Source organism: Eulemur rufifrons, chromosome 7 (assembly GCF_041146395.1).
Source record: "Eulemur rufifrons isolate Redbay chromosome 7, OSU_ERuf_1, whole genome shotgun sequence".
In the NCBI taxonomy this organism is placed as follows: domain Eukaryota; kingdom Metazoa; phylum Chordata; class Mammalia; order Primates; family Lemuridae; genus Eulemur; species Eulemur rufifrons.
The window spans coordinates 63,406,128-63,463,660 of record NC_090989.1 but is presented as its reverse complement, the minus strand read 5'-3'; the positions used below and the strand labels follow the sequence as shown (position 1 = coordinate 63,463,660).

The 57,533-nt window shown below is 41.2% G+C and overlaps 1 protein-coding gene across 1 annotated transcript; it reads left to right on the top strand.

Moving 5' to 3' along the window:
- The first annotated feature begins 6,783 nt into the window (after positions 1–6,783).
- HGD (homogentisate 1,2-dioxygenase) lies at positions 6,784–50,188 on the top strand. The gene is made up of 14 exons (XM_069475104.1): positions 6,784–6,952; positions 12,162–12,233; positions 13,028–13,116; positions 16,759–16,864; positions 29,943–30,002; positions 31,177–31,268; positions 32,484–32,518; positions 33,341–33,420; positions 33,954–34,053; positions 35,768–35,892; positions 38,272–38,376; positions 40,593–40,719; positions 46,917–47,098; positions 49,738–50,188. Exons 1-14 carry the CDS (start codon positions 6,938–6,940, stop codon positions 49,885–49,887), a joined length of 1,338 nt encoding a protein of 445 aa, XP_069331205.1. The 5' UTR covers positions 6,784–6,937; the 3' UTR covers positions 49,888–50,188.
- Positions 50,189–57,533: the final 7,345 nt, after the last annotated feature.

Genomic DNA, 57,533 nt, shown 5'->3' with positions numbered 1-57,533 from the left:
CTCCATTTCTTCTTGCTGCCAGGCCTGATTCCCTAAATCATAGTTTTCTAAAAAAATAAATTGTTGCAAATATTAGTAGTAGCAAAATAAGGCTTTTTGCCCAAATGAATGTTATTAGCTGGAGTTCTTCCAAAAGAATGTTTTTGAACATTAACTTTTGCTAAGACTTCCTGAGAACTACTCATAAAAATTGCTTTTAGGTAATACAAAGTATAAGTATCAAAATATTTTTAAAGTGTTAATTAAATCTTAATTTTATTCTTGATGGGAGAAGTTGGTAGCAACAGAGAAAGATTTCTTTTTCCTGTTATGATTTAGAACTCTAATCAATATTCTCACTCATCGTGGAGGTGACCACATGTTAAGGCATATATGTGGCCACTCATCTGTTCCCTGGGTAGGTAGGACCCTTAGTTGGAATCCAACTAAGGATTTGGGCTGGTCTCTCCACCTTAATGCTGATGGGGTTCAGGACACGCTACCCCAAAATATAACACCCTGGTATTTGAGAAAACAGCAGAAACAAGAAGGTCACTCACACCTTCCCCTCACCCCTTCTCCCCTAATGCAGGCCATAAAACCTAGGTGACCTTTCCCTGAAGTGGGTCATAAAACTGTCATTCCAGAGGTACCCTTTATCCTTGAAGACACAGAGACACTAAGAATCTGAACAAACAGGACTTGCTAAGTTTCCTCTAGTGTATTACCATTAGATCATATCCTTTTTTCCTCCAATCATACTTCTGCATAAATATTCATAAAAATATATAGGTTTCCCTGTTTCTTTGGGTCATCATTTCTTTTTTTTTTTTTTTTTTTTTTTTCTGAGACAGAATCTCACTCTGTTGCCCGGGGTTGGATTGCCATGGCGTCAGCCTAGCTCACAGCAACCTCAAACTCCTGGGCTCAAGCAGTCCTTCTGCCTCAGCCTCCCAAGTAGCTGGGACTACAGGCATGTGCCACCATGCCCAGCTAATTTTTTTCATATATATTTTTAGTTGTCCAGATAATTTCTTTCTATTTTTAGTAGAGATGGGGGTCTCGCTCTTACTCAGGCTGGTCTCGAACTCCAGACCTTGAGCAATCCTCCCGCCTTGGCCTCCCAGAGTGCTAGGATTACAGGCATGAGCCACCTCGCCCGGCCCGGGTCTTCATTTCTGAAGGCTCCCGTGTCACATAAAACTTACGCTAAATGAATTTGTATGTTTTTCTCTTGTTCATCTGCCTTTTGTTATAAGTGCCTCAGTCATGAACCTATAGCAATGGGTGAGAAAAGAAATCTCTTCTCCCCTTTATAATGCTCTAAGAAAAGCTGCTCCTAAAGGGACTGATCCATATTAGCTTTAGCTTGGGTTCTTAGAATTCCCCAAACTTGAGGCATTCATGATATAATCCAAGTGCCCTGACACTATTTGGTTTTCTGCCCATTCTGAAAATGGGCTTCATGGAACTGATGTGCTGGGCCATCAGACTGAGGTGGAGAGCTCCTAACTGCTGCCATAATCAGAGGTTTTTAGTCTTCATTTCAATAGTGTGTGCTATAGCACCCAACATAGAAGTAGGACCTCGTGTGGGTATTCAATAGATGGTGGCTTAACTGAGTTTTTAAAAGCACAGATAGCATCCTATTTTAAGAAGTTTGAAGGTCTAACAAGATGTCTGCATTGATTTAGTATCTGTTAAAATTCAAAGGAGGATACTGTTTTGGGGAAAGGAGGAGAAGGAAATTAAAAATTCATTTCTCCATAGTCCCAGGACTGAGCTAAATCACTGTGGTAGGAGAGAAAGGGTTCAGGAAATCTGGCCCTGGGCCTTAAACATTCCACAGTATGTTTGCCTATGCAAAATATCTGGAGCTGGAGTCTGTAGGACTGCTCCATGACGTAGGAAAGGGACCAGACTTCCAGTTACGATTAATCTGCACCTCCATTTAAGAACTTAAAGCAATACCTTTCACACTCAAAAGTGTATAAAAATCCCCTGAAGTTCTTGCTTAAAATGCAGATTCCAGGATTTCATCTCTCCCCACCCCACCCTGCCACCCCATCCCCAATTCTATATGTATAGGATAGAGCCAGGATTTTGTATTTTTTATCAGGAAAACTAGGTGATTTTGATGCAGCTAGTCAGGATCTAGCCTTTGAAACAGACTAATAAATTCATCAAAAAGCAGAGACTATGGATTGTAGACTCTGTACTTTAGGAGTGCCATTATAGCAGAGTTCCTCAAAGTTCATGTTTGGCTGCCTCCACGTGATCTCGCCTTAATGAACTGAACCACTCTCAAGGCTACACCTGCTAAAGTGAACACACGGTGACTGTCATACCTTCTGTTGGCAAAACAGGAAATGTTTGTCTTTGATATACTGAACTGAACCACTCTCAAGGCTACACCTGCTAAAGTGAACACACGGTGACTGTCATACCTTCTGTTGGCAAAACAGGAAATGTTTGTCTTTGATATACTATTATCATTTTTATTACTGTCACTTTCTTCCCTCTAGGTATATCTCCTTCTCATCAGTGCCTTGCCATCGTATACACACCCCTTCTTTTGTATCATGTTTGTTTTCTCGGCTAGCTAACCACTAAGTTTTACCAAGGTCAGCAGTAAGTACTGGTGAAGAATAGAACCCCTAAACTCCAACCAAATCGTAAAGCCTTGCTCAATACCATCAAGTATATCAGGTCATCCATCCATTCCATCTTCTTCTTGGAGACATCTGTCCGGGAGTCCTCTATTGTCCAACTCCATTCTGGAGTGATTGCTCTGTAGGCCTGTCACGCTCTGCTTCACATTACCCTGTAACAATTTCCAGCTACCTGGATGTAACATTTTCCACTTTCTTGGTGTGGGTCAGTGGTCTTCAAGTTGGGATGGGTACAAGTATGCCCTCTAAGAGGTATATAAGCACAGATAATTTTAAGAGAATCCATAATCACCCATTTCCAACTATGGAAAAGGAATAGTACTCTGATATATCACCCCAGGGTACAAATGTCTTCAGGATACCCACACAAGGACAACTCTAAATATTTTTTTTTATTTAAGGACTTTGCTTATTCAATTCCCCACAATTATTATATTATTATTATTTTTTTAATGCAGAGTTTCTGAAAGCAAAACAAAGAGTTTTGGTAGGAAATATGCAAGGCTGTGGCATGTTCTTTCATGGCAAGACTTCTGTCTGGTCTATCAAAATATCAAACAAAATTTTTATCAAAAATATACAGTGAAAGGCATATAAAATTAACATTTTTATTTCCCCAGCCCCTTTCTGAGTAAATGAGTTTGGCAAAGCACCTCTAAGTAAAAGTATAATATTTAATTAAAATGAATGATTCCAGCAGGTGGGTAATGAAGCTTTTTCTAATCAGGTTTCCAATTATTTGTTTTCAACACAATTAAAGAAGAACCTAATTGAGTTGTTGACTGACAAATCATTAAAAATAATGTTCAATGATAAATCACTGTGTGATTTTTAATATTCAGAAGTGAGTGATGGAACAAAATTCCTTCCATTCATATCTACTAATTTATGTGAATAAATTTTCTCAACACTTATTTCTATAAGATCAAAAAATAGGATGAAATGATACTGAATCCTGTCTCATTTTAGAAATAATAATCATTCCTGGATCTAGGAATTAAAGGGGGGATATCTACCTTATTAAAAGCATTTCCAGAACGATTGTATTTCTTATGCTTAATAATTACTATGCAAATATATAGTATTTACAGGCCACTGTCCTAGAGAAGAATCTTCCAGTCTCCTATCTGGAGCGTAAAACATTTGGGGGTAGCATGCTGGAAATTTAGTGGGAGGAGGAGGCTGGAGGTTTTAACACTACGATTATGCTTAGTTTTGATCCTGCTCCTGCTCTCTAGGCATCTTTTCTTCTGGAGCTTCTGCAGAGAGTAAACCTATCTGGGAGAGGCAGACACCAGGAATCTCCAATTCCTGCTGCCTTTCAGGTTCTCTGCCTCATACATTCCCCATTTTAGTTCACTGACTCCTCCTCTGCCTGGTTTTACACAACTTTGTTTTTCCTGCTCACAGCTTTGGGATTGTGACCCTGCTCTGGTCCAGTTTGTGTTTGGCTTCCCCCTATACACAACCTACTCCTTCTACTGGCTGTCTTTGAATGCTGATCACCCTGTCCAGGAGGTTCCTTCTATTTCCCCTGCTTCCCCAGGGCCCTTCCCTGACTAGACCCCTCCACGCTGCAATTTCAGTCATATTACCCTAGGCACTGTTTATTGAATGGACTGCACTTCCACTTTTCTATCTTTGCACACACTGTTCCTCTGCTCAATACACTTTCTAGCCAACTCTTATTCTATGTGGCTTGGCTCCGGTAATCTCTTCTGGGAAGCCTTCCCTGGCCCTGCTGGTCTGGGCTGGGTGCCCCCAGTCTCTTCCGTAGCACTGTGGGCTCTTCCCTATCACGTTATGTTGTAATGGTCCTTGAAAATTGTTCAATAAATAAGCATATATATAATTACATTAATTAAAATGGAAGGCCATTAGACATAGAATCAGAATTTTCTGTACTAGTGTTTTATTTATTCTCATATCCCCTTGTATGTGCCCACAGTGCCTGATACATAGTAGTTACAAACCAAATACTTGTAGTGAATCATTGTTACAAAAACAGAAAAAGAAAGGAAATAAAATTAACCCATTTAAGAGAAATCCCTAAAGTTTGAGGACAGATTTATTCAATTTTAAATATTTTCAGGCTCCTTAAAGTAATTCTCATCCAGTTGAGGATCTATTATCACTTTCTTACTCCCTCAGAAGTCTCTCACACCTTAGGAAAAAACTGAAACACCTCTTAAATCTTCCTTCAAAGCTGGTTTAGTGGAAAGAGCATAGAAAGTTTACAGAAAAATAAAGCAGTAAAACTTTTCCTTTGTCTTTTATTGGCTCCCATTCATTTTCCAAATGCCACCTTCCAATATCAATGAAGATTCAAGACCCAAGGTACTCATAAACTCAGATATGCAAGAGCTCACTTTCTTGGACTCAGTGAAGCTGGGGTCTTCAACCCCCTTCCTCCCAGGTTGCATATAAATTCCAGAGAAGTTCATATACCACAATGTCATCTGTCTGTGCTGACATGCTGAAATGTCCTATCAGCTGCCTAGTCTGCAGGCATCAATCCACACAGTTTGCTACTAACCTGTTTCTTGTTTCTATCAACATGTCCGCTTTGGCCCACTCTGTGCTAGCACCTCATACATAGGCAAATTATTCTGCAGCTATTGCAATATGCTGGAGGCTGAGGACTTCTGGAGGTTGCTTAGACCCATTTATTTAAAGCAGAGGGTCTCAAACTGGCAGCCCATAGCCATTTTAAAATTACACACATGGCTTTTGACTGCTTGATTGTATCAGTTATCTATCACTGCTTAACTAAAACTTAGTAGTGTAAAATACACCATTCTATTGGCTCACAATTCTGTGGGTCAGCAGTTTAGGCCAGATTTAATAAGTGGTTCTGCTGGTCTCACCTGGGATCACACATGGGTCTGTAGTCATCTGGATTGTCTAATTCACCCGTCTGGCAGTTAGTGCAGGGCTTGCTGTTACCTGGACCTCTGAGGCTAACCTGGATTCTTTGCATAGTGGTCTCAGGCTGCAAGAAATGGACAAGTCCTAAGGCACAAGCACTTTTTAAGCCTATGTTTCATGTTTGCTAGTGTCATTTGCTACTAGCCAAAGTAAAATTCAAGGAGGTGAAAAAAAATGACTCCATCTTTTGATGGGAGAAGCAGCAAAGTCACATCCAAAGGGGCACACACACAACGGTAGGAGGAATTTGGGCACTTTGCAGGGGGAGGCATTTTTTATGCCATTTGCCACATGGTTTTCTTCTTATTCTCTCTCTGTTATTTGTTCTAGTTGCCAACATGTAAAAAATTGAAGCTTCATTTTATCTTGAAAAATCACCTAGCCTACTTTAGTCATTTATATTTCCTTCCTGGTCTGTTGCACTTCAGTTGTGATAATGCCTAGTGTACAAGAATGTTTTTGTGAAATTAAATAAGGTAATGTCTATGGAAAAATCTGACACAAGCAGGCACTCAACGTATGTCTTCTTCCTTCCTGCATGCCACTAGCCATGAAGTTGCTACCTGTCAGTGACTAAGGAGAGTAACCAAGATGAAGGACAAGGGAGTCATAGAGAAGGTGACCAGAAAGTAATCCCTTACTCTGTTTTTACGGGGATAAAGGAAGTAGGAAAGAAAACTCTTAGCAAATTTGTAAGAATATTAAATGTATGTAGAAACTAAGAGGAGCAATAGTTAACACTTCAGTTTGCTTTAAGTGAAATGTTTCAGGCTCTGAATGGTTCTCCCAAGAACCTAAGCTCAGTCCTGGGAGGCACCTGCAGAAAGCTATCTGGTCTGGTCTCTGTCTTCAGGCAGCTATGTGTAAACATCTTACCCAGAGTGTAAGTATCTGGGTTTGATAAACTTCTGGGTCGTTTTCTCACTGCTCTCCAGGAGAGTGAGCACTTTTCTCTGTTCCTTCCTGACACTAACTGCCACAGTTCCTTTCCCAGATAGCTTCAAATTCTCCATTTTTTATTAGAAGCCTCATTTTAACTGGAACAAATAATTAGCCAGTCTCTACTTCAGGTGAAGAGGAGCCAGGCCTCTGCAAAGACGTCTAGAAACAACCTGCGTAAAAGCCAAGAGCAAATGTGTAAGCAGTTAAGAAATAAGCTTGCTGGACTTTCTCCCTTTGTGTCAGTTAGGCAATGCTTTGGGCTGGTTTGAGCAACCTGCTGACCAATGAGGCAAAGTGGAGTGGTGAGAACAAAAAACATCTAGAGAGCGGTTCGAAGGAGAAATAGAAATATTTTGGCTTCATACTCTCTCTGGACCTGGGTTTCCTGAACTCAACACACCTGCAGCAGAAGGAAAATGGCTGAGTTCAAGGTAAGGAACCATCTGGCAAGTTCACTGTGACTTCTTCAGCCAGAATTTGTGGAAGCTTCTGAGAACTCCAGGGTGTCGAGGTTGGAAAAGACTTGGAGAAGCCCTGGTCCAAAGGCCTGTGTTCAGAAACTGCACTGTGGTGTCTGTGGGCATGGCTGGGGCTGAGGGACAAGGGAATGGTGATAAAGGAAAAAGATGAAGCTCTTATTGGTCATCTCTTGCCTTGGTTCATTTCAAATATTGTCTTGGAAATCTGTAGACATAGTAAGGGCTCCCCTTTACCAGGGACACACTTTTCACTATGTCTCTTTCCCATTCCTTACTCTGTTGATATCTTCCTGTTGCTGCTTCCAGCGGACCAATTAGGTATGCTTAACCTACTATTTTGTGGTTCAGAATCAGCCCTTGGCCAGCAGAAGCCCTAACACCTCCTTTAGGAAATAATTCCTTCTTTTTATTTAATGTGCAATTGAAAAGTATGTGTGGCTTATGTGCTATTAGATGCAATCCTCAAAATAAATTTGGGACATAGACATTCTTGTTCTATATGACCAGTTAGGAAGGTAAAGCTCAGACTAAGTGACTTGCTCAAGGTTACTGCTGATAACTAATGGGGACTGGATTAGAACCTGGGTTTTTCTGAATCCAAAGCCCGGTCTCAAAAAGAAGCTTCAGTGGCTCCTATTAGTCTGGAGTCTTAAGGTCAGGGAAAAAGAGTGTAACCTCAGTATCTAAAACTGTGCCTAGTGCCCTGCCCAGGCTTGCATCAGTGCCCAACACATGCATGTGCACCTGAATAGAACTGCCCAGAACCTTGGCTCAAGCCAGGTGGGCCAGACCTTCCCCCAGGCTTCTACCCAGAATGCAGGGTTTGAGCCTTGCCCTAATCCCCATTATGTCCTGATGCTGAATTTGAAGACCCAAACATCTCTCTAATTGATAGGGATCCTGAAAACACTCAATACCAGAGTAAAAGAGTTTGTTTCTTTATCTTTATGCCTTAGAGTTAACTCTTATGCTTTCACTCAGCAAATATTATGTGCTAGTTCATGATGCTGCAGACTAATATAGGAGAGGAATTGAGTCTGGGCTAGGTAAAGTCAAGAGAAACTTCCAGCAGAAAGTTGTTTCTAAGCTGAGTCTAAAGGGAGAAGTAGTAATTGGCTAAGTGAAGAAGGATGGGGGCCAGAGCAACAGTGAGTGCAAAGGCACAGCACATGCAGAAAGCCTTGCATATTCCAGGATCCAAGAGTGTTTCAACCAAATTTGAGTTGCTGGAGGGACAGCTAAATGGAGAAACCCAGAAGATGGTTGGACACATGGATCTAGATCTTCGGGGAGTGGGCAGGGCTGGGGGAATATATATGGGGGGTCATAATGCCAATGGTAGTAGTTGAAGTCTTAGAAGAGGGAGAGTACGTACAAACTTTGTTTTCTCATGAAAATCATATGAGGAAGTTCAGCAGGAGTTAGAAACATCCTTACCATTTATAAATAAATTATATCTAAAATCCTGTCCTGCTGTAATGTTTAAGCAACTTATTATGCACAGCACCAGCACGCTAATGTAAATTGCATGCAAGTCTTTGTTCTAAATTTCAAAGGCATTCTTCCTAGCCTGCTGTCTAATCTCCACTAGGAAAGGTTAGCTCCAGAGGTCAGGAATTCAAACACAGAAAGCCAGATTGCATCATACTCATTCTAATCAATAAACATTACATAATTGTTAAAAATGTTTCTCATCTTTTATTTCTTTATTTTAATGGATATGTCAACACAAATCCTCAAATGAAATCACATTTATACAAAAGCACAGCTTTTGAAGAAAATTCAAAAGATAAAATTAAATTTAAAATGGAATATACTCTATATTTTTTAGTAAGTTGCTTCACTTCTCCAAGCATTGGTTTTCTTGTTTCTAAAATGAAGAGCTTATTTAACAGGCACACTTTTGAGCCCACCACCAAATTTGATTTGATGGCTCTGGGTCTGTATTTAACAAGCTTCCAGAGAGATTCCAATGATTAGTCAGAGACTCAACCCACTCGTCTACATAATTAATTTCCTGTTGCTGCTGTAATAAATTGCTATGAATTTATTAGCTTAAAAAAACAAATTTATTCTTTTACAGTTCTGGAGGTCAGAAGTTTGAAATTAGTTTCACTAGTCAAGGTGTCAGTGTAGCTCGTTCCTTTTGGAAACTCTAGGGGAAATGTGCTTCCTGCCTTTTCCAGCTTTTAAAGGTTGCCTGCATCCCTTGGCTCGTGGCCCCTTCCTCCATCTTCAAAGTGCACAGTTTGAATCTCTGCTTCTGTCATCACATAACCTTTTCCTCTTTTGTGGTCCAATTTCTCTCTATCTCCCTCTTATAAGGACACTTCTGATTACATTTAGGGTAAACCCAAGTAATCAGGATATTTCCTCATCCAACATCCTTAACTTAATCACATCAAAAGCCTCTTTTGCTACATAAGGTAATACTCACAGGTTCCAGGGATTAAGACATAGATATCTTTCAAGGTCATTATTCAGCCTACTGCAATAATCTTCAAATTCCCCTAACGATCTATAGTCTATGTTTCCATCAAGATGAACTGGAAATACTGGACTTTATTTTACAGGAAAAAAAAGGCAGCAGTAGTTTCCATCTCTACCCTGACTTTCCTCTTTCCTTCATGCCCAGTAAAAGGAAGTGAGGTGCACCATCTGCTCGTCCCATCAGGTGTTACCTAGAATTGGAGTCAGGGGAAAGCACCTCATAAAACTACTCTGACAAGCAAATCATATCCTGGGGACCAGGTGAGAATTAAAAAGCTGTATACCCTTAAGCTGCCAAAGAACTGATGGTACTGAAGTCACATGGAGCTGAGTAATTTATTCTTTCATTTAGAAAGTATGCATATAATTCTCTTGGAAAGAAATGAAGTCATATTTTTATGTGGGTTCAAATTATTCAGAAATCTGAACTGAAGAAATATACAAACATACTTGCTTAACGTTAGATTTTTTAATTTTATTTTTGTATAAGACATATATTTACATAGTCATTGAACCAGCTGGAATCAAAAGCTTGGATTTTCACAGCTGATAAAAGCAGAGTTCAGATTCTGTCCTTGAGCTCAAAGCCTGGAGAAAGCAGTTGCAGAATGCTGCTTCTTCAATTCAGATGCCTTTGGCATTGAGGGACATGGCATTTTAAAGCTCTAATAAACTCATCTGTAATTTTTCTCTTGGAGGGTTAAAAAAGTTAACTGATTTGAGCATGACTCAGCAGTTTCCACCCCTCTCTTTAGCCAATGCACTGCAGCTAAGATTGAGAAATGGATTCAGAACTCACACCTCTGGGTGCTTGGGTGGCTCCCTTCCAAACTACCAGCTGTACTTTCTACTTTTTTTTTTTTTTTTCTATTTTTTAAAGCAGAGTCTGAATCAACTGTTTCAGAATCACATGCACCAACTCTCTTTTTCCCTGTTCCAAACACACATATAACCCTGGACTCTGTTCAGAGGCCAGCAGTTACAAAGAACAGGGAAGGTTAATAAGTAAATCCACCCATGCCAGCCAGAAACCTCAGCTGCACTCAACCTTCCTTCCTCCCTTGCAGAGAGAAACAATGCTGCAGAGGAACAAAGTGAAGGCACTGTAATACTCAGTGGCTTCAGCCACAGGCTGGTCTAAAATTCCATTTCACAGAATTGAGGATAATTTGGGTTTATTACCAATTCTCAGCAGCTCAAATTCAATCCTGTAGATGATGAGCATGAGGTTCATTTTGAGAGAAGAAAATTGCATTCAGTGGAGAATCAGAATGCTGGATGGTCTCTGCTATTTCCTCAAAGATATCATTCCAAACTACATGCTGCTGCTAACAAATCTGTATATAAGTTGCTGTTTTTTATGATGACAAATTTTCAAATATATAAAAATTGTGACTAAAGGCAAAAAGAATAATTTCACTTCCATTTCTTTCTAGGTCATAACATTTCACATTTGATATTTCTTCCAAATATAGAGCTGTTGGCCTGATCATCGCTCACACACCCAGGCATGTTACATCTCCATGCCTTCGAGAACTCTGGAGGGCCTCCCCTCCACCCACACCCATCCTTCTTATATCTTTTAAGGAGATGTGCTCAGATGGTGGCATTTCACTCACTGAGCAAGACTGCACTCTCATTATGCTGGGCTGAAATCAATTGGTATTTAAGTTAGAGCACAGGGGGTGCTAACCCCACTTAGAGCAGCATACGTAACACCCACATTAGAACTGGCTTTAAGTGAAAAACTAAATCAATTAACAGATATCTATTGAATACCTTCTATGAGCCAAGACTGCCATAGTCCCAGCCATCATGGAATTTATAGGCTAGCGAAGAAGCCAGACAGTGAACAAAAACTCAGCTGTGTTAAGCATTACAAAAGTAAGTTTCAGTGGTTCCCCATAATTTACCTTGTTGAGAAACTCCTTAACTTTTTTACTCTGGATATAAAGTTAAGAGGTGGCAATCAGAGTAGTCTCCATTGTGCCATGGTGAAAAGATTCTGGGCTGGCACTTCTGAAAGCCACCTGTATCACCAAACTTCATTTTCATATAGTCACACAAATAATCAATCAATCAATCAACACATATATATGCTCCATAGAAGAGCCAGGCAATGTAGGGTCTTGCCTATAGCAAGGGGAGTTTGAAGAGCTTTCTATCAAGGGTTTTGCTGTCAGGGTGGATCCATACACTTCTTCCCAGTTGCTTTTTTTTTTTTTTCCAGAGTATGGAAGGGATATAGAGCCCCAAGCTCAGGGAGGTTGCAAACTTGGCCCTCCAGCAAGATACTCAATCTGGAGTTGAGGTGATGCCTGTGCTATATCCCCTGTCAGGAATCCCAGAAGGAAGCAAAATTAAAGAACCTGCTCTTAGGTTGGGATGATTAAACACAAGCCCACAAATCAGTCAAGTATAGCTAAGGGTGACAAGTCTATGCAACATCTAGTATTCTTCTTGTGATTAATTGGAAGTCTTTAAAATTCACAGAAAGCATATTGTCTTTCCTAAATGGTTCACATGTGAAGATACAGCAAAGACATTATATATGAAACTTTATACACAAACATATGTCTATATAGAAATTCTTACCTTTGTAGAATGCCAGTGTTGCGAAATGCTCTTTAAATCCAGTTAATGGTGGCATCTGTGTCTTTGTCACATGCAGTACATTTCTGGATTTGGGAACGAATGTGCTTCAGAGGACCCTCGCTGCCCAGGTTCCCTGCCAGAAGGACAGGTAAGAGTGAGTACAATGATTGGAGAGCTCTGAATCCTATGCCTGGGTGACTAGCCTTCAGGCCACAGTGCCTCCACCCACCTAGGCTCTTCTAATCTAGCCTGGGAACTGTCTAGGAGCTTCATGAGTCATGAGGGCAACAGGGATATGGGGCAATGATAACACAAAGGTTAAAATTGGATTGGTAGTTACCTATGGCGAAGCACCCAACCCAAATTAGATTAACTAGGACTTCCAGGAGGATCCTCAAAGTCCAGGGTTAAGGGAACTTCCTCGTAGTTTCCTTAAACAGCATAAGATATGACAATGATGATAAAATAATAAGGTACTTTAAAAATATATGCACTAAGATGTTCACACTAGTGTTGGTCACAATAGCAAAAATACGGCAAACAGAAATTTTCTTAAAATTTCTTGAAGAGCATTTCAAGACATAAAAAATGCTCATGATACAGTGTTTCCTTAAAAAAAGAAAAAAAGGCCTGATTATTACATGATTACATGTATCATAGGATACTCATTTCAGAGGAGAAGAATGGAAGGAAAACACCAACATGTTATGATAATGGGTGATACCATATATTTTATAAATTTTCTACAATAAGCATATATTGTGTAATCAGGAGAAAAGTCATATTAAAAAGTTATTACGAGAAGTATGTATGGGTGGGAAATGGTCATGTGCAGTAGCCCAGAGCATCCCCATCCAGGGCAGGGTTCTCCTACTGAGTTGGTTGGTGGGAAGGTGAGATGCTTTCTGGATTAGAATGATATTATTGCCTGCTTTGTTTCAGAATAATCCTCAGGTCTGCCCCTACAATCTTTATGCTGAACAGCTCTCAGGATCGGCTTTTACTTGTCCACGGAGCACCAATAAGAGAAGGTACAAGGATTAGATGAATTCTGATCTGTGGGAAGGGAGCTGGTAGCTCTGACCAGGAGCTCTGACCAGGACTTTGTGCTGCCTCCTGTCTCTGAGCCACAGCCTCCCAGAACTTCCCAAGATTCTGCTTCTTATAGGCTGTGCTCTAGGTCATAGCCAAGGGAGGATGGGCCTCATCCCTAGCTAGAATCAAGTGGCTGGTGGAAGAAGATGAGGGAACAGCTGCACAGAGCCTGGAAAACACATGACCAGGTCCATTTACCAATTCTCACCTGTACTCAGAAGGAAATGTTCCTAACAGTCTGCCCTTCCTGTAAAGATTGTCCAGTGAGTTTGGGTTTTTGGTTTGCCTGTTTTGTTTTGTTTTATAATGATTAAGTCACAATTATGGAAGATTCGGAGCAAGATCTTCCTCAACTGACTAGAAGTGTTATGTCCTTTGCATGAAAATGTTAGCTAATCCAAACTTGGGTAGTTGAAAGGTCACGTATTATATCCCCTTGTGGTTTGAATTAATAAAGTTTTAACTCTGGGATTTGCCTTTGCTGGAAACCAGCATATTCATTAACACAGTATGTCATGTTCCATGTTAGCGCTAATCCTACAAGCCAGGTCAATAAACTCGCTCCCTTGATTAACTCCTATGGGGCAGGTTGGATGTAGTAGGTGTTGTGGCTTCAGGAGGCCGTAAGTGTTGTGATTTAAATAAATAGTATATAATTGCAGGGATTTCAAGCTAAGGCATTTCTGAAGAGGGATGCTGATGAGATTGGAGATTTGGGGAAGAGGGCAGGTGGTCTTGTACTGCTTAGCAGGAGGGCCTGAGTTTATCTCCACAGGGTCCTCCTGAGAAACAAATGAGATAGTGGCTATGAAAGTATAATGGACCGCGCAAATAATAAAGATTACTTGCCTTAGTGGTTAATCATGCCTACTCTGGAGTCAGGCCCCTGAGTTTAAATCCTAATCCTTCTTTTCCAGCTGTGTGGCCTTGGGCAAATCATCTACCTTCTCAGAACCTCTAGTTCTTCATTTGTAAAATAGAAATAATTATAGTACCTACCTCACAGTTGTGGTTAAGATGAAAGGAAAGGATCTGTATAAAGTGCTTAGAACATTGCCAGGCACATGGTTAGTTAGTGCCCAATTAATATTAGTTATTATTATAATCATCATCCTTAATTATTGCCACCATAGCAGAATTTCTGCCTCGATTCCAAGGTATCCCTAGGAGGTTGTCAGAGAGCTGAACATGACATATGGCAGGTGCTATGTTACAATGTCAGTATCAGTATTGCTTTTCTCTCAATAGATATGCACGTGAAGGATGGAAGAAAAGATAAAGTTTTCCATACATGCCAAAAATCAGGGGTTAATTTTATTGCTATTCAATCATCTCTCTCCCTGCAAGCCCAAATAGACAGGGTCAGGTAAGCACACAGACAATTCCTGTCCACTCTAATTTATGACAGACTGGCCTCCATGACTATGTTCTTGACTTTATGGCCCATTCCCTAACAGGCCACCTGGTCTCCGGATTCTGCTGCCTGTCCCCATTATTCAGCAATATCTTCAGCCAGCAGGAGCTGAGCTCTGTTCCAGGAGGCTGAAAAGGAGCTGTTGGCATTTCATTAAGAAGCTGGCATTGTTCCCTGAATCAGAATTAAGTCTCTGTCCAGGGCAATGTAGTGCTGCCTGGGGAGTTTTAGAAACTCAGCTAAAAAATAAGGGACACTCGGTATGGCTCACCCATCTGTTTAGAACTCTCCAAAGGTATCCACAGAATTTTGTGAAAATGCTCAAAATCTCCAGTGGGGAGATGGGCCTAGCCCCATCCATAGGTGGGCCAGCCTTAAATTCTTACTTGCTACTCATTTAAACCACAGAGTGCAGGGCCACCACAAAACTATTAGAGATTCTATCAGGGATTAATTTTTATCAGATTAGTTAGCTGTTTCCTTGGGTCCTGGGAAGGCAAGAATCAGGACAGAGAATGTGGAAAATGTGGACCATGATTAAAAACCCAGATGATTAAAGGAAGATAATTCAATAAATATCTAATAGGTGAGCACCTACCATGTGCCAGGCATTTTAGGTACACGAACTCTTCTCACAATCCTACAGGGTAAGGATGAAGAATATAGAATCCAGAAAGTTTAATAACTTGTCCAGGATTGCACAGCTAGTTCTAAAATAATGCACACATGCTCTCAACCCCATAAATGACTAGGAGCTGGAGAGGCTTAGTAAGTTCAAGGTTTGAGGTCACATCAAGCGCTAGAGGAATCAAATGGAAACAGAATAAATCTAGCTGATTTATTCCCCAAATGTCTCAGTGTTGGGCCAGGCCAACTCCATCCCCTGAGGTAGACTGTCCTTGGGCTCAAAGGACCAGAGCCTATTAATGCAGGTCTGGTCTTCCATGGTCAGAAGTAGGGTTCCTCTTCCTTCTATACCCTGTCTGAAAGGACGTGGGTCCCTCTCAGGGAGTTTCAGTGTCCCTCTCAACTTCTGGAAGGTTCCCTTCCTGGTGTCTTTCAGAATTTCTTATCAGAGTCGTCTTCTCTTCCTGGTGCCTGAGATCTGGGCCTGGCAGAAAGATCTTTGGCTCAGGCCTTGACGTGCACAGATAGTAAAACTTAAAAAAGAAAAACAAAGCTATAAAATGTACTATAATAAAACATGGACATATACTCTTCTTGTTGGACTATAGAAGAATTAATCTTCTAAACCCCTTACAAATTAATACCAAAAAGATGAATAGACCGCAATAGAAAACAGTAAAGTACTTGTACAAGTAATTCATAGAAAACTTACAAAGGGCCAATAAGCAAATGAACAGATTCTCAACCTTACAATAAAGGAAATAAAAAATAAAATGAGATGCTATTTTTCATCTATAAGACTACAATTATTAATACCCCAGATTTGTGAAGATGTAGGTGACAAGGCACTCTCACACATTATTATTATGAGAGTAAAGTGGTACAATGATTTGGCAATTTTACTTATATATGGGTTGGAGATATCTGAAAGAATGTGTAAGAAAATCATTAAGCTCTGATGCCTCTGAGGAATGCCTTGGTTGAAATTGGAGAGGGAGCCATTTACCTTTCAGGACTTTTGTAATTACATGAATTATTTTTAGCATTGACATGTATTATTTTTATAATTTTAAGGGAGAAATTTGATTTCTATTTCAAAAAAATAACAAAGATACCACTAATATTCTCTCAATCCATGTAGGATTCATAGTCCCTCCAGAGCAAGGATTAGCATCCTATGATGTATATAAGCTAATGTTTTCTGTGGATTTCCTGCACAGGTATGCCTCAAGGTACTCTCTCTTCCTTTGTAGTTGTTGGGAAAGACAATTCTTCATTTTTTGGCAGCAAGGGAATAACCAATAACCAGAGTCCATCTGAAATGTGATGGGTGAAGTGAAAAGGTGAGAAGAGGCCAGGGCTCTGAGCAGCAGATGGCTATTAAAAAGTGATCCTATGTCATTGCTTCTCACATTAAAGCCCACAGATCGTTGTTGACTTGCATATCTTCCTGATAGTACTACCTGGGCCAGACTGGGTAACACTGGGAACATTACTCTAAGGCTTGTGTATCTTGTGTGCTCTTGTTTCCCCATAGCTGGCTGTATAGGATTCTACCTTCAGTTTCTCACAAGCCCTTTGAATCCATTGACCAAGGCCATGTCACTCACAACTGGGATGAAGTTGATCCTGATCCTAACCAGGTAACCTGGGCCTGTGAATTGGAGCATACCGTATACCCAAAGCCTCAAACAGAAATACTTAAATCAGGCCATGGTCTTTGGAAAAATTAGCTTTTGAAAATAAATGCTAGGGCCGGGCGCGGTGGCTCACGCCTGTAATCCTAGCACTCTGGGAGGCCGAGGCGGGCGGATCGTTTGAGCTCGGGAGTTCGACACCAGCCTGAGCAAGAGCGAGACCCCGTCTCTACTAAAAATAGAAAGAAATTAGCTGGACAACTGAAAACATATAGAAAACATTAGCCGGGCATGGTGACACATTCCTGTAGTCCCACCTACTCGGGAGGCTGAGGAAGAAGGATCACTTGAGCCCAGGAGTTTGAGGTTGCTGTGAGCTAGGCTGACGCCACAGCACTCTAGTCTGGGCAACAGAGTGACACTCTGTCTCAAAAAAAAAAAAAAAGAAATGCTAAAGTGTGTCTGGTTTCTGCTCAAAGTTGAGAGGAAATCTTGGAATTGATTATGTATGTATGTGTGTGCGTGTGTATGTGTATAAGCTTGTATCTTCTAGCCTAATGGCGTGTAGATAGGCACAGGAATAGTTTAGGCTTAATAGAACTTCCCAGGTAAATTAGATGAGGGGAAATTATATAGGCTGGCTAAAATATATACATGCCCATAGGCAATTTTTTAAATCTACACATACCACTGAATATAGAAAACACATTCAATGCTGACATTTCTGAAGAGGAGTCTCTGAAATTTGGTAGAGGGATTAGAGCCTTATTGTCTGAGCCAAATTCTGTAGTCTACTGTGGTGACAGATTGCTGTCACCTTCTCTTCAGACCTAAGAACTTCCATTCTTTGCCGAAGAGTTCTTTCCTTTTGGTCTAGTGATGAGTGGGCTTTTCCTCTGGGCATCAGTATTATTTCTATACCCCACTTCCAGCAATGAGACAGACCCAATGTTGTAATGGACTGAGCTCTTTTTTTTTTTTTTTTTTTTTTTTACCTTCTGAGAACCCCAGTGTTATTGCCTTTGTCCCTGTGTTTAGGTGTATGTCACTGATAGCTTGTATATAGTGCAGGAAGAAAAACATACCTAGGTTTGCATCCCTGCCCTCTACTTACCAGCAGTGTCCTTGAGCCATGATGTTTCAGCTGTCAAATGGGATGATAATAACATCTGCCTTGCAGTGCTGTTGTGCAGATTACAGGAGAGAAGAGGTGTGAATGTGCTTTGCACAGTGCTTGGTAAGTGGTAGGCAAGAACTATGATTCTGATACAGCCATTGTAATATATTCACTTAAAGGCAGTGGTAGTACATGTAAGTCTCAGAATTTATCTTCAGGTAAATTTGTTTCTTCATTTTGTATTATTTTTTATTCTGTAGTCCTCATCTGTCCCATCTCTCTCTCTCTCTCTTGTCCCTCTCATCTCTCGCCACAGCCCAAGGAAATCTCCTGCTTCCCTTTGTTTACCAAGGCATTTTGTGTATACCTGCAAATCTCCCTCTCCCAAATGCTTGGACTTTTTGTAAAACCAAAAACCATAAGAATTCATAGTCACCTTTGGTTTCCTGCCAGTTCTATCTCTTCCCTTTATTGTGGAAATCTTAGAGAACTAAGTATCTGCTTGAATGCTACCCACCCCTCTCCAACAGGGACAGAAAAGGAGGCATTTAGGGAGAAAAATATGAATTAGCATTTAAAATATTATCTACCTCACAGCGATTTGAAACTAAGATACTTTGTCTAAATAACTAACCCTGAAACTTGTATGAAGTTTAATGCGTGAAGGTCCCGGTTCCCCACTGGCCTATATATTGCCTTTGAGCATATGGGGAAAAGGAAGACCCTGTTTAACCCTCCACCCCTCAGACTCGTCTCCACGCAAAGGGACAGAAGGCCAGGCTTTCAGATCCTGCCCCTGTTCCGCCTTGTGCAGGTCACAACCTGTACAACCAACCTGGGGACCCTGATTTCACCTCATTCTTGAGTCTCACCTGGGCTCCTAACCCATCCCATTTTATCACCTGCTCTCTCTCTCTCTCTCACTCTGAGGCTAGGAATGCACCTGGCAGACCATCCTCACTTACCCATTTATCTCACTCATTTAACCATTTCCTCCTCACTCATCTCTTAAAGGGCCATAAAGTCTTGACTCCTAAATGTGTTACATCTCAAATTCTCTCTGAAAATGATAATGGCCATACTCATTTGTTTTTATTAATAAAAAGACCTGACTGCTTGATAACAGAGCTCCATCTCCCATTAGAAAATATAAAAGATGAATACTTACCGGTCGGTCACGGTGGCTCAAGCCTGTAATCCCAGCACTCTGGGAGACTGAGGCGGGAGAATCGCTCAAGGTCAGGAGTTCGAGACCAGCCTGAGCAAGAGTAAGACCCCGTCTCTACTAAAAATAGAAAGAAATTATCTGGCCAACTAAAATGTATTTATATAGAAAAACATTAGCTGGGCATGGTGGCGAATGCCTGTAATCCCAGCTACTCAGGAGGCTGAGGCAATAGGATTGCTTGAGCCCAGGAGTTTGAGGTTGCTGTGAGCAAGGCTGATGCCACGGCACTCACTCTAGCCCGGGCAACAAAGCGAGACTCTGTCTCAAAAAAAAAAAAGGATGAATACTTACCTTTTGTAGGATTCCTGTCAGGCTAAATGCCAATTAAATATTTATTATATATTAGTTTTGGAAGGTGGAGAAGATATTTGGACCACAATATCCCTTCTAATTCTTTTCTTCAGATGGCACAGGGAATCTTCAATTATGTTCCTGATAGTTCTTTCAAGTAGAACCAAATCTTATATCATACAAAAAAAAAAAAGGGTGATTGTAAAATCAGCATGTAAGACAAAAATTAAACATAAATAAAATTATCTCTGAGAATCACCCATGAAGTATAGGATATATGTTTCGTGTGTGCTACCCCATATGGTAATTATGTATATGAAATTTGAGAACCGTTGAGCTAGACTAAATGAAGCCTTACAAGAAAAATCCATAGGCATATTTGGGGAATTTAAATCATGTGGCCTTCAAGATAACAATCAAATCACTAGTGGTTAACACATTGACTGCCATACTAGGAAAAAAATATCCTTGGGGCCACAATATTTTATTATGAAATAGAATAAAAACTTCAAAAACAAAATGATCCTTTCTAATTTAATGAAAAATTTAAATTTTTTTGTTGTTTTCTGTGTGTAACTTATATGCAACTTGAAAAATAGTTCAGGCGGCTCCCAAGGTAAAGAGATGTGTGAACTCTACATATGCTTCACAAGGCCCCAGGCTCAAAACTCGTGGGCATTAAATACATATCACATGGCAGTTAATGTGTGAACAGGGCAGGCTAGGGAGTTGCACATGGCTTCCTGCTTACAACAGTTGTCTAAGCCTCTGAATCTTATTACATCTTCATAGATTTGTTTGTGGTTGTGTGAAAAACAGTGGAGCCATACTTCTTTTATATAATTTTTATTTGGGGTGGAGGGTTAGGTTTTTAAAGCTAACCTTTAAGGAAAATATATGATGTGACTTTACTGTGAGTATGATATATGGTCAGTAATATACTTTTATTATATATCATTATTTCCATGACTACTATTGCTACATTTTATTTAGCATGAATACGCCCCTTCATAAAGATTGTTTTGGGATACAGGTGGCATATACATGAAAGCTAACCCTGTTCTAATAGAATTTTTCTAGTTTTGTCTTTTTGAGGGGGGTGGGAGCAGAGTCTCACTCTATTGCGCCAGCTAGAGTACAGTGGCACCATCATAGCTCACTGCACCCTCAAACTCCTGGGCTGAAGTGATCCTCCTGCCTCAGCCTCCCAAGTAGCTGGGACCACAGGTGCATGCCACCATGCCTGGCTAATTTTTCTTTCTTTTCTTTTCTTTTTTTTTTTCTTTTTTTTTTTTTTTGTAGAGATGGGGTTTTGCTCTTGCTCAGGCTGGTCTCAAACTCCTAACCTCAAGCAATCCTCACACCTTTTCCTCCCAGAGTGCTAGGATTATAGGCGTGAGCCTCTGTACCCAGCCTAGTTTTGTCTTGTTATACAAGTAACATATACTTATAAAAACTCAAATGCTATAGAAATTAATAAAGTAGAAAATGGAAGTCTTCCATTATAGGTGAGAGTCAAATATATAAATTATGCATATTGGGCCAGGTACCTGTAATCCCAGCACTTTGGGAGGCCAAGGCAGGAGGATTGCCTGAGGCCAGGAGTTTGAGACCAGCCTGAGAAACATAGTGAGACATTTCTACAAAAAATTTTAAAATTAGCCAGGTGTGGTGGTGCACACCTATAGTCCCGGCTACTCTGGAGGCTGAGGCAGGAGGATGGCTTGAGCCAGGAGTTTGAAGTTGCAGTGAGTTATTATGACATCACTGAACTCTATCTTGGGCAACAGAACTAGACCTTGTCTCAAAAATAAAATGAAATAAAATAAAATAAACTATACATGTTAATTCTTTATTTTATAAGTAGTTAAGCATTTTGACCAGGAAGTCTGAGGCAACCAGACTAAAAAGTTTGAGTAAATAGAGGCATCAAAATAGCTCTATGAGAAGTTTCTGCTTGCTTTCTAGTAGACTCTCAATCCATATTTGTTCCCCTCTTCCCGCCTTTCTCATTCTAACCTTGCTTTGCATTTGTCCTTGAACTTGTTACCTTTCTCCTGTTCTGAATTCCATATGGTAGCCACCAAATGAATTTCTTCTCCAGTACCTCTCCTGCTCATTTGAAGCCCTGTGTTCACACACACTGGAAGAGATGTACCTCAGAACTCGGTAGTGCCTTTGTGAACACCAGCTCCATCAAGGTGGAGGTTTATCATCCTCCTGACCTGTGACCTTTGTCATCTACCAACTGCTCCCCTTGCCCTGATACACACACCGTGGCTGTTCTTGCAGTCTATCCTTTTGTCTTTTCATTTACACCTTCTTGACAAGTTAATATCTCTTTCCAATTTTATGCTTCATTAATCAACTACAGCATTCTGCATTTATCACTTCCCTCCTCATAACGTCTTTCAAATATGTACTCAAGAAAAGCTGAGAAAATTATATTTAGGTACCTATCTGACAGTCCTTCCCAGCGGAAACCTGTATGATAGGTATGTCTTCACCTGTCACAGACTGAATCCAGTATTTCATCAGCTTCTCCAACTATCCACATTAGTCATCTCTGGGAATTTGAACACCTAAAAATTGCCGAATGTTTCTCCAGTCTAACATTAAGTCCAAAGACAGCATCATGGAATATGCTATCATCATTGTCCTCTCCATGGAAGATTGGGGACTATCTCCCCCAAAGCCTTAATTTTCTTTAGTATGTATTTAATCAATCATCCAAAAATTAATGCAAACTTTTTTTGAATGTATTTAAATTCAGCCTGTGGACATAGCAAGTTCAATTCTTTAATCTCACATAAGAAGTATACCTAATTTTATCATGTGTCTTCCTTTGATTTCTGAAGCCTCAGAATTTAATGAACATCCAATTTAACCATGATTTTACAGATTTCAACTGGTACTCATGAACAGCATTTCCCTTTAGAGGTCCTTTAAAATTTATTTTTCTTATTACCACATCCCTAACCCCTTGATTGTTGGAAAGTCAGATTCTTGACAACGTTAAAACTCAGCTGAGGATATTACTTTTTGGTTCTCAACCAGTATAATTTGGACCAAGTGAGCAATACCTCAAAGATAAAGATTTCATCTCCAGATATAATCACATTCTAAAGTACTAGAGGTTAAGACTTCAACACGTGAATTTGGGGGAGAAACACAATCCAGCCAATAATACTCTCCTCTACTTCCCTTTCCTTTCCAATATTAGCTAGTGATTCTCATTTTCGTTGGATTCTCTTTGCCTTAGAGATGAAAGGATAGCTGTTATTGATAAGAAATACCTGGTTGGGATAAACCCAGAGGAAGAACACCTTGAGCAACAGAGGATTTTCCTAGCCCACTTTGCTTCTCATTCCTTGTCTCCTGTCTCCTCCCTTCCCCAAAACACACATAGATACACACCTCAGCAGATAAGATTGTTAAGGGACTAGTTTCACCCAACATAACTCCAGCCCAACACTTGGTATAACCTTGTAGGCCACACTGCTGGAAGTTAGGCCACTGCCCTGAGGTTTGGAAGCGATTTTAGGGCTGCCTTCATTGTGGAAACCTCACTTACACCCTATCGTCTGTTTTTTCTTACTCTGACCATCTTCTGTATCTCCCAGAATTAACTTTTTAAAATCTAACAAATATCATGCATTCCCATGACACTCACCTCTCGCAATATGTTTTACAAATCTCTCCCCTAACTTCAAAACTTCTGTTGAATGTTGCCATGTATGTGTCCCAGTTTAACTGGTTTCATACTGAAGCCATCACAGTCTCATCCAAACTATCTTCTCCCTTTGGCTTTTCTAGGCCTGTTACTGACCCAGCCATTTTTTCATACACTCTGGTTTGATTCCTTAGTGTCATCTTTGAGAACTTCTTGTCCTTTTCCCTCTGTATTGAATCAGGTGCTAAGTCCATAGAATGGTGATGCCCCAAATTCTTATGTTACCAGAGAACTTGTTGAAAATGGAGATGCCCCAGCCTCGCTCCCCCACAATTCTAATTCAGTAGGTCAGAGGAGGTGCTCAGGAGTCACTCCAGATGATTCCCAGTCTGGCCCTGGACCACACTTTAAGAAATGCTGCTATAGAGTTTGCATCTAAGATCTCTCTGGTTCTCTCCATCCTTTTCTTAATTCCACCTGGTTAAGAACTCATTTCTTCTTACCTGGACTATTATGATAGCCTCGTAACTGGCCCATGTGTCTTCCCCTCCCTATCCCACACCCTTCTGCCAGACTCAGACTCAGCTTGCTAATTATCATCTCAAAAATCTTTAAATCCCACCATCACCCCTCCCCTCCACTGCCCTGCCAATCCAGTGCAGGCTTCCAAGACAGCAGATCAGGAGCCCTAATTCACTGTCATAGGCTTTCAAACTCTTAACTTCCTTCCATGTCCTCTACCTACCAGTCACACTGGAACCGTCACCATTCCAGGACAACACCTTCAGTTCTCCAGCCGTGGTACTTTATGCTGTTTTATCTACCAGGGATTTCCTCTTCTTCCCTTATAAACATCCATCCTTCCAAATCCCACCCATAATTTAAGACTCATTTTAAACATTTTCTTCATTGAAACCTTTCAATATTTCTCAGAGTATTTGAGAGTAAGATCTATGTCTCCATCATCTTCATCTGCTCTGCAGCATCCAGTACATGCCTTCTTCCAAATAGTAGAATCACAAGTGTTTGTTGAATTTACTCCTTGATGGCTCAGATCCCATCATCCTATAAATAGACTAGATTGCATTCCCCTAAATGCATTCACTGGCATTTGCCAACACTGCAGTGCACACTGCCCTGTTCAGCCCTTTTGGACAGCTTGCTAGCTCTTTTTACAGTGCATCTCTATCAACTTATATTTCACTCCTTGGAAAGATATTGAAGCTGTCTGCAAACCAGATGATTTCATTGCTTGTATCTCTTATTTTCCATGTATAAGAATGTTAAATAGGCCCTGTGCCAGGACTTATTCCTGAGGGAACATTACTGTTTACATTTCTCCTCCAAAGTCATTTCCACTTATTCATTTCCTTGTTTTCTTATCAGGAGGCATTCACATTTCCAGGGTTCCCTGAGGGAAAGACAATGTCACATCCACCTCCAGCCCCTAGCATAAAATCTGACACACAGAGAGGTTCAATAAATATTGTTTGGATGAATTAATATAAGGGGATTGGACAAGAATTGTTGATCCTGAAGGACCTCAAGCAAGGTTAGTGTCCCAGGAGTCAGACTGGGCCAGGGTGACTCAGCAGTGGAGGAGCAATAAATAAGGGTCAGGTTTGAAGACCAAGTACAAGACCATTAAAAGGAGGCAAAGCTTGGGTTCAGGAGCCAAGAAGGTCAGTAATAGTTTGGGAAGCAGACCAAAGGGCTTGGGGTATAGTTAATATTATAAAAGGGGTAAGGGGAGTGTTGGCATCAGTTCTTGGTAGAGAAAACCATTAGTTTTCTAACTTCTAAAATAGAGATGATATATGATCATAGTATCCTCAGACAGTTGTGAGAATTAAATGTCATCCAACAAATATTTAATGACTGTCCATTATGTTCCATGTTCTATGCTAGGTGCTAGTTAATGAATAGGAAGCCCTTAGCTTTACACTCAAGGGCAAGGGAAAATGGAAATCCAGGTTTCTATCCTTGATGGCTCACCTTTTTTCATAGTGTCATGAAAGACTTGGAAATCTAAATAAGTTACAGTGAATTAGATCCTCTTTACCTGTGCTCTTTCCTATTACCTCGAGGAAATCAAATGAATTAATCAAAGCCCGATTTCTCGCCACACAAATCATGCTACCTTTTTTTCTCAAACTGCTAGATTTTCTGAAGAATTCAATGAGCCATTGTTTTATTTTATTCACCCTTACCTTCCCTAGTCTGGATGAAACTCACTACCACCAATTACCCCTGGTCTATCCCAGCCATAGCTACTGTTAACAATTGCTTATACCTTGTGATCACCACTTCACCTACAAGTTAGTTCAAAATTCTGGGATAGGTGGTACCAATTTCTACCTCTCCTCAGCCAATGTTGTTGAGAGCATCCAATTCATCCAATCTAGTTGAGTCCATGGCAGTTTTGGAGAGAATCTCAGTAAATTGAAGAATCTCAGTGTTGAAAGAGATACTCAGATCATCTAACCCAACTTCCAATTTTCTGACTCAGGAAATACCAAGGCCAATTCTCTAACTCCTTTTCATCTCTGAGGATAAATTTTGAATTTTGATCATTAAATGTTGTCACCAATTCTCTGTCTTCCTCCTTAAATAATCTTAAAGAATTTTTAAATCTACCTTTGGGTACCCTTGAAGATGCTTTTCAAATTCATTTTGATGATCTCATTTCTATTAAGTAGAAGTTTATTTTCCAATGGAATTTGCAGAATGGAGGTGTAAAATATGTGAATCAATGATAGAACTAACAGTATAAATAGACAAATCCACAATTATAATTGGAGACTTCACCCCTCTCTCAACAGTTGAAAGGATGACTTAACAGAAAATCAGAAAGGATATAGAAGTGATGGTTTTGCACATGTATAAAGAGCTGACTTACATTTTGGAAATAATCTTTGGACTTTTAGAAACATTTGTCAGTTTCCTAGCTATTGCCTGAATGTTGTTTTGACTTCCAAAAATCTCACAAATTTGCTTTAGTCTTGTGTTCTTTGAAATATTAGCAGTGTTCTCAGTGCCTTAAATTTAGTCACCCATTCAGTCATTCAACAAATATTTATTAATGCCTCCTATAGTCAAATAATTGCAAATAATTGGGCATTATAATTGATTTCATGGTTTTTGAAATGTTTAACAAGTAAATCCTGTATGGGGGAACTATTTAGCAATAATATAAGGTATGAATAAAATAAACTGTTAAAAAAAGTTGTAGGATTACATTAGTCTAATCGGGCTGCCATAACAAAATACCACAGACTGGTTGACTTAAACAACAGAAATTTATTTTCTTACAGTTCTGGAGACTGGAAGTCCAAGTTCAAGGCATCAGCAGGGTTGGTGTCTGGTGAGGGCTCTCCTTTGGCTTACAGGCAGCCACCTTCTTACTGTGTCCTCACATGGCCTTTCCTCTGAGTGCATGTGGAGAGAGAGTGAGATCTCTTTCTCTTCTCGTAAGGCCACCAGTCCTAACAGATTAGGGTCCCACACTTATGACCTCATTTAACCTTAATTACTCCCTAATGGCCCTATCTCCAAATACAGTCACATTGGAGGTTAGGGCTTCAACATATGAATATGGTGGAAGCACACAATTTAGTCCATAGCAAGGACTAAATCAGTTAACAAGCATCCTTCTTTCAGAAGCTCTTCTCTGAAGAGAATTATGAAATTATAGTTCTCGCCAGCACCCCATGGTTACATGTAAGAGAAAACATGTCTGAGGCCACAGAGTAAATGGGAACAGAGGCAGTAGCAGAAACCAAGTCTTCTGGCTCAGCCCAATGCACCATCCTCTTGGTCTGGCCTTGGATCAAAGAGTTACTGCTCTACAGCATATGGTGAAGATGAGCATCTGGCTTTAGTAGATATTTCTACCCTGCACTCCATGGACTCCTCTTGTTCATCCTCTCCTCAAATTTCCCTCCTGACAATTACCAAAATATCACATCAGAGCTCCTGACCAAAATCTCTTGCCTGAGGATCCAAAGCTGGTTTTCCCTTGTGGGTGCTGGATTTATCAGAACCACCTTGGGTGATTCTTGGGTGATGATTATCTTTCATCATATAGGCCCTATATTACTTGAATATAAACTCTAAATAATCTTCTGCCATCAGGCTCAACAGATAAATGACTCCTCTTCCTATACCATCTCTGTCATTTCATGGGAATTATATTTTGCTTTAGAGAAGGTTCATCAAGGCCATCGCTTCCTCTGGGATGTGGGCCCTATTGAAGGTATGCTCCCTACGTCATTGCGCTGTTGCCTTTCCACCTGCCACCCCAGGCTCACTCTCTCCTCATGACTTGAGGGCTGATGTGCTACAGAAGATCTTGCAATATGACCAGCAGACCTGGTCACCATCAGCCTCTCTAGTTTAGTCTTTCCCACTCATGGAAGGCAAACCTCTTGTCTGGGGACCAGGCTCTTATTTCTATCCACACAGGTATTTTAACTTCAGGCAAATGTACAAACATCTCAGTGCAACAAACCAAGCAGCAAATCCCCTGCTATGGGATTCTGGGATTTCTCTCTCTCTCTCTCTCCCCCTCTCTCTTTCTCCATATATAAAATTTTCTGAAACTAAGATTCTAGGTAATATTATCTACTATCTAGATATCTAGGTAGTATCTCTCTATATACATAGAGAGAGAAACTAAGATTTTCTGAAACTGAGATTCTAGGTAGTATTCCACATATATATATGTATATCCTTTTTTCTCTCTCTTTCCCTTTTTTCTTTCTTCTTCTCTCTTTTCTTGCTCTCTTTTTTCCCTTAGATTTGTAAATCCTTAGATTTACATTACTTAGTCATTCTTGCTGTTTGTTAACCAGCATTATCACTGCCACATTTGGCCCAAGAGGCCACAGTTTAGTTGACTGATTGATTTGTTGGTTGGTTGATTGGCTGGTTGACTGGTTGGACTTTCTGAGCATGACACTTGGTTCAGCAATACAAGAATCACAGAATCTCTGGGTTGGGTGTGCTGGTTCTTAAACCCTAGCTGCACATTAGAAGAGCTTTGATAAAATACTGATACCTGGGCCTCACCTTCATAGATTCTGATTTAATTTGCTCTTGGTCTCAGAGGCTCTCCATGTGATTCTACAGTGTTAAGAACCTCTGGATAGAGCTAAAATGTTGCCCAGACAACCATACATAGTTCCGATACTTAAATCCCTTCCATTGGGAAATTTAGAATGATGACTCTTTCTGAAACTAAGATGCTAGTTAGTATTATCTTCCACACAATCTTCCTGGGTACACAAACTCTGCACTGCTACCATAAAGAGAAGCAGCAGATAATGTTTAGTAGCAAAGCAGAACTTCCCCTCAAAAATCCAGCAGTGCCCAGCTGTGGACTTCCTGATACCAAGGGATATCCTCCTAGGTCAGTGGTTCTTAACTGGGGAAATTTTTCCCCCAAGTGACATTTGACAATGTCTGGAGACATTTTTGGTTTTTAAAACTTGGGGAATTGCTACTGGCATCTAGTGGGTAGAGGGATGCTGCTAAACATCCTACAATGAACAGGACAGCACCCCGCAACAGAGAATTTTTCAGTACAAAATGTCAATAGTGCCAAAGTTGAGAGAACCTCCTCTACATCCTTGCTCTCAGGTCCCTACCCTTCCAACTCCAGAAAATATTAATATCATCCTCAATAGAAGTACTCCTAAAGTATTTCCTTCTTTCTGAAGCATGATTTCAACACTGTTTTCCAAATCAACATTTTATATCCTTTTAAAATAGTCTCAGAACGTGATCATCCTGCTTTGCTTTTAAGAAATGAAGGCCACTTCCTGACTGTGTATGTCAGAGAGACAGAATCATCCCAACACTGCCTTTTCCTCTTGCTACTTCCTTTCCCATCTGGTTGCCCTTTTGAAATACAGAATCTGCTGATCCCCATGACCTGTTGGAGGTCCCGCCTAACCCACCTTGATCAGGCACTGCAGCCAATGGAGCCAGTCCTCATGAGATGTGGCAGCTGGGTTTACCAGCTGCCAGCCTGGCTGGGTCAGGCCTGTGGCTAAGATGATTAATAAGTGCTGGGCTGACACTTCAAGTAGGGCTTGAACCTGCTGATTCTTCTCCCCATTTCCTTAGATTATTTCATTATTAAATTAAAGATTGTTGTGATTTAAACTGAACCGTCAGGCAGCCTGGGGACAAACGTAGGGTTTGGTGAAGAAATGGAACCCAGTACTGCATTTACCAAATCCAGTCTCAGCTGGGTGCTTTTTCTTTTGCTTAAAGAAATAATTTAAAACTCCAAGGGCTGAAAGTAGAAGTAGAACCTTTTCCTGCAGTGTCAGGAGCCCACACAGAGAGGCTGGCATGCCAGGAAAGGGAGCTGATTATAAATAGCATGAAAAGCGGCATCAGTCAAAACTCACTGATGTGCCTGAGCAAAATGTTAAAAGAAACAAATAGCTTCTGGAAAAGGAAGCAATGATTTTTTTTATTTTTATAATTTAAAGTGCTAAGAAACAAAGACAGTTTATATTCATATAGTTTTAAACACACACACACACATGCATGTACGACATACACACAACATACACACCAACAGAGCCCCCTTGAAAAAATAATGGATAATCATTAATGTTAAAATAACAAAATCACAAGTAGTCAGAGCCTCACAGAGGGAGCACCTGTCCTTTTTCTTCTATGTAATTGATGCTATTCATTTAGAAGGTCGATGGCTTCCCCTTGCAAAATAATTTTCCTGTATGTATATATTTTTTTCCAGCTTAGATGGAAACCATTTGAGATTCCAAAAGCATCTCAGAAGAGAGTGGACTTCGTGAGTGTAAGTCAGTACTATCCACACATTCCCACTGCCCTCCTCTCTTCCATGGTGAGTGATCCAACCATTTGCAGGCTGAATACCAAGCAGAAGCAGTCTTATCGGAAGACAGCAGAGACAAAACCACCTGCATAAGCTTCGGGGGCCAGCCAAGAGCTGTCTTAGTTATAGGCACATTATGGCTCCTAACACCAAAAGGCACTCATGAGCTGTTTACATCTCAGAAAGGCCAATGGAAATTGAACATTTTCCTACCTCAAGCTCCTTTGCTTTTGGCAAGAACAGAGGCTCTTAACCTTTTTGTTCTAGGCACCCCTTTGATAGTCTAGTGACTCCTGTGTTTTTAAATGTGTAAAATAAATTACATAAAATTACAAATAAGCTAATTATATTGAAATAAAATGATAAAAACATTTCTAAAAACAAATTTGGTTTGGCTTATAGTCATATATATGCTTCTTTGTTAAGGTACTAAATCAGAAGATCTATGGAAAAATCTAATAAATATGATATGAACATAAATATATTTTGAGATATCTATAACAACTATAATATGATATAAAAATATCCATGATTTTTATCATTGACAAGGTTATAGGCACTTCTAATACTGCTGTGGTTGGTTGTCTGTATTCATATTAATTGAAGGAAATGATAAATTTCACTTGGGTATTAGGGAAAATAAGTATACAATGTCTCCCTTCCAAGTTCATGGATCTGTGAAATGGATGCTTGGGCTAGAATAGCATCAGCTCAGGGTGGCAACTCTAGTTAGTACAATGCTGGTTGGAAGCTCTGTTTGGTAGTTAAGGTGCTGGATTATTGGAATAACTGCACCCCAAGCAAGGAGTATGTGGCGGATGGGAGAAGGGGACTCAGAGAGACTAGTGGAGGGTTCTGCAGATCAGCCACAGCTCATGGCTTACTTAGGGACAGTCTACATTGGCCAGCCATAGGCCAAATTGTTTGAATCATCTTGGAATCTGTACCCTTATTAATTGCTCTAAACCCTGTGTTTAGAGCTGCTCCTCAGAAGCAGCCTGGATCCCAAATGTCCCACTGGTCCCAAAGGGAAGACCCTAGTAGAACTTTATCTCATAACCCTGAGAGACAGAGGGAGGGCTGCTCCTTGGGCACATTCACATTTTCTTTTCCCTCTTCTGTGGGTCTTTCCCAGGGCCTGCACACCTTGTGTGGAGCTGGAGACATCAGGTCTAACAATGGGCTTGCTATCCACATTTTCCTCTGCAACATCTCCATGTGGGACAGGTAAGTGGCTCAGTGCTGGGGCAGGACGTGCCATCTCCCAAGGGCGGTTGGCCAGAGAGTGAAGGCCAGGTTTTGCTCTTGTGAAGTCACACATGCACCTACATTGTTGTTTTTGTTATTGGGTTTTTCCTCAGAGCAATGTTGATATCTATTTATCGACAATAAAAATAAGTAAGCATTTCTTATCTTGACTGACCCCCATGACATAAACAAGAAAATCACATCACGATGCAAACAGAAAAGGAAGGATGGGGCCCTGGAATGTAGGCATAGTTCAAGAGACATTTTGACTTTAAGCATGTTTGGGCCAGAATATCCTTATTTTCTAAGGTTCCCCTCGGATGTTCTTGGATACAAAGTCACATTGCATAAGCAGCCATTAGGGCCACCCAACTGTTGGTGGCAGGTTAAGCTAACAGAGTTTGGCTTCGGTTGGCTAATAGTTTTGTGTAAGCTTAAAGTTCCTAAATAGAGGAGCTTATATATTGGCTTTAAAAAAAAAATTTAAAAATACGTAAATGGCATTCCTGCCTTTTCTGTGGGAAGCAGAACATCATAGCAGTTTTATACCCTGCCTCTGGAACCAGACCATTTTTGTCCGTAGCCCAACTCCAGTCCTCCTGGCTGCATGACCTTGTGCATGCTGTTTAACTTCTCTGAGCCATGTATCAGGGCCAAGATCACAATCCTATGACAAGGCACTGGAGATCTCCCTTTGGGTCCAACCTCATATCAGGCCACTTCCCCTCTTCACTTGAGCCACACTGGCCTTCATTCACTTCTTTCAACCGGCCATGCCCTCCTGCCTCAGAGCGTTTGCACATACTGTTTCTTCTGCCTGAAATGTTCTCTTTACTCCCCATACCCTCACCTAAATAATGCTTTCCGATCTCAGGTCAAATATGTCCCTTCTTTGAAGAAGCCTTTGCTGACTCCCCAACCTAGATAAAGTCCCTACTCTTTCATTCCCTTGAACTTGATTTTCATACTACCATTACAGTTTGCAATGATACAGTTCTATAACTATTTGATTGCTGGCTAACTCCCTACTAGACTCTAAATTCCACTAGGGCAGATACTGGGTCATTTTGCTCACCATTTTATATCCAGCTCAGAGTCTGATACATAGTAGACACTAAATAATTTGTGGCATGAATTAATTTAGCTAGATAGTATTAAAACTGAAAATCACAGGAATTACTCTGTATATTTCAGATGCTTTTACAATTCAGATGGAGACTTCTTGATTGGTGAGTTCTGAAGATTTCAGACCCTCTCATTGTTAATCAGCCTCTAGCCACAAGCTGCTTTTTAACTTATATACATTATTTTCCTTCATCTTCCAATCTATCTTTTTGATTTAGTGCAATCTACTGAGGTCTAGAGACCACTGGTGGCCACTCGTAGTCTGGAAAAGATTCCTAGTGTCCCTCAAAGGCCAAATTCTATTTTCTGATCTATCCTTGCCCATCTCTTCTGGGCCTTTCTCATGCGGGAGAACTGGGCAGCCGAAAAGAAATGAAGATTAATACCAACATGTGGTTAACTTTTTAAGATAACTCTATTTGTCTTCAAACTCACCCAGTAAAAAGCCCATCTGTCATTCATAACTGCAATTTAAATTCAAATTTTCATGAGGCCATCTAAAATGTAATGTCTATCAGAGATTTTTCTGGTCTGCTCAATTTGATGGTTTTTTAGTATTGGTATTTCAGAGTAAACATTTTGATGTAGACATACAAATACCAGCCTTTCACTGGAGCTATCAGAAATGGGTGACATTCCATCCTATTTCTGCAGCACATTTCAGCCAATTCATAAAACTGTGCATATACAAGCTCCTTATCTGGAGACAAAAAAAAAAAGCAGTCATTTTTTACATTCACATTCTTCTAGATAGTAAAATAGCTAACCTAAGTTGTTAGAAGATACATTTCCCCCCTCCCAAGAGATTCAATAAAGCTCTTTTCATTTGGAATGAAAAATCAAATGCAGCCCTCAAGGCTTCACTCTTCACGAAGTGGTTCCCACATGAAAAGCGTTGCTCACCACTGCCCTGTCTCCTTCGCCAGTTCCCCAGAAAGGGAAGCTTCTCATTTATACCGAGTTTGGCAAGATGCTTGTGCAGCCCAATGAAATCTGCGTCATTCAGGTTGGTGATGTGTCCCCTTCTCCTCCCTGCCTCTCACTAATTTTGGAGCAATCAGATGTTTCAGTTGCTGCTATTTCCAACTCTAAAATTTCTCTGTCATGTCTGGGCAACAGGAAGGGAGTCTGAGTTATGCAGAAGGCTCCATGTGCTGAAGGGCGAGCAGGCTTGGGTGCCTGCTTTGCTTTAATACAGCACACGATACCAAAGCAAAGAGCAATTGTCACTTCACTTGCCTAAATATTTATACACATGCTGGGTAAGGCCCTGTTCCTGCTGATGGCAGTGAGGACTGTGAAGGTACATTTTTTTTATACTGTTATCTCTAGACCCAATGAGAGATTAGACTAGAATTGGCTTGGGTCACGGATGTGATTAGGAGTTCAGTTTTTCTTTCTAACTCATCTTTGATCTGGTCACCTCTCAAACATAGCTCAACAAAGCAGAGCTTTATTTTTGCTGTGGCCCTGAGGTAGCTTCTTTATAACTATAGGTGTGATTTGAGAGGGCACACTCATGTCTACTTTCCATTCCAGAGGGGAATGCGGTTCAGCATAGATGTCTTCGAGGAGACCAGGGGCTACATCCTGGAGGTCTACGGCATCCACTTTGAGTTACCTGACCTGGGACCCATTGGTAAATCATCACTATGAGCCTCTAAGGCTCATTTAAGATATAGGATAGAGATAATTGCATGGAAGTTAAACATCCTTCTCCCTTCACTATCTCACTCAAACTTCAGCTTTTCTCTCTAGACAACTTCTTCTCTAGACCAAGTGTCTTCCCATAAAACACATGCATAACAGAAAATGCCCCAAACCAACCCATTATAAATCTCCCTAGAATAGTACATCAACACTAGAGATAAAGATAATATATAACAGATTTCTGGTTATACAGTATACACTGTAAAGGATGTAGAAGTTTGGGTTACTGTGGGCTAGAGTCACCAGGAACAGCTTGACAGAAGAGATAAGATTTGACTAATTCTTGATGAAAAGTTGAGGAGAAGTAAAGAGAAAAGGGAACCGTTTTGCAAAAGCATGCAAGTGTGAATGAGCTTTGTGAATAGGAGGGAGATCTTTTTCTTAAGTCAATGGGTTGTGTGTAGACAATAAAGTGTGGAAAGACATAAAAATGGACAGGGCTATATTCCTATGGAAAGAAGGGACAAACTGGGTGACACATAGTCTGTGAACCTCACATTCCTACTGAGCACGCTCCACAAAATCCACATATGTAACCGTCAAAAAATGTACATCACTCAGTGCTATGAAGGAGCTAGAAACCACAGCCCTGTGAGGCAGATTAAAACATTCACAAGTGAACAAAGGTCCCTTCAGTCCCTGTCCTTCTGGCAAACTGGAGGCAGGAGATGCAGTGTTGGGAGGGGTTGTTCTCGAAACATCTCTTGGAGCGAATGGAGTGGCTGGAAAAATTGGCCCTTGGTTTCATCTTTGGTCACACCTCCCAGTTCTTCCCTTCCTTGTGAACAGCTTTTTAGAGCAAAACAGGGACAGGCCAGCATGTGCCTTCTGGTCACTCCCCTGAGGGATCCAAATATGCAGAGGAAGGTGGGAGGCAGCAGAAAGGCAGCTGGAGCCATGGTGGGCCTGCTGTCATCCTGCTCACCGCCCACTCTTCCCACTTTGCTCTGGCTTCCTGCTGCTCTGCAGTCAGCATAGCCTCCAGGTTCCAGGGAACATGTACCCTCTGGAAAATACGTATAATTTACTAACCAGCCGGGGGCTTATTTTTTTTAACCCTAGGAGCTTGAAATGATAAAACACTCCCCATGTTTCTCCTCTCAGAGTTAAATTATGTTTTTGCTCTTATGCTTTTCATATTTGGTCTTTTGATTTATTTTTCTTTCTCTGGAGGGAACACTTGCTCCTAAGCAGAGGTAAGCATGCAAGTCCTGAATACTTCCTCCCTGAGTGGCAGACAGATTTTTCAGGCTGGAGAGGTTTCATAGACTTGAAATGTGAGTTCTGTCTAAGGAGCAGAGGCATGTCTAGGGCAACAGTATGTAACCCTTTCTATCTGAGATCACAGACTGTCAATGAGTTCTAGAGTCATCAGGGTTTCCTTGAAAAGAAAGAGTCTGGGATTCTATCCTATCTTCCCTTTTCCTCTTTTCTAGTCTCTTTCTCTCCTCCTTTCTCTCACCTATAGTGATGAGATAATGCATATCAAGTAGACTGAGAATCCAGTGAGTCTTTAAGGAATGAAAGCAATTTATGGAGTCGCTCTTGACATGAAAGAAAGCCTTTCTCTTTGCACAACCATGGGCATCTTTCCTATGTCATTTTCAAAGTATCTAAAAGACTTATGGGTTACTGTGTTCTAGGAGCCAATGGCTTGGCCAATCCTCGTGATTTCTTGATACCTGTTGCCTGGTATGAAGATCGCCAAGTACCAGGTGGTTACACTGTGATTAATAAATACCAGGGCAAGCTGTTTGCTGCCAAACAGGTAAAGTAAGAGGGTTGGTAGACAGGACACAGAATGGATAGTTATTGGGCACCTATAAATTGCCAAGACCTGTGTTAGATACTTTGCATATACCCTGTCATCTTTACCACACAACTAAGGTGCATAGGGGTAGAACCAGCATTTGAACTCCTATCTGTCTGACTCCAAAGGTTGTGCTCTTTTCACTCACCAGGCAAGGAAAATCCTGGTAATATGTAGGTCTCCAGAAACAGTGTGGAAAACATAATATGCAGACAGTATAATATGTTCTGAAAAGGAAAATGAGTTAACAAGCAGATCAGCCAAGATTCATATTTTCCAATCACTACCATGTTTCAAATACAAGCAATGGTTGATACAAAACAAGTAGAACTCAGTTAATTAGCTTGGTAAATTCAGGACATAAGCAAAGGCACAAATAATGATTTAGAAGAAATAATATCATAAGTAATCTGTAATATATTTCTATATAATATTACTTAATATACTGAACATATATTAGAATAAAATAATCATGGGGGAGGGGTTGGGTGCATATCTACGTGATGAGTGCGATGAGCACTGTCTAGGGAATGGACACGCTTTAAGCTCAGACTAGGGCGGATGGGGGGGCGTGGGCAATATATAAACCTGAACTTTTGTACCCCCATAATGAGCTGAAATAAAAAAAAAACCCAAAGATCTCTTCTGGGTAGCATTATTTGTTTGCTTTATTTTCTCTATTGGCTTATTCCTTATATTTGCTGAGGTATGTTATTGTCCTTGGACTGAATCTAGAGGTTATGTCAACCGTCAGAGGCCAACCAGTTTGGCATTTAAACTCTGAGGCAGACAACATTGTTACCCTCATATTCTCTGGGTCAGGATCTTTCAAAATTCAGGGGCTATTTGCGTTAGAAACCCTCAGGGAGGCTTGTTAAAAATGCAAGTCCCATACTCATGGAAATCTACATTCATTTTAAGCATGCTCCCCAAATTACACTTTACGTACAGTTGACAAAGAACTACCATTCTAGAAGCAGCCTTCAGCAGCTTCTCCAGAAAGGTTTCCACTTTCCATGTGGACCCTGTGCTGATTATTCTGTGTGAACCCTTACTGATCCATTCTCCCTTCTTTGCCATGATCTGTGCCCTGGGAGCACAGATCTATATGGACTGTACCATCTGGGCTCCCTGGCCAGCTGGCTTCCAGTTGGGTTCAACCCGTGAGAAACTGGAGGACAGAAGGAAAGACAAGTTGGGGTATTTTTCCCCTGCTTTCTCACTGTTTGGGGCTGTGTTTCTGGCAGTAGCTGCATCCCCTATGGCCTCATCTCCTGCTGGGTAGCCCCAGTGGTGTGCTGGAGCCAATTCATACTAACTTGCCAGAGCTCATATGCACATCTCTTGCCAATTCTGTGTTTGGTGACATCACATTAATAGCTCAAAAATGATCATGGTGAGAGTATTTGCACCCCAGAAATCAGAAAATACTATAAATCAAAGCTTTATCTTTTTCTCCAGAGAGCTATTCATTAAATATTTGGTAAATATTTAATGGGGCATTTCACTGGGCAGCCGCCTTCTTCATGGTTCTAGCTCTTGCTGGAGTCCTGTAACAGTATTTCCCTCCCTTATTCCACATGCGTAGGAATGGCAGTGTCTTCCCGTTATTGCTAGGCTCAGATACCTCAACAGCTATTGTCATTCCACTGAACCCTAACCATGCTTCTATGAGTAGCCCCTTCATTAAAGCCGTTAGGAAATTCTGAGTTGGATTCTATTTCTCAAACAGACACATAGCTGCAGCAGGGACCACCTTCCCATAGCAGAACACCGATCCCCTTCTACCCCAGTACAGGACCAGGAAGCATCACCTTAAGATTGCTCTGAAATCTTAAATCCTTGGGGTTGGAACTCTTAGAGGCTTCCTCTCCTCTCCTAGACTCACCCACCCAGGCACTATGTCTACTGGAAGCTTCTCTAGGCTGCAATTACCTGGAAAACCATCATAGCAGGTGTCTTCTGCACCAGGAAACAGAAGGTGGCCCAGATTGTTTGAGAATTGCTGACATCCACAGATTCCCACCGTTAAGTTAAAAATTGTTGAAAAGGCACTTCTTGGAAAATGTGCTGTGCTTTGCTGCACATGTGATCAGAAGGCAGCTGCGGCTTATGAACTGGAAAAATAGGGTTAGTGGCTAAGAGAGGGCCTGGTAGAGGGTGTGTGAAGCAACCACAAAATGATTAAGGGTTACACTTCTCCCAAAGGATGGTATAATTAAATTGAGAACAGAATCAAATCCAAAGAAGAGAGAGTTACACGCAGAACATATTGTGGAATCACAGCTACAAAAACATTAGAAGCTAAAAATCATCCTTCCCTGCTTTTTGTCTTAGGATGTCTCCCCATTCAATGTTGTGGCCTGGCATGGGAACTATACACCGTACAAGTACAACCTGGAGAACTTCATGGTCATCAACTCGGTAGCCTTTGACCACGCAGTAAGTCTGAACCATGTAGTGGCCCTGGGCATTGGGCAACCCTTGGGTGCGAGGGGTCCACAGTAGAACCCTGACATTCACAGATTTAAAATTTCCAATATCACCCTTGGAAGCCCTAGATACAGTCACTTGTCCTTTGGTGAAGCAGTAAATAACATAACTAGTGGGGAAGCCAGGCCAGATACTCAACATTCACCTGAATACAGCTTCACTCTTTACGGAGTATTCGCAGTAAGTCTTATAGATGGGTAAAAACTTAGTTTCTTTGTGGAACATTTATTCTGAAAAAACAACCAACTGCTAAATGTTAGTGATTAAGTGAGGAGAAAAGAGCATTTATGGATTTGGAGAAGTCTCTGCCCTCACAAATCTTGAGTCTCTTCTGCATGCTCTGGCCGCCTTCCGCAGTGCCTCCACTCCTGGCTGATTTTGGCAGTGATGGAGCCGACGGCCCTCTTCTAAAGTTACTCATGTTCAGTGCTTGGATTTAAACCAAAGAAATTCTAGAGTGTGAACTTGGTCATATTTTTCACTCAGTTAGGGAGCCATGAATAGGTCCCTGGTCTACAGTGCAGGCCCCGAAGGCCCCACATTCTTGATAAAGTGCTGGTTCTGAGATCCTGGGGGAAGGTTCATTTTGCAGCCTCGTTCATGAGAGATTAACTTAACCCACGAGCTGAGGGGATAATTAGAGCAGAATCCAGAGAATCACAGACAGAAGGATTACTCAGAGCCAGTTCATCTTATCTCTGGGGGAACAAAACTACTTCTCTGAACAGCGGCAACTCTTAATAAAACCAGAGGGGAAAAGAAAAGTGAGACAGCAAGCCCAAAACAGCATGAAAAATGATCCTGAGACACTGATAACACTTTATTTGTGCCTCACTACCTTCTCTTTAATAGTTTCAGAGAAACAGATGAAGAAACGTTAACTTTTACAGCAATAAGAGTTGGGGTTTTTTAAATTTGAATTTACCAGAGGTTCAATGTTCTCTGTACTGCTGCTATAGTTATTTTTCCAAAATTCAGATCTAATTATTCCCCCACTGCATTTGAAAACCTTTGCAGGCTTCCCAGGGAGGGCTTAGGATTAAGTCTGAGCTGTGAAGCATGGTGTTTGATGCTCTTCACCATCTGTCCCTGGACTCATTTTCCAGTACCCCTCTTGCCCCTCTCCCTTCTGTCAGTGCACCATGGGTTTTAGCCTTCTCTCTCCTTGACAAAATCTCTGTGTGCTTTGATGTCTTTTCTGTTTTCTGTAATTAAAGTTCATTTTCCTTCTCTCCTTCAATCCTTTCCTTCCTTCCTTTCCTCCCTCTTTCTCTCCCTTTCTTCCTCCCTCCCTCATTTTCTTTCTCTCCTTCCTTCCCTCTTTCTTTCCCTTTTTCTCTCTCTTCTTCATTCTTCAAGACCTACCTCAAATATCACCTCTTCTTTGAAGCCTTCCTTCATCCTTTCAGGCAGAAATAGCTGCCCCACTTCTACCCCACAATTGATGCAAAGGGGCAGGGAATAGACTCCAGTCATCTTTGAACTCCCAGACCCTGGCCTGGCATCTGAAAGCAAACATGACTGTTGATTTCAATTAAATTGAATCTCAGTCTTTCCACTAAAGAATTCTAAAGTTCTTGAAACACCACGATCTTGTCCTTCAACCTATCCCACCTCTATACTACAACTACCAAGACTAGTGATGTAAATGGTATATTTTAGACCTGAGAGTCAAACAAGGATAAGAAAGCAATGAACCAGTTCTCAGACTTTCTTGCCCACAGATACCATCTGTAATCTCTGTGATTCCCCCAAAGAGAAGCACGTCTACACCAAAACTTGGATATTGTGTTATTTCTATTTCCACCTTACGCTGAGCGTCCCTTCTGTGGCACATCCCATCTCTAATCACCCTGACCTGAGGCTGAAGGCAGGCACCGTTGCTTCTGAGACCCATGGAATAGTAGGTTGCATGTAATGTAGGCTCAGCAGGGTGAAAAAGCAGCTCAGAATCCTCTTAGCTGGTGTTAATTCATTCTGCTTTAAGCACAGCAAGAGGGGAAAGTCAGATGAGCGATTACTGCACCTCGATGATAAACCAGACTTCCCTTGTTTGATCAGAAATTAGACTGTCACTTGAAAACGCCTCCATGTGTGGGTGAAATGCATGTCATCCAGTCACCTCGCTTGCCTCATATGTTCAGTCTCTCCTCGTGCATTCACAGGACCCATCCATTTTCACGGTGTTGACAGCCAAGTCTCTCCGCCCTGGAGTGGCCATCGCTGATTTTGTCATCTTCCCACCTCGATGGGGGGTTGCTGATAAGACCTTCAGGCCTCCTTATTACCACAGTAAGTTTCTCTTTTGCCACGCCACATATAGAAACCAAACAGACATTAAAGCAGTGAGCACTACCCATTGGGAATAATGCCTGGTTTGTTTCTGACACCTTGCCTGGCTTGAGTTCAGGATCCTGCCTCAAGAGGCCTAAAGCTGATCCCCAGACTTTAAGCTACTTAAATACCACAACTTCTGTAGGGATGGTAGCGAAGCATTGACTCTGAGCCTAGATCCCAGTTTCTCTGGCCCTGAAGGGAGGCAGAGAGGCTGGCAAAGTGCGAAGCGAGGAGTCTCAGACATTTCAGGAGATGCGAAGTGGTGGGGATGTTGTTAGGTTGTTTCTTCTTGGAAAGCTCATTACCTGTTTGTTCAAGAGTACTTTTTCCAATTATTTTGGCAGGGCAAAGCAGACTACAGTCTACACTAAGGGATGGACTTTATTCTGGAAGGAGTTTCTGTAGAGCATTTGTCGCCTAGAAAAAGACCTAACAAATCTACTATTTTTATTTTGTTAATGTTATTATTATTACTGATAGCTAACAATTATTGGTCAGTTTCTATGGCCCTGTTATAAGTTCTTTAAAAGTACTAACGCATTTAATCCTTACAGTAATTGTAAAAGATAGGTAATATCATTGTCTCCTTTTTTTCAGGCAATGAAACTGACACAAGAGGAATTAAGTAACGCACTCAAGGCCTCACAGCTAGTTAAGTGTCAGGATTTAATTACAGGCTGTCTGATGCCAGAGCAGACACTAATGACCACTAACTGATGTGGCTAACATAGTGCCTGGTACAAAACATGCTTTTAATAAATATTTATTTAATTAGTGAATGCATCACCAAGAATGAATAAAATACTTCATGGCTGCACTTAATGAGGCTGACATTTTTAATTGTGCAATAACTAGCTCAAAATCAAACCTAAAGGTCAGTGTACAATTCCACTTCCTGGAGTTTACATTTTTTGTACATAGAGGTTTGGAAAGACTCTAAGATGCATTTCAGCTGAAACATTCTAGAAAACAAACCTTTCCTTAGTTAGCCTCAGGGCCTTCTGTTTATATGAGGTTTCTCTCTATATATACCAGCTCCCAGGTGCCAGGGCTCAACAGAATAATGGGAAATTTAGGCATTGTTTAGGGTGGGGAACTAAGGGCCTCAGGATGGAAGGAGGCCACTTTGTGGTCAAATGTTAGCATCCTCCTTTTCAGGTGATACCATCATGGTGGAGAAAACAGAACAGTTACTCCTACAGAGACACCAACTTTGTGAATAGTGTCATAAATCCTTTCTAAAGAACGTCAAGCCTATTAAACACCCTAACTGTTCTCCTCCTGGAAGTTAGTGCCCTAGAGCTGTGGTCCCGAACCCCAGGGCCACACAGCAGGAGGTGAGTGAAGCCCCACCTGTACCCACAGCCGTTCCCCATCACTGGCATCACCGCCAGAGCCCTGCCCCCTGTCAGATCAGCAGGGGTTATCAGATCCTCATAGGGGCCCGAAACTGCACATGCGAGGGATCCAGGTTACTGCTCCCCAAGGGAATCGAACGCCTGATGATGTGAGGTGGAGCCAAGGCAGCGACCTCCTCCCCCTGCACCCCCTGTCTGTGGAAAAACTGTTTTCCACAAAACCAGTCCCTGGTGTCAAAAAGGCTAGTGACCACTGCCCTAGAGGAACTATTGTCAAGGAGAGAGAATTGCCCTGGCTTACAGCCTGCACCTCACATGCTAGTCTTTAATAATTCAATATTTGAGGCTGGGCGCAGTGGCTCACACCCGTAATCCTAGCGCTCTGGGAGGCCAAGGCAGGAGGATCACTTGAGCTTGTGAGTCGGAGACCAGCCTGAACAAGAGCGAGACACCATCTCTACTAAAAGTAGAGAAAATTAGCCCGGCATGGTGGTGTGCACCTATAGTCCCAACCTACTCAAGGGGCTGAGGCAGGAGGATCTCTTGAGCCCAGGAGTTTGAGGTTGCAGTGAGCTATGATGATGCCACTGCAGTCTAGCCCGGGTGATAGAGACTCTGTCTCAAAGACAATAAATAAATAAAATAAAATAATTCAATATTTCGCTATTGTTCTTGTAGTGAGCTTACTCTGTGTGTCTGAGGCAATGCTTCTCACATTTTAGCATGTGTCAGAGTCACCTGCAGGGCTTTTGCTAAAATACAGATTACTAAGCCCCACACTTAGAATTTTTACTTCAGTAGGCCCAGCATCGGACCTAAGAATTTGCATTTTTAACAAGTTCCCCAGTGATGCTGATGCTTCTGTTCTAGGGACCTCACTTTGAGAATATTAGGGAATATAAAAATCATTTAGAATGCCTTTTTTAAAAAGTTTGTTCTCAGGGCCCACCCTCAGAGAGTTTATTGGTTGATATTGAGGTGGAACTGCAGAATCTGCATTTTTAACTAGCAAGTCAGGGGATTCTGATGCAGGAGATCTGCAGACTGTATGTTGAGAAACACTGGCCTAGGGTTTATCGCCCTACTTGGGTGGAGGAATAATACAGTGATCTGACTGGGACAGACAAGCTTGCTACTATGTTACAGGTGCTCTACCCACTCTTTAATTTTGATTTGTAGTTTGGACTGCCCGAAACAAATGGCCTTGTGAGATTCCTCCTACAGTTTTTTAGTGATTCTCAAAGTAAATTTGGCCCCCGGGTAGATCTTACAAAGGTATGGTGGCCCTGAGTTAGTTGGAAAAAAAAAAATACAGAACTCAAGTTAGAAATTAGACCAGAGATATTAAAAATATTGCTTTAGCAATATTCAAAATCTTTGCTACTTTGATGTGACTTTATGAAGTAGGGAATTATTTCTGTAGAAATATTGCCTCCAGTCATCTTAATGCACCTTAGTCAAGTAGATTCAGCTTTAATCAGAAAGGCAAGGCCCATCCTCCCACTGTCCTTTGAAATGTAGAAAATGATGTAGAAATGTCATCACCAAACTCATTGCTACCTAAATTCATATTCAGATCAAAGCTGAATTCTGTCTTGTTTTCTTCTTAAAATTAAGCCATGAAGGTGACCCTGAGGACACATACTAGAGCAAGGAGCGTGACAACAAATTTAAATTATGAGCAGAACTGTTCTTAAAATATAGACACTTTATGCTTACATGTGCTTCTCCTATTTCCACTTCATGGAGAAACGAGTAGAGCTATGGTCTGGATCTTACCTTTTCTGCAGGAGCTGTCACACTCTCACTCGCTTTGTAGGGGCCTGCAGTGACTTTTTGTTTTCTGGGCAGGGTGGTTGTAGCTGCTTCATTGATTATAAAAGTATTTTGACACTTGGTTGTATTTCACATGTAAGCAAGAAAGGCAGGCATTTATCATGTCAAATGTTTGAGTTTGCAAAGATTGCCAGTGCCATATCTTTCTATTCTGTCCACAGTTTGGACTCTCAGCACTCTCCCAGGACAGACAATAAGTACTTTTAAGCAGGCTATTTCTTTTTTTTTTTTTTTTTTTTAATTTTTTTTTTTATTTCATCTTATTGTTATGGGGGATACAGAATTGCAGGTTACATACGTTGCCCGTGTACTGCCTTTCCCCCCAAGTCAGAGCTCCAGGCATGTCTGTTCCCCAGATAGTGCGCGTTGCACCCATCATGTAGGTATATATCCCTCCCTTCCCCACCCCCTGCTTCCCGGGTCAGCACCTTCAAGCGTTACCATTCCCCAAATGGTGCGCAATGCACTCATTGTGTAGGCATACCCCCATCCCCTCCCCCACCCCCCACCTCAGTCTGATATCCGATTGGTGTCGTTCCCAGATGTGTATTTAGGTGATGATCAGGGAAACCAATTTTCTGGTGAGTACATGTGATGCTTGTTTTTCCATTCTTGGGATACTTCACTTAATATAATGGGTTCCAACTCTCTCCAGGAGAACCATAGAGATGTCGTATCTTCATTATTTCTTATAGCTGAGTAATATTCCATGGTATACATATACCACAGCTTACTAATCCAATCATGTATTGATGGGCATTTGGGTTGTTTCCACATCTTTGCTATTGTGAATTGTGCTGCTATAAACATTCGGGTACATGTGTCTTTGTTACAGAATGACCTTTTTTCCTTTGGGTATATGCCCAGTAATGGGATTGCTGGGTCAAATGGCAAGTCTACTTGAATCTGTTTAAGATACCTCCATAATGCTTTCCACAGGGGTTGCACTAGTTTGCAGTCCCACCAGCAGTGTATGAGTGTTCCTGTCTCTCCACACCCTTGCCAACATGTGTTGTTTTGGGATTTTTTGATAAAGGCCATTCTCACTGGGGTTAAGTGATATCTCATTGTGGTTTTGATTTGCATTTCTCTGATGATTAGGGATGTTGAGCATTTTTTCATATGTTTGTTAGCCATTCTTATATCTTCTTTTGAGAAGTTTCTATTCATATCATTTGCCCACTTTTTTGATAGGGTTGCTTGATTTTTTTCTTGCTGATTTTCCTGAGTTCTAAATAGATTCTTGTTATCAGTCCTTTATCTGATGTGTAGTATGCAAAAATTTTTTCCCATTCTGTAGGTGGTCTGTTTATTCTCGTGACTGTTTCTTTGGCTGTGCAGAAGCTTTTTAATTTAATCATGTCCCATTCATTTATTTTTGTTGCTGCTGCGATTGCCTTGGGGGTCTTCTTCATAAATTCTTTGCCTAGGCCAATGTCTGTAAGAGTCTTTCCTACATTTTCTTCTAGAATTCTGATTGTATCACGCCTAAGGTTTAAGTCTGTTATCCACCGTGATTTGATTTTTATGAGAGGTGAAAGCTGTGGGTCCTGTTTCAGTCTTCTACAAGTGGCTAACCAATTCTCCCAGCACCATTTATTGAATAGGGATTCTTGTCCCCAGAGTATATTCTTTCCTGCTTTGTCAAAAATTAGGTGACTATATGAGGATGGTTCTATATTTGGATTTTCTGTTGTGTTCCACTGGTCTAAACAGGCTATTTCTTATTCATCTCTGTATCACAGTACCCAGCACAATATCTAATTATGTATGTTGGATGGCTGGATGGGTGAAGTGGGAAATGGACAGATGAAGGGATGGATGGGTAGATGGGTGGATGGAGATGGAAAGGTACTTACATTTACTCAGGGGTTATATTTCTTTAATTCTTGCTCTAAATGTATTGCTGTTCTAAAAAAGAGCTTTGTTTCAACAAGCATAAGATTGGAAAAGTGGAAGCAAGGTGATTTTTGTCAAATTTTGTGTGACCCCAGAAAGCACAACTAGGACCAATGAATTTAACTTACATAAAAGGAAATTTCCATTTAATATATGAAGGAACTTTCTAATACCCAGAGCTCTTCGATAATATGATAGGTTGCTTTGTAGAGTAGAGAGCTTTCATTCACATGTGGGCAGAGCCCAGGAAGTAATCTGTCAAGAATGATATAGAAAATTCTTCTGTATTGAGTAGAAAAGTAAGGATCCATTCTAATTTTAAGATTTAGGATTCTCTGAATAGGATGTCAATGTAAATGTAAAAAAGAAACAAATCTAAAAGACATTTTGAAGAACAGAAGAATAAGATGATATCAGATTCACATAAAAAAATAGTATTTGTTATAATAAATAGCATTTATTGTCTGTGTTTTACAGATACCAAGGTTCTTTCACACATAGATTATCATTTGATAATGGCCTTTAACTCTAGGGTTCTTTTCATTACATCACCTTCCGTCAAGACACACACACACACACACACACACACACTCACACCCTACTTCTGCTTTCTAGATTGGGAACCAGAAATATGGTGATGCCATGTACTAAAATGGAGCTATTTGGGAAGGGGTTCTGATCTGGGAGAGAAGATACGGGGCTGTAAGCTTAGATAATAGGGTATTAATACATATGCTCCTTATTATGATTTGCATTTTAATGATTATTTTGTCTGAGTCCTGATTTTTTTTAGATCCAGCCTAATTTCTTAGGTTGTAGAATGCAAGATCCCTGATAATCCACATGACAATGCAGTAGTAGAGCTTTGCCTACCAAAAATGACACACTGATGAATATTTTATGGTTGTTCTTCTGTCAGTTGTATTCCTTATTAATCCTCTAAAATGTATTAGATTCTCCTATCTTCTTGGCATTCTGCAGAAATAATGTTTGAGGGGTCTTGGTGTTTTATTGGTCTTGCCTTGGAAAAGAAAAATAACACTGCTTCAACCTTCCCAGGAAACTGCATGAGTGAATTCATGGGACTCATCAGAGGTCACTATGAGGCAAAGCAAGGGGGGTTCCTGCCAGGAGGAGGCAGCCTGCACAGCACAATGACCCCCCATGGGCCTGATGCCGACTGCTTTGAGAAGGCCAGCAAGGCCAAACTGGCACCGGAGAGGATTGCTGATGGCACCATGGTGAGCAAGTTAAATGCTAGGCTCTGCTAGCCTCTGGGCTCCCCAACTTTGATGAGAGGAGTGACTATTTTTTATTTCTCCACAGTCACAGAAAAGGAGTCAAAAGAGGAGAATTGTGTGTCTATATGTGTGTTTACACGTGTGTATGCACACACCCTGGTGTGTGTTCTAGACTCCTGGTGTGGTAGTATAGAAAGAATTTTGGACTTGGAGTCAGACTTGGCTTCAAGTCCTACTTCTTACTTTCTGTGTGACCTTGAACAAGTCACTTAACTTCTTTGTGTTTCATTTTCCCCATCTGTAGAATGGGTATGGTATCCAACCCAGCAGATCGCTGTGAGTTAGCCTTATAGACTGTCCAATACTGTTCAAGTGTAAGGGAATATTATTAATAGTGTATGAAAGGTCTTCCTATTTTATATGCAGCCCTGTATATATGCTGTGTCTCAGAGTCTTCTGCTTTTTGAAGTAATCCTCTAGGGCCACACTAGCAGCAGAGGCAAGCTGTCACCTTCAGCCAGTTTCTCAAGCCAAGGGGAGGTCAGGAAGCCTTTGCCTTACTATAGTCAGGGCTCATGAGCAGCAATTCTCAGCTGTTTTCTCATTTTCCTTTGCTCTGCTTTGGCATGGATGAAACTGATGGGATTTAAAGCCTGTTTTGTATTCCTCATGTCAGCCTGTAAACATTGAGGCTGAACACAATTGTAGTTGGCTGTGGTACTTGATTTTATTTTACTTTTGCATTCTTGGAGGTAGAGTTTATGGACCACAGGGAGTGATGTTATGCTGAATCATATGCAATTTGCTTTACATTTTTAAGCAAATGCCTTCAAGGCTACCTGGTTTAACATCTGTGACACAGACCTGCCTGACTCCATGCTTGCAAACTACTTAAGCAGTGAGCATTATCTGTCCATCTTTCCTGTGCAGTTTGCTTTCAGTCTCAACCCCAGGGCAGGGTTGGTGGAGCGCCTTTGGAGGGGGAGGGTACACAGAGTCCCATCTGTTTGGCTTCAGCTCTATTTCTCCTTGCAAGGCCTCTGTGGAGTTTCTGTAGAACCCCTACATCTCAGTGAGATGTGGTTTGACAACCTCAATTAAGCTGTTGCCTCTGAAGGCTCCTAGAGATGCATTCTTGGAGGCTAGCTCAGAGATGCTACTCAATAAGCTTTGGTGCCCCAACTTGGCTTTGGGTAGTCAATATCACCAGGTACCTGTGTTCTACATCAGTGAGGCAGAGGACAGGGCTGTCCCTATGAGGAAAAAGACTTTGGGTTAATGTCTAAGACCTGGAGTACTAGTGAGAAAGAGCTTCCTATGTAGAGGTGTTAGGAGGATGGGAGACCCTGGGTATCCAGGGGGCCAAAAATACCTAGTGGGGAGGATTCAAAATTTTATCTAGACCTACTTTGAATCTTCCTCACCATTTCTCATTGTATAATTTAGACTCAGGTCTATCTATATGCCTTATCCTTTTTCTAGTTTGGAGTGATTAACTTGATACAATACTATCTTCAAAGCTCAGCTGGGATGGGGCTTTTCTTACCCTAGTCAGACAGCAAGTCCCCTAAGAAGCAATCAGCAAAGAGACAGCAATAATAGCGGGCATAATAATGACCCTGCTGTCTGAATAGTGCTTTATAACTTGCATAGCACTACCACGTCATCTCATCCAGTCCTCTCATCAGCCTGTCATGGAAGCCAGGCAGGGATCCTCATCTCCATTCTTTTAGGGAAAAAGAAGTTAATGTACAGGCGTATTAGATGCCAAACATTAATGTGGGTGCTCTGTGTTGTGTCACAAGAGAATTCTATTATTTTCCTTTTTCTTCTCTATAATTTTTTAAATTTCCAAGTATGAGCATATAAGAATTTTTTAGTTTGGTTTTTTGTATTTGTTTTTAAAAGCCACAGTGGGTAGGAAAATCGACATTTGATGAAGCTGGAATTTCTAAGATGCACAGAGTATTTGCATATTTTTTCTGCTGTAAATAAAAACCTCCTGACCACAGAGCAACATCCATCATTCAAACCCTTCTGGGATATGGCATTTGAAAGTGCTACAGCCATTCCTGCCATTTCCTTTCTCTCCTTCCCACTCCCCCTTTTCCTCCTTTTCCTTTTCCAAGCTCATCTCTTGGTCAGGGTACTGAAAAAGCAGGCTCAAATTCCAGCTCTGCCCTGATTTGTCAACTTAGGCAAGTCATTTCCCAGCTGTGAGCCTTAGTTACTTCCTCTGAAAAATGAGGAGTATGCTCTTCCTCACAAGGACATAGCCACAGTAAGTGATGTCCCCTGAGAAGATAAATATTCCCAGGATTCTCTCACCTCTGCCCTTGGATCTAACAAACTTAACTCCATAATGCTATGAGGACAATGTGAGGCTTAATGCCCAGTTCTATTTTACAGAATGAAACTTGAGGCCCTGAGAAGTCAGGGGTCTTACACCAGGTCTCACCAGCTTATACGTGGTAGGACTAGAGACAGAACGTGGGCTTGAACCTGCTCTCCTCACCAAACTAGCACACATGACTAATTATTCAAAGATTCTGCCTACCCATACCTTCTCCTGATCTAATCAAATGTGTTTATTATATACCTCGCCTCCTCCTTCTCATCCTCATCTCCATCTCTTCCAGGCATTTATGTTTGAATCTTCTCTAAGTCTGGCCGTCACCAGGTGGGGACTCGAGGCCTCCAGGTGTTTGGACAAAAACTACTACAAGTGCTGGGAGCCTCTCAAGAGCCACTTCACCCCAAATTCCAGGAACCCAACAGAACCTAATTGAGACTGGAGCATCACTACCATAATTAAGAGTGGATTTGTGCGGTTTCCTTGAGAATGTCCTCTGGTAGTATGGGCGGAGGGAGTTGGTTAAAATGAGAACTTACTTTTCATAGTCAAGGAACTCAGAACTTGATTTGTAGAAACACATTTGGAAAGTTCTATGGTTGTCACCTTAGTTATTCAATAAATACTTGCTGATGTTGTGTGCAAGTGACAATTGGTCATAATTGTCTTGATGACACAGACCCATAGCAGCCAGGACTGCACATGAGATTGGACCAAGGCCAGGACCCCTTCTCATGTTGTTGGCCTGTGGGCCTTCCTTCTAGGAGCACAAGTCTAGGCATCTACTAGAGACCATCAGACCAGGCCTCAAGGAAGAACAGGCCAAGCATTAGGACCCTGAGCTGAGGCTGAAGCCACAGCCAAGCTCTTAGGAGCCAATCCAAGCTTGAGGAGGTTTAGGGGGTCAGCAGAACTCCAAACATCCAGCTTTCACCCTAAAACAGATGAGGAGTCAGGCCAACAGACTGCTTAATCTTGGTAGTCATGTAACAGCCAATACGATGATATTGGACAAGAAATCCAGTCAACAAAAAGTGAGAATCGTTCATTCATTCGGGGAGACCAGCTGTCCCAATTTGCCCAGGATGGCCTCCATTTTTTAAATGAAAGCCCCACATCCTAGGAAACTCCTCAGTGCTGGTAACTCATTTATCAATCCATTTTTAACCACACGTTGAGCCCTTACTACCAGCTATGGAGCAAGATGCTAGAGAGGAATGGTTGAAAAGTAAGAAGCAGCCCCTCCCCTTAAAGAGATCAGGGCCAAAGATCAAGGCCTGAGCACAGGGCCATGACAAAAATGAGGCAGTACTGTGTGGAAAGCTGTACCTAACAGTTCCCTACCTGTGGTCAGCATCCCTCCAAGTACTAGGCTTCCCAGGACTTAGGGTGTCAGTTGATTAGGTTCTCTTGGCATGAGAAGACAGGCAAATCAGAGCAGAAATATGATGGGAAGTAATGCTTGTCACTACATCAGTTCTGTAGTTTTAGCACATTTCTCCCACTTTGTTGCCCTAGTAGCAATTTTGATATGCTGCTACCAAGTTTTCATTCAATAATATGTAGTGAGAGTAAGGTATGTGTCAGGGCCTAAGGACTAGGACTGCCAGATAAAGTACAAGATGCCCAGTTAAACTTGGATTTCAGACAAACTATGCATAATTTTTAGTGTTAAATATGTCCTATACAATACTTGGACACACACTAAAAAATTTTAAATGTTTTACCTGAAATTCAAATTTTTATTTGCTGAATATGGCAACCCTACTGGGGATACAGTAGTGTGATCAAGGAGGTAGACATGGCCTTGCCCTTACAGAGGTTACGTTCTAGAGAGGGAGTCAGACAAAATAAACAAAATGATTACAAACTGTGAAACATGCTGAGAAGAAAACAAACAGGGATTGAGATGAAATAAAACAGGGTATGAGCTAGGAAAAAGCTTCAGAGAGGAAGGTCTTCAATGAAGAAGTGATGTTTAGCCAAATCTAAAGGATAGGGAAGAACAAGTCATTGGAAGAGTGAGGTGGGGTGGGGTGGGATGAGGAGGTGGAAGAGCATTCTAAGGAAACACCGTCTGGGCTCAAGGCACTGAAAGAGGAGTGAATGTGGGGAGCTCAGGAGGAGGCTATTGCAATAGTTCAGGCAAAAAATGTCATTGTCCTGAACTAATGAGGTAGCAGCAGAGATGGAGGTGTGAGGACACTGGTGGATTGGATGTAAGGGGTGAGGGATAGAGAAGTTGGAGACAGGGATGGACAACTGCTGTGTTTCTGGCTATGGTATTTCATGGTCTCAAAAAATAAGGTGAAGGTATCTTTGAGGGTGACAGAGGTTGACATGCCTTCTGAATATTCCTTAATATTAAAAAAGTTTTTATTAAAAATTAAACATTGTTAACCTGCAAAGCAGTTAATACTTTTAAATAAGTTTTAAAATTGACTACTGTAGCAGCAGCTGCCAGTGGCCCACCTATATCCCATCAGCAGTCACCATCTGGCACCAACTGGCGGCTTTCGGTCGCCATCACTGGTAACTCTTTGCCTGAGACCAAAACCTCAGCAAATGTACCGAGGAATGAATGGCCTTGGATGTAGCCCTCAACCCATGACAAATGAGAATTAGTGGATAAATACGGCAGCTCTCTTGCCTTGTACCTCTGAGGCTCATGTGCTGCCCTGGTGTTCTGCAGCTCCCAGAGGGACCGAGTGCGCCAAGTACCCACAGTGGCAGGATCATTATTATTATAATGCACCCATTGTTCAAGTCCTTCCCTTCCCTCTCACTTCCCTACTCTCCTAGGGTGCTTCCTGGACTCTTCTCTCAACTAAGTCAACCACTAGATTATTTATTCACAAACCCCAGGCTTTCCTTTATGAGCACATCCTAACCCTACTCCTATATGCACACCTCAGCTCTCACCCGTTTTGGCTCCTCTGTTATCAGTCTCGTGGCAAAGCCTTGCGAGGGCTAATGCAACATTCTGGGTGGACATCCCCTTAGCACCCAATCCCTTGCACTTTTCCTCCCCACTGCTGGCAGCAACTCCTTAGATGGAGACAATATTTCGTAGAGGCTAGACTGCTCATTCTATTAATTTTAAAAAGATTCAGTGTCCTTCCATTATGCCTCAGGTCAGCTAAAAAGTTTCCTGTATCATTTCCTTAATTCCCTAAGATGCCTTCCTCTACCATGCTTCCCAAGAAATATGCCATCTCTTTTCTTAGAAAACCTTAAAGAGCAAAACATCCTGATACAGTTTCCTCCAATGACAGGAGGGTTTTCTGCCAAATCCTCTTGGCATCTTTATATATTTTCCTGTTAGAGAAGGGTGCAATAACAGCCACCCTTCTCTTTTTCATTCTGACAGGCTTCCCTCAAAAGCCTAGGCTACTAGCAGTGGCTCCGTACCAATGGTTCTCAACAGAGGTGATTTTGTCCCCCCACCTGACCCCAAGACATCTGACAAAGTCTGGAGACATTTTTGGTTGTCATAACTGTAGAGGGTGCTACTGGTATCTAGTCAGGTTAGAGATGCTTATAAACACTCTATAATGCACATCACAGTCTCCCACAGTGAAGAACTATCGAGTGCTGAATGTCAATAGTGCTGAGGTTGTGAAACCCTGCTCTATATTGTATCCCGCAGTTCTCAACTTCGGCTGTATATTGGATGTCCTACCAGCTTCTGTAACTCCCAGGGCCCAGGGTGTGCCCCAGATCAGCTAAATTAAAAACCCTGGAGATGGAACCCAAATATAGAATTTTTTTGGAAACTCCTCAGGTGATTCCAGTGCACAGTCAAGGCTAAGGACCATTGTTTTGGAAATTTAAAATCAGTATCCAAAACACCCCTGTTTCCAACCTCAAAGTCTGGTCCAAATCAAGTGTGGTTTTTTTGTTTTATTTATTTGTGTGTGTGTGTCTGTGTGTGTGTGTGTATATATATATATATTTTTAGAGATGTGGTCTTGCTGTGTTGCCCAGGCTGGCCTCAAACTTCTGGACTCAAGGGATCCTCCCACCTCAGCCTCCTGAGTAGCTGGGAGTACAGGTGCATGCCACCGGATCTGGCCAAATCAGGGTTTCTTAGGGTCTACAGAAAGGAAGTGAAAATCCCTAAAGCTCCCGACTTTTAGGTAAACACATAATGGAATGGGTTGGGGGATATGGAGTAAGGACTTACCCAGGAGGAAAAGCAGGTTTCAGAAGTAGGGAGGGGCACTGCTTCCCATCAGAAAGCACAGCCCTGCAAGGGAGCCCAGGTGGGCACAGGGAGAGTTGCAGGAGGAGGAGAGGCAAGTTAAGAAGTTAAGAGTTTATATAGATATAAACTCTATATAAGTTGAAAGTTAATGTGCAATTTCTATATTGTGATTTTCTAGAGTGATGAAGGATTTCGAACTTTCATCACTTGAAAATTCTGGATTTGAAAGAAATTGTGTCTTTCTGGAAAGACACTTTACTACTACTAATATGCAAACAATAGACTTGAGTGTTGGCAATTAAACTTGTTTGTTACATTTAGTGATCAGCTAGCCTTCAATCTGCTATAATCAACTTTGTATAATTACATTACAAAATCTGAGGTGTGTCCAAAATTTATGCCTTTGTGAGACAGTATAGTGTGTAGTTAAGAGAACAGATGCTAGAGCCAGACTGCCTGGATTCAAATTCAGATTCTACGACTTATTAGCTGTGTGAACCTGAATAAGTTACTTAACCTCTCTGAGTTTCTGTTTCCTCAGTTGTAAAATGATAGTGATGGTAGCTACCTCATAGTGTGAGTTTAAATGAGTTAGGACAAGTAAATTGCTTATAACAGAATCTATCACATAAGCAACATTGTATAACAAGTAGCTATTATCCATATTGGGGTTTTTTTGGTATTTTGATCTTGATACATTTTTTATATAATTATTAGGTTATTGATATATAAATTACCATTATCCATTAATTTTATTTTTTAGAAATAATAATTAAGGGCCGGGCGCGGTGGCTCACGCCTGTAATCCTAGCACTCTGGGAGGCCGAGGTGGGCGGATCGTTTGAGCTCAGGAGTTCGAGACCAGCCTGAGCAAGAGCGAGACCCCATCTCTATTAAAAATAGAAAGAAATTATATGGACAGCTAAAAATATATATAGAAAAAATTAGCCGGGCATGGTGGTGCATGCCTGTAGTCCCAACTACTCGGGAGGCTGAGACAGGAGGATCCCTTGAGTTTGAGGTTGCCGTGAGCTGACGCCACGGCACTCACTCTAGCCTGGGCAACAAAGTGAGACTCTGTCTCAAAAAAAAAAGAAAAAAGAAATAATAATTAAGAAAAGAGGCTCTGGAATCCAGACTGTATTTTTACAGCTGAAGGAGCTGTAAGTAATTTAACCTCTCTAAGCCTTACCTCCTTGTTTGAAAGGAAATGATATATTTCAAGGGATTTTGTGAGGGTTAAATAAGAAATGCATTAACACTTTTCAGCACATGGTGAACATACACAAATATTAGCTATTATCTTCATATAATTATGTCACAAAGTATGAACTATGCACAAAATTTATGCTTTTGTGAGGCAGTGTAGTGTGTAGTTAAGAGCACTGATGCTACATCATCTAGATTATGGGGGCCCTCGAGACTCTAATTACTCTAATCTAGGTTTTTAAAGTCTGAAATTATATCAGAAGCTTCGATACAACCCACTATAGCACTATTAACAGTGATACCTTGTATAATAAAAAGCAAGCATATGCAATTCTATACCGTGCCCTGAAAGAGAAATTTAACAAGTGGGGCAGTTTCACTCATTTATGAGCATTTATTTACTGCCTTTATTTTAGATTCTATGAATAAAATTAAAATCTAAATTACAGGTATATTTTACAATATCACTTCTCTTTTAAAAAGGATATATATCAATTAATGCATTCCACCATAAGTATCTGAAAATCTAACGTTAGCTTAACTAGGGCTTTATCTCATAAAAGAAGTCTGAGGTTTGGCAGTTCAGGATGGAGAAAATGCTAACACGAAGTTATCCAAGTTCTTTCTGATTTTCTGCTCCCCTGATCTTGGCATATTATATTATCATCTTCATTTCTAGGCCTCACATCCATGTTCCAGGTCGAAGGTTGTGAGGGAAAGCAAATGGGTGAAGGGACAGAAGGCTGTCTCCTGGGAAAATATTATCCTTTTATTCAGGAAAGGAAGTCCTCCCCCACAGACGTCTCCTTAGGTCTCATGGGCAGAACTGGGTCATACGTCCCTGCTTACACCAGTCCCTGGCAATTCCTGCTTCATTCCCTGGGGCTGGAGTTATGCGCACCCTCCCTGAGATAAAGTGATCTTTACCAGCCTTGTGACAAAATCAGGAAAAAAGGGGGAAGTGGGTATTAGTAGGCAACAGCTACTGCCCGTCGTGGATATGTTCTTGTGGTACTCCAGTAAGAATGATGTAGGAGACGTTGGGTTGGAATCTAATACCTTCATTCTCACAGCCCCAAGAAGAGACTCATCTGCCAATACTTGCTTTACACAAAAAATCTGCCAAACTCTGCCAGATTTCTCTCCAGATTATTCCCTATTAACATGGCTTTTCAAATCTTCTCTTTGTGTGATGTAAGAAAGTTGGCAATTGTCTTTAGCAACTGACAGTCTCACTTCCAGTCACGAGTAGGTGACATGGCAATCAGAGCAGTAGTTTCTAATCAACACCTAGCATCCTAATCCTAGAAATAGAAAGGTTTCTTGAAGAATTGGACAAGTCATTTCTCCTGTCCAAACCTTTCCTATAGAATTAGGCCATGAGATTAGTAGATCTTTAAAGATACTTCTAGCTCTAACATTCTATAAGTCTGTGAATGTACTAGAAAACCTAAAAGCGCAAGTGGGAGTCCCTCTTCTCTAAGGGCCATCTCTTAAACCCCCAGGCTGGATTAGGTGTCCTTTCTCAGTACCTGGCTCCCCCCTCACCAATTCCTCTCCCTGTCAAAGAATGATTGAGATGTGCCCTCTGGAGTCCGGCTGCCCAGATGGAAGTCCTACCTTATTACCTCTGCAGACTTGGGCAAACTAACCCCTCTAAATCTCATCTACATAATGGGGATATTAGGACCTACCTAAAAGGATTGTTTTGAGATACTTTGAGAGGTGTGTAAGGCCCTTAGTTTAGCTTAGTGCCTGGAACACATGCTAGAGCTTAGTAAGTGTCAGCTGTTGTAATTGTCTCTCTCCATTATGACTTCCTCTAAGAAGGAGCTGTATCTTCTTCATATTAGCATCCTCAGTGCTCAGCAAATGTCACGGGCTCAATAAGTGTTTGCCCAATGCAGAAGAGGCCTGCAGTGTCCTATAAGAATTCAACAGGACACAGGCTCCTCTACCCCAGCATCTCCAGAAAATCAACCATCCTGGTATCTGCAGACCAGTGGCAGCTCATCCTCCTTGCGGCCTGCATTGGCATCTCCTTTCAAACACCCTGAAAGGACCAGATCATCTCTGCAGAGCATGATTTTGGAGGGGAAGCTGTCTGCTAACCTTGTAATAGATGGCTTCAGGGTAATTGACCAGTCCCATCTCCATCTACCCTCCACTCAAGCCATCCAAAATATAAAATAATACTCTTTGATGTTTTCTCCATCTTATTAATATATACAATATGGATAAAACCCTCTTTAGAAATCTTTGTATTTTTAATGGATCTGAAACATATAAAGTAAATTTTTTAAAAAGTGCTTAGCTGTACAAAGTTTCAAGAGAAGTCCCCTACCACCTTCTCCTCCTACACTCAACAATTTCCTGCCAGACTACAGCTCCTGAGTCCCTCCTATATTAATTTCTGGAGCAGCCTTGGCTAGTTTTCTCCTTCCTCCCAACCCAAGATTCTTCCAGAGCCTAATTATTAAAAAGAGGTGAATGGTTTAAATGCAATTGATGACAGAAGTAAATATTGATTCAACGGGTATCATAAACACTATTTGGGTGATGGGCACACTGATAGCCATGACTCAAGTATTATTATACAAAAGCGATCTATGTAACCAATACATTTGTATCCCCTTAATATTTTGAAATTTAAAAAAACTCATTCA

What these genes read in the sequence shown, in the direction of transcription:
- HGD (XM_069475104.1), top strand. An exon ending in AGAGAGTGGACTTCGTGAGT is followed by an intron (nt 30,003 to 31,176) that starts GTAAGTCAGTAC and finishes GGTCTTTCCCAG; the next exon opens with GGCCTGCACACCTTGTGTGG. An exon ending in CAGGCCTCCTTATTACCACA is followed by an intron (nt 40,720 to 46,916) that starts GTAAGTTTCTCT and finishes CAACCTTCCCAG; the next exon opens with GAAACTGCATGAGTGAATTC.